The sequence below is a fragment of the Drosophila novamexicana genome, unplaced genomic scaffold (assembly GCF_003285875.2).
Source record: "Drosophila novamexicana strain 15010-1031.04,08,12 unplaced genomic scaffold, DnovRS2.1 tig00000193-arrow-pilon, whole genome shotgun sequence".
NCBI classification, from domain to species: Eukaryota; Metazoa; Arthropoda; class Insecta; order Diptera; family Drosophilidae; genus Drosophila; species Drosophila novamexicana.
This window is the reverse complement of record NW_020824787.1, coordinates 1296082-1358913: the sequence shown is the minus strand read 5'-3', so window position 1 is coordinate 1358913 and position 62832 is coordinate 1296082. Positions and strand designations below refer to the sequence as shown.

The 62832-nt window shown below is 40.2% G+C and overlaps 10 protein-coding genes across 16 annotated transcripts; 6 read left to right on the top strand and 4 right to left on the bottom strand.

Annotated features, from left to right (window-relative positions):
• Positions 1-14478: 14478 nt before the first annotated feature.
• On the bottom strand, positions 14479-28698 carry LOC115759009. 5 transcript variants are annotated; one of them, XM_030699821.1, is made up of 8 exons: positions 28680-28698; positions 25080-25579; positions 19181-19524; positions 17803-18676; positions 16908-17006; positions 16033-16125; positions 14922-15121; positions 14479-14845 (listed from the first exon to the last, which is right to left on the bottom strand). In XM_030699821.1, exons 2-8 carry the CDS (start codon positions 25539-25541, stop codon positions 14770-14772), a joined length of 2148 nt encoding a protein of 715 aa, XP_030555681.1. In that variant the 5' UTR covers positions 25542-25579; positions 28680-28698; the 3' UTR covers positions 14479-14769. The 5 variants fall into 5 exon arrangements, with proteins under 5 accessions (XP_030555681.1, XP_030555680.1, XP_030555677.1 ...); XM_030699820.1 differs by lacking the exon at positions 28680-28698 and adding an exon at positions 26266-26285; XM_030699817.1 differs by lacking the exon at positions 28680-28698 and adding an exon at positions 26071-26211.
• A 915-nt stretch (positions 28699-29613) lies between these two features.
• On the top strand, positions 29614-30540 carry LOC115759012 (probable proteasome subunit beta type-2). The gene is made up of 3 exons (XM_030699823.1): positions 29614-29796; positions 29863-30088; positions 30148-30540. Exons 1-3 carry the CDS (start codon positions 29706-29708, stop codon positions 30449-30451), a joined length of 621 nt encoding a protein of 206 aa, XP_030555683.1. The 5' UTR covers positions 29614-29705; the 3' UTR covers positions 30452-30540.
• Positions 30541-30802: 262 nt separating this feature from the next.
• LOC115759011 (cytosolic Fe-S cluster assembly factor NUBP1 homolog) lies at positions 30803-31880 on the top strand. Its single transcript, XM_030699822.1, has one exon. The coding sequence runs from the start codon at positions 30885-30887 to the stop codon at positions 31815-31817; it is 933 nt and encodes a 310-aa protein (XP_030555682.1). The 5' UTR covers positions 30803-30884; the 3' UTR covers positions 31818-31880.
• Positions 31837-36575, bottom strand: LOC115759008 (structural maintenance of chromosomes protein 4). Its single transcript, XM_030699816.1, has 6 exons — positions 36482-36575; positions 35212-36341; positions 34525-35149; positions 34153-34463; positions 32409-34089; positions 31837-32349 (listed from the first exon to the last, which is right to left on the bottom strand). The coding sequence occupies exons 2-6, from the start codon at positions 36324-36326 to the stop codon at positions 31909-31911; spliced, it is 4173 nt and encodes a 1390-aa protein (XP_030555676.1). The 5' UTR covers positions 36327-36341; positions 36482-36575; the 3' UTR covers positions 31837-31908.
• Positions 36576-37265: 690 nt separating this feature from the next.
• On the top strand, positions 37266-40681 carry LOC115758553. 2 transcript variants are annotated; one of them, XM_030699250.1, is made up of 4 exons: positions 37266-37334; positions 38991-39741; positions 39801-40329; positions 40390-40681. In XM_030699250.1, the coding sequence occupies exons 1-4, from the start codon at positions 37268-37270 to the stop codon at positions 40666-40668; spliced, it is 1626 nt and encodes a 541-aa protein (XP_030555110.1). In that variant the 5' UTR covers positions 37266-37267; the 3' UTR covers positions 40669-40681. The 2 variants fall into 2 exon arrangements, with proteins under 2 accessions (XP_030555110.1, XP_030555111.1); XM_030699251.1 differs by lacking the exon at positions 37266-37334 and adding an exon at positions 38329-38417.
• A 31-nt stretch (positions 40682-40712) lies between these two features.
• LOC115758554 (U6 snRNA-associated Sm-like protein LSm7) lies at positions 40713-41273 on the bottom strand. Its single transcript, XM_030699252.1, has 2 exons — positions 41174-41273; positions 40713-41114 (listed from the first exon to the last, which is right to left on the bottom strand). The coding sequence occupies exons 1-2, from the start codon at positions 41186-41188 to the stop codon at positions 40797-40799; spliced, it is 333 nt and encodes a 110-aa protein (XP_030555112.1). The 5' UTR covers positions 41189-41273; the 3' UTR covers positions 40713-40796.
• A 333-nt stretch (positions 41274-41606) lies between these two features.
• LOC115758413 (BUB3-interacting and GLEBS motif-containing protein ZNF207-like) lies at positions 41607-45238 on the top strand. Its single transcript, XM_030699061.1, has 6 exons — positions 41607-41770; positions 41985-42292; positions 42634-42916; positions 42984-43479; positions 44332-44547; positions 44608-45238. The coding sequence occupies exons 1-6, from the start codon at positions 41730-41732 to the stop codon at positions 44935-44937; spliced, it is 1674 nt and encodes a 557-aa protein (XP_030554921.1). The 5' UTR covers positions 41607-41729; the 3' UTR covers positions 44938-45238.
• A 2821-nt stretch (positions 45239-48059) lies between these two features.
• Positions 48060-53675, top strand: LOC115758412 (SR-related and CTD-associated factor 4-like). Its single transcript, XM_030699060.1, has 2 exons — positions 48060-48626; positions 49088-53675. Exons 1-2 carry the CDS (start codon positions 48377-48379, stop codon positions 49213-49215), a joined length of 378 nt encoding a protein of 125 aa, XP_030554920.1. The 5' UTR covers positions 48060-48376; the 3' UTR covers positions 49216-53675.
• Positions 53676-54606: 931 nt separating this feature from the next.
• Positions 54607-59415, top strand: LOC115758573 (protein yellow). Of its 2 annotated transcripts, XM_030699287.1 has the most exons (3): positions 54607-54649; positions 56476-56759; positions 58223-59415. In XM_030699287.1, the coding sequence occupies exons 2-3, from the start codon at positions 56483-56485 to the stop codon at positions 59344-59346; spliced, it is 1401 nt and encodes a 466-aa protein (XP_030555147.1). In that variant the 5' UTR covers positions 54607-54649; positions 56476-56482; the 3' UTR covers positions 59347-59415. The 2 variants fall into 2 exon arrangements, with proteins under 2 accessions (XP_030555147.1, XP_030555148.1); XM_030699288.1 differs by lacking the exon at positions 54607-54649 and having other exon boundaries at positions 56456-56759.
• A 59-nt stretch (positions 59416-59474) lies between these two features.
• Positions 59475-61722, bottom strand: LOC115759243 (acid-sensing ion channel 4-A). Its single transcript, XM_030700142.1, has 8 exons — positions 61489-61722; positions 60922-61075; positions 60661-60864; positions 60457-60605; positions 60269-60399; positions 60056-60206; positions 59697-59810; positions 59475-59639 (listed from the first exon to the last, which is right to left on the bottom strand). The coding sequence occupies exons 1-8, from the start codon at positions 61720-61722 to the stop codon at positions 59475-59477; spliced, it is 1302 nt and encodes a 433-aa protein (XP_030556002.1).
• Between the last annotated feature and the right edge of the window lie 1110 nt (positions 61723-62832).

Sequence of the window (62832 nt, the reverse complement as noted above, 5' to 3'; positions counted from 1 at the left end):
TCGGCCAACAACAAATATTTCACGCTTTTGATTAATGTTAAACACGAAATCGACACGATAAATGATTTGCGATTTTTTTACATTTTCTGAATACAGTTTCATTGGAAAACATACATATATGTAATTAAGTACACAAATAGTTTCACGATTCAAAAATAAAAGCAATATTTTTTACAGTAAAAAAAGCCTGATAATAAGCTGCTGTTCGCTCAAGTGAAATTTCACTGTGGATGATTCAAAGCGTGATTCATGATGCATTTGTATTCGATAAGTAGCAGCAGCTTTCAATATTCTTATGTCAACAATCTGTCATGAAAATCTGCATTCGCATGCAAATATTCTAATAAATACAATAGGAAGAGAACCAAGCATTCAAATACCTTTGCTTGTCAGATCTAACTACAAAATCCTTCGTTACTCTGACAAAACATTTTTGCGAAAGCAGTTTACGAGAGAGGAAAACAAATGAAAAATGAACAAAAGATTCGAACCCGAATTCCATTGACAAAGGTCATAGTCGCAGCAGCGCACCTAAAATGCCACAGAGGCAACAACAACAACAACAACAACAGCAACAGCAACTACGTTAAGACCAACAAACGGAAACCGGCAACAAACGAGATGTCAGAGGCATCTGAAATCATGTGAACATGTGCAGCGAAAAGTGATGCACGTTGAGCATACCCTATTCGAAACATATTTCAATTGAAAGCCTGTTTACAGCATTTAAAATATGCTAGCTACTGTTACAGAGAGCTCTGTTAACACTGAATAACAGTGCACACTGTTAAGTGTTCACTGTCGAAACTGTTATTTGCAAGGCTGTAACAGCAAGCAATGTTAACAGTGAAGCAAAATGTTAATTGGATGACTCTGATTACACAGAAGGCAACACAACAAAAAGTATCAGAAAAAAATCTGTGCTAACTTAAGCAAAAAGCTCTTAATGTTGATATACCCAGTAAAAGCTTTAATGCGCGAGGGTATATACAAAAGCGCAACAACTGCTAACGGTATTTTTTTTTGTCAGGTTTTTCTTTTTGCGCACATAACATGCATTTGAATCATTCATAAGGCGTGCGACGAGTGCCAAAGCTACGCCTAGATATGTAGAAAGACAGAGGCAGAGCGAGAGAGGGAGAGTGAGTGGAGTGTGCGAGAAAGGGTAGGCGCATTCGAAACCAGTTTCCCATAACACGATGCACGCACACGTCAAGAGCTTGTTGAGTGGGCGCGAGGCGTGGCAGCGAGGATAGGTCGGTGAAAGGGCGAACCTGTTAAAATATGCAGTTGCATGAGTAGAGCGAAACGAAAGAGGGCTAAAAACGAAGTGGCAAATGACAGGCAGCGCTTGCAGCGCCAACAGAGTGTCCTTCAGTGCGCGGCACAGGACAAGTTGTCAATAATGCACTCAATAACAAAGATACAAAACGAGTTTCAAGTATGTGTGCACTGTAAAAAATGCCTTGGCATTTGACAATTTAAACGAATATGTTAAAGAGGTAGAACAATTTCCTCACTTAATTAATTTTATTCAACTTTTTGCTTTTTACGCCAAAAATATGATTTCCCATTAACATTAAAAAAACGTTTATAAATGTAATTTCATTGTAAACTTAAATTGTGTACAGTGTATGTAAGACCATGCATACATATATATGTATTGAATGATAATTTTTCACAAAAGCTTTTGGCGTAATGCATCAGCAAATGTTTTATTCACAGAGTCCTTTAAAGGGCCAATTTTAATTATTGATAAAAATAACAATTAAACTGTTATGCGTACTCAAATTAATCAATTTCAACTGGTATTTCGCAGTTTTTAATTCATGGCATGCATTCATTCAAAAATAAAAAAACACCACAATTGTGATTATGTCAAATATATTATTCATATGATTTGCATAGGAAACGGTAATTAATATGCCCATTTCTCACTAGGAATCAGAGTTTAAATAATAAAGCAGCAGCAAAAACCTTGACACGCAATTAATTTTAGTGTCAAATATGAGCTAGGTGTGAATAATTACCAGAGCCACTGTAGAGCCCAGGGTGTTGCATGAAAGTAAAAGCTTTAAGTGTTAGACAATGACTGTTAATCAGCAACTGCTAAATAAGAAGTATTAACATTTGCTTATGCTAATCACTGCTAACAGTATGTAAGCAAAAGAGAATAGATAGATAAACAATAAGTGTTCTATTGCATGTAATCAGTGTTAATAAGTAATTGGTTTTATGCTATTAACACGATAACAATATTAATAAAGGCACATTTATCACTTAATTATAATTCAATTCAAAGCAATTGAGGCAAACACAACAATCAGCAAATGCTCAAGTAGAAGGAACAGACAGCACAACAGTTTTGCCCCATCAATGTTAGCAGCCCAATGTAAACACCCTGAGAGCAACATGGAGAGAGAGAGCGCGAGAGGGCCAGCGCCAATAGTAGCAATTGATGAATTGTGTGTGCAAGTGTGTGTGTGTGGGCGCCGTCGTAAACTGCTGCTTTGATTTGTGTTTATAGTGTTTTCTTCATTTCACTTTGCCATCGTGTACTTGTGTGTGTGTGTTGGTGTGCGTTGATAAACTTTTGTTGCTGCCTTCATTAAGTCAAAGTTTTGGCTACGCTGCAGAGCGCGCGTAAATTAAATTTTGTATTTTAATTAAAATTCGCACAGCGCGACGCACAGTGTTTCGGAAAGCTGTCAAAGTGTCATAAATTGAAACGACGTTCACTCACTTAACATCTCGCCCCCACATGCTCTCCCACTCACTCTCCCTCTCTCTCTGTCACTCTCTCCCTCTCTCTGGCTGGCTCGTTTGCCGCGCTTTGTAACTGTGCTTCGGGCACAGCCAGCAAAGCGGAAGCAAAGTTTTTATAAGAGCGACTGTTGCTAGCTGTTTATGGCTACTGATAAGCGTGGCAGCGGTAGGCGTGGCACTGTCTGCGTATGCGTATGCGTGTTTGTGCTCGTAGCACTTGTAGCACGCTTGTTGAGTAGGCCGCACTTTAAACGCCTCACAGCAATTAATTTGATGAAAATCTGTGTCAATTTCACATGAAAAGCTCCGACACAAGATGTAAGAGCATACACAATGCATCCGTTCGGTTCGATTAGTTACGCTCTGTGCAGTGCTGCCAAGTTTTGCAAAGCAAAGAAAAGCTACTTCTCAAATGAAATGCTCAAATTCACTTTTACTTTGTTGTTAGACTAGAAAAGAGCTAAAACACTCTTAAAAACAGCCAGAATTTGCACAACACGTCACACAATTACACTTGAGAACTAGATTCGGCGGAAATCAAGCGATATGGGCAGCACTGGCCAAGTGGGATGACGTGGGCATGGCGAGCAGCCCCAACGACAAGTGAGCAAGCAATTTGATAACGGCATAAAAAGCTTTGAAGCTGTTTGAGCAATTTATTAATGAATTGGCGCGTTCGCAAAGGTCGCATCAAGTGGCTGGCGCCTTGTTCGTAAGACAACAACAAAAACAGTAACGGGGACAGCAACAACAACAACAACAACAGCAATTTACAAATGAAATTGTAACAGAAATTGCAATTAAGAAACGGCAAAACAAAAGCACAGTGAAACACAATTCGAAAACGTCAGCAATTAAACGCAATTAATGAAATTGTCAAATTGTGCAATTACAAACGGCGGCTGTGTTTGGCCCCTGGACTGTGATTAGGCTGATGATGGTCAATTGGTCGCAACTGGTTCCCATGCCACAAATTAAGAACTAAACTGCGATTACCATGAAAAAAAAAAGACATATCTTACTCAAATAAAATAATGTTTGAATTGCAATTGTAAATGTGCCACATGTAAGCCACAGCGATCCTTCAGCAAATGACTGTTACTTAACATACTGTTATCAATGCAAACAGCTTTTGCAGCGAGCTTAACATATGATCTACCTGCCTGCTACATAACATGTGATCCACGTGGAAAATAACTCCTATTTACATAGCGTAGCAACATTTATTATTGCAACAACAAATAAATGCAATTTAATTGCACACACACGCACACGCACACACACACACACATAGAAATGAATTCATCATTCACAAATGCCGCCAGCGAGCTACCAAAATAAATCACTGGCTGTTAAGTCGAGCGCGAAACACATTTTGTATAATTAAGCACGCGCATTTGGCACACACACACACACACACACACACACACACACACACAAACAACAAAGGGGGAGAATGAAGAAGAAAAATCCCACATAAAAATACCGCATTTTGAGCGCAGCAGCAAAACGCAGAGCACACATCAAAGCCGCACCCCCACCATTTGTGTGTACCCTACTTTAAAGCAATAGCAGAGGGATACACGGCCGGGCCCTGCACTTGGCGCTCTCTAATGATCCGTGATGGCCAAACGCGAGAGTAGAACGAACTGGCCCGGTTGTTGAAGAGGCGCGTAATTTATATTGCATGCAAATAAAATTTATTTCAGTTACATGTTAACTCACGCACACACACACAGAGAGAGAGTGAGAGAGAGAGAGATAGAGGGAGAGGCACAGACACGTTCCACAATAAACGACGCATCGTCTTGGCGTACCCCCATCTACAATAAAGGCCCAGCCAGCAGGCAGGGGTTAACGAACTGTGTTTTGATAATAAAAATAATAATAAAATGTTAATTCGCCAACCGGCTCTTATCGAATTCTGATTACTGTACATCTAGACGTTGTGACTTGCCTAGACGATCAGCTGTGATCGGCACGCGCAATGCGATAACTGGTTCAGTGTTGCCTAAGGGAATCCAATTATAGCACAAGTTAGCCAGAGGTAGGGGCTTTTTATAGCAGAGCAAAAATAATCGAGCTAGTAAGCATCAGACGACTTACGTTTCGAACTTTGATTTGGACACCTTCTCGGATTCATAATATTGTGCCTACTATATTTTCCTCATTTTTACAGCTAATAAATAAAGTTTAATATTATTAATTAAATATATAAATGTATTAATTTCTGTGTAAGCACATTTGTTGTTCTTTTTATTTTTTGTTTTATGCATATGTGATTTCCAGAACCTAGATTTTTCGCAGATTATTATTATATATATTATTATACTACACTAAAAATCTGTTGAATTCCTTTATATGTTCTCCAGTGTTGTGTAATTTATTTATTTAAATGCTATTTGTTAAATTATGTTAACGATTCTTAAAGGTCCCTTTTCAAGTATAATTATATTTGAATGTAAACCTCAAAACTGTATTCACTTTTTTTAAACAAACTTTTCATATTTTCTTCAAGTTTCTCGAGCTGCACATGGAGTATATTGCCCGTTATGCGTTTTCTCTTTTTCATCTTTCCTAACGATTCACAAATTCTGGGTCATTTGATTCCCGTCTCAATTAGTTTCGGTTCAAAAGTTGCTCAATATCAACTCAAAAACTGTCATATCATATTCTTTAATATGAAAATATCACCGGAATATGCCACAAAACGAGCATATCTAAGGCGCAAGCGACAAGAATGTTTTCAGTGTCGACAGAAACAGATCTCGGAAAAAAACACAGCCTACTATGTTAATCCCAAGAAAAGCTGTACAAATTTACGCAAGTAAAAGCAGACTTTATAAATATAAAAGAAAAAAACAGCAACAAAAAACAGTCTTAAAAAAAATGCAGCTGTTTATCGCTTCTCATTTTTATCAATACAAAAATAATCAGCTCTCAGTCTGGGCTTAAGTTCTTGAAGGTAAACATTTAAGAAATAGGCAAACATTTATAACAATTTACAAATCTTGCAAACAGGTAAGAGACAACGGGAAATGAGGTGAGACATTTCGAGAGATGAAAAAAAAAACGAACGAGAAAACCGCCGCAAAATGGGCAAATTGACAAAGTGCTTAAAATCTATGTTTGGTTGCCTTTGTTTTTCCGCCGGCAAAGAAAGCTGTCATCATTATCATTATCATCATCCCCAACATCATCATTATCATTATGATTATCTGGCCATCAGTTATTCCATGCGTTGCCTGTCTCCCAGCAGCTCAAAAACCGAATCTTTGGCGCACAACCAAAAAAGAGAAAGAAAAAAATGCATGACACGCATTTTAATTAAAAGCAAATAGGTTCTGCACAGAGCCTGGCAGGGTGCAGAGGGGTGCGGTGTGGGGCGGGCACGGTTGGCGCATACAAAGCCCGCGCTAATTCCAACAATTTGTATGGTAAGTTGCACGAGTTTATCCCCCAATCTCATGCCAAAACTAGAGAGCGAAATAAAAACAGAACAACACGCCGACAATTAAATACCCTTCGCTGAAGCATTTACCATATATTCGATTCATGTTAAACCAAATGACAGTAAAACCCAAAAGGGGACATGGCTGCATTGACTCTTCTTCTTGCTGCTGATCAAAGCTATATATATATATATATAATTCAAATGCAAGTCATTCCCTGCAAGGCGTTACGTATCCCGTGTCAAAATGCATATACCCTCCTCAGTAAGGGTGTGCGTGTACAGTAATAATGGAGAAACTACCCAATGCCCAGTGGAGGGATTTGGTTTTGGATTCTGATTTGGATTCCCTGTGTTTGTTAAATGTACCAGACAAATGGTCGGGGGGGCGTGGTCGTGCGGTTAGAAAGCAGAAATATGCTAAGCGGCAAACGTTTGCATAGCAATGAGCAATTGACAGCGAGCATCGGAGCACTAGATACAAAAAAAAAAGGTTGCGAAGTAGGTTTTTTTTTTGAAGTGGCATTTTAAACAACCGTTTTTTGTTTTGTGGCAACAAGTAAAAGGTGCACCTTCGAATACCCTGTAAAACGTTTTGCGATCAATTTAAAACGATACGAAATGTTATCTAGACTTATCTAAAGTTGAATATTCGGGGTACTTTTCTCTTTAAAAAAAAAACGGTTTTTACTATTTACTTTTTAGGTATTTACGGCATCTTCTTTCAAAAATGCTAAACCAAATGGGACAAAGCAGCACGCAAAATGCAGTAAAACAAAGTTTTTCTTTTTTCTTTTGGGGTTTGACATTTGGTCCATGGCCTTTAATGTAGCCCATCAACGGACAGTGGCTTGACCCGCATCATTAACTTTTTACCATGTGCTCGTTACAGCTGCGCAGCTATGAAAATGTTGTCGTTTATGCGATGAAGCTAACCAAGATCAACATCCAAGTGAAATTCGTTAATAAACGAAAACGTCATTTGACTTTTATCCAATTAACAAGCTTTGCATCAACTACAGGTAAGGCAATAATATTAGTCATTTCCTAAATATAACTTGAGCTAAGTCAAATTTCAATGTAATGCAAAAAATGTTCGTATAAAAACTTATGATATACAGAGAGAATCTATATTTTGTATGTAACCAAACAAAAAGATTAATAATAATAAAACTTGGTGCAAAATTATATTTTCTGCGTATTCTCTTCACTGTTTTAAAGACACCGTCATAAATCACATTAAACTTCTCACAATAACGTGCACGCATGAACATTTACAGTTGTTGACATCATTCGTGTGTTTTGCGGTTTTTCATGCTACCCACAGCCCCTCGCTACTTGGACGACACACACACTCACACACACACACACACACACACACACGCACGCACACACACAATCCAAAATACTTGTCATCTCTCTTTGCTGTCGCTGTCTTTTCTTCTTCTGTCTCTTCTTTCAGGTTTTTTTTATTCTTTTCTGTGGACCCATTAAAATGTTATTTCCTTATTATTATTGCCCCCAGCTTAATCGTCCTGTCCAACAACAGTATCAGCGCCCATTGACGAGAACTCAACATGTGAATGACTGGCTGAATGAACGACTGACTGACTGAAAGACTAACTGCAGTGACAATAAACGAAGCCGAGTCGAGTGCGTGCCAGCGACAATGGAATAACATTTCTATGGCATTAATTTGCGGGAGACGTGGCCACGTAATCTTCAGCCATTCTCCAAGTATGTGTGTGTGTGGCGCCACACACACACACACACAGTATCAGGACTGTTTAATGTCGCTCCCTCCTAGCTGCAAAACTGCAAGCTATATATGCATTGTTGCTTTTGCTGAGGGGGTGTTGACTACTAGAAGGTAACCAATATTGAGTATTCAGTAAAATTGTAAAATGAATGAAAGGTTAAAAGGTGGCTTTGAGCTAGAGAAAATAGGAGAGAGAGAGAATGGAAAGTGACAGGAAGAGTTAGAGAGCGAGTAAGATAGAGAGATAGAGAGAGAGAGTGAATGAGTATGCGAGACAACAAACTTGCCCTTCTATCCGATTTTCATGAATTGCTTACAATTTTGTAGAATGAAAGTCTCGTATGCATATGACAAGAAATATTTGAATCGGAAACACGCACGGGTATTACTTACAGGTACACCTATTAACCCATCTGTAAAGCGTACAGGGTATAATAAACTGTTTGTTGCTACGTCACGCCGATTGTGATTATAATATAGCAAAAGCAACCACAACAGCAACAACAACAAAGACTCATCGTGCACATGCAAATCGGTAGAGTAACTAGTTAAAATCGATAAGAGTGAGGCTTTAATGCGATTACTCGCCAGCTAAAAGCCAGCTCTTCAATATGATTGACAAAAGGGGGGAGGCGTCATTCAATGCCAAAAACATTGAACTAATTAAAAACTTGCGTAACTTGTGAAATACCCTTGATGCTGGACACAGAGGCAGGCGGAGCGGGCAATGGCCACAAAGGAAGCATCTTTTGCCAGTGGCAGACTTAACAATTAGCCAAAGTGCAGTCGGGCGTTACGTCGTCTGCTGGCGGCGCTTATCAAAGCATGCGGCGACGAGAAGACAATCAACTTTAGATATGAGTCTTAGAAAATAATGTCATATTTTCAATTGTTTTCAGAGCATTTAGAAATTATTTAAGATACGATTTTCATGCGCCAAACATCGAATGTTCTTTAAGTAATTAAAAAAAAGAAATGAACAAGTTTCTTACATTTAAAGATATTTACTAAACATTTGTGAAGAATATGTGCAATTGAAACTTTATGGAGTTGAGCATATTTCATAACCTAAACGTGGCATATTTTTTAAAGAAAGAAAGTAATCAGTTATTTACTTAACATTCGAAGATAGTTTATCGACTGGTCCCAAAAGATAGGGTAGTTTCATTTATTAAGCTACCAAAAATATTTTTGAAATTCATCAAGAACTTTAAATTGCTATCTAAACATGTTTCCCCTTTAAGTAATCGATAGAGGGTAAAAATTGACGCAATGTGTCACATGGGCACACATTTATTTTTAGCATATTATGTGGAACTAATTACTTAATGAACGCCCCTCGTGCTGTTGCCTGTCAACAGAGATTTTTCCGCTTGTTAGTTGCGTGGCGTTTCATGCGCTAATAGTTAACAGCCACAGACGCGGCCACATACAAACAACAGTTGATCAACATTTATGGGGTCGCTGTTGTTGTCGCTGTTGCTGTTATTGTTGTTTTTACAGCTGCTGAAACTCCAACGCCGCCAACCTTGGCAAAAATGCTGCGCTGGCTGTTGTTGCTGCGTTGGCGTTGACTACGCGCTGCTACTGCTTCTGCTGTTGTTGTTCTTGTTGTTGTTATTGCTGTAGCTCCAGGGCTTTGTCAAGTACGGCAGCTATGGCCGTGGGCCTGCGTCATGGTGTGGAGATAGAGAGAACGAGAGGTAGGCAGGGGGTAGATGGAGGAGGGTCGCGTAGCCAAGCAGCGCATGGCTCATAAATTTCTGGCTGGTTTGCAATATGAAATATTTGCAGCATAATTGAATTAAGCCTGTGTGTGTGTGTGTGTGTGCAGTGTGCTGTTAATTTGTAATTTATGCCCATAAAGTAGAGGGCAATTTTCATTAGGCCACATTCGAAAGATATCAAAAAAGGTAGAGCAACAAAAATTGCATATCAAAATAAATGTTAAATTCATTCTTAAATGAATTAAGTACGACAAAAGTTAAAAGTCAAAGTCTGTAAACGTAAACTGTTTATAGTTGCCAAATTAACACTTTGGTTGACATGTACACAGATTACATAACTGTTAATGTATTTGTTTAACAAACAGCAACTCCTACTTAACACTGTTGATGTTAATGTTAACTGGATTTCTGTTTCAACATTCTTCAAACATAGCAAAGTTAACATATCTAGCAGACTTAGGGACACAGCTGTTAACAACAGCCTCTGTCTGCACACCACAACAACAATTAACAGAAGGCTACGTGTCGAAACGAAAATATGTGTGTGTGTGTTTTCTTGCTCTTGTGCACTCATATTAACTAGTTTTTTTTTTTCATTTCAATTTTCTTTTATTTTTTTTTTTGCTAGCAAAACGCATAAGTAACAACAACTAAGTGACTTGTTTTATGTTCCGAATGTTAAACTTTTGTATGCTAAAAATAGAAACTACAAGAGCTTTAAAATTTCAAAGAACACGAGCTTTAGTGATCATTAAAAATGGCAAGGTGAATGAGGGGGGGGTCGAGTGGAGTTCTCAAGTAACAAAGTGGCTGCTAGCAAAATGCTGCGTAATCATTTTCGGAAGTTTCAAGCAAATGGACAAGAACAAAGATTCAACGAAGGACAGTGTGCGGGGCTGAGGGGCGAGGGAGGGGAGGGCTAGAGTCTACTAAAAGCTGTGCAAATAAACGAAGGCGGCAACGTCAGCTGTAGATAAAACTGTGCATAAGTGTGCGTCTGTGCGCGAGTGACAGACATTCCAAACAGTGACAAAAACAACAACAACAACAAGAACAACAGAAAGCAGCAGCAATAGCTAAAAAGAAATAAGGCCAATGATGCTTGTAATTGTAGCTGCGTCGAGTTGACAGAGTAACTGTTGTTGTTGTTGTTGTTGTTGTTTGAGTTGCGGGCGTGCTGTTAAGGCCATGCAAAAGACCCAAGGCAATACCACATAATGAGTGCGAGTGAGAGCACCGCACGCAAGAGCACAAACGAAATGCGACAAACAAAAACTGTGTGCAATGTGCGAGCTTTGAAAGTGATTAACATTTTATGTGAGAGCCGCCGCTGGCTGTTGATGATAATGATGATGATGATGATTGCCTACTCACCGAAGTTAATCAAGCAGCAACAGCTAGGCAAAGCAGAAAGAAGTGCAACAAGAGCAAAAAAAAAGTGTTGAATAGGATGAACAACGCGGAGGTGCCGGGTGAGCAGCGCACAGTGCTGCCAGCTTTTGAGAGGCTTAATAAGTTGTATTTAGCAGAATAAAAAGGAGGGAAATAACTACATTTTACTTTGCAAAAAGAAGGGATATATATGCAAAATATATTCCTTTGCCATTGCTTATTGTTCAACTAATAAGCATTGAAAAAAGCTAAAGAATTAAGCAAACACACATTTAAAAATGGCTTAAAATCGTGCTTAAAAAAAAAAAAACAGATTTAACGTCCTTTTCAAATGCATATTGACAAGCTTTTGAATGTTAACAAACATTGTTGTCTTTGCTCTCCTTTCCCCTCATTCAATTTTTCATTTCGAAAAACACGAAAAAGCAATCAATAAATTAATAATCATTTTTACATGCCATCAAAATACCCTCACTCTTGACAAAGACGTACAACAATTAAAAATTAGCCAACTTTGCGAATTTCCCTTTATGCAAAAAGTACCAAATGACATCTTTAGCCCATTTTGAAACTCCTCGCAGAGTTGTTAAAGCTATTCAGCAGCAGCTGCTGCAGCTGCAGGCGAACTATGGGGAAATCTAGAGAGCATCCAGTTCCTCATCTGTTCACTCGTGCTATTTTCACTGTTAGACTTGATGTTGTTGTATTGGTAACTGCTTTTGCAGGTGCCATGTGCATGTGTGTGTGTCTGTGTGTGTGTGTGTGTAGTTTTAGTGCCTGGCTCTGGGGGGAATAGCGCGCTTTTGATGGCTTTCTCTCGTACAACTTTGGACATTGCAACAACGATCTGGGCATATTAAAAGTGGCTAGTTATCTGTTTGTGGTCAGTGCCATGGCCCACTTTTATAGCTTCATTTGGCCAGAAAAAGCAGCAGCAGCAGCAGCATCAGCTTTAGCAACAACAACTAGAGAATCAGGTAGCCAGGCAATTAAGTACTCCGCGCGGCTAGCTGCTAAGTACACTCAGGGAAATTTCCATGCATTACAATAAAAAATACTCTTATACTGCATATGAGGAATTTTCGCTTGAGTTATAAGGCAAATTATGGCATATTTATGGCTTTTGGGAAATTTAGGAACAAATTCTTTATTTTATTACTCAAAAAATAGTTAAATCGTGGAAAATGGGTAGATAGGCATTTAAAAACTGCACCATGTGAAATGTAGATATAATATAATTGGAACCAGAGAACTTCAAAAAATTCCTATTTAAAAGGTAATTTTTCATATTAATCAATTTTAGTAGAAATACCTTCCAAAATACCTTTAGCGGTATTTTAAATTTCCCCATTATCATCAAGGGACATTTTAAGCTTTAAGAAAAAATTGCCTATTTGAAGCCAATAGGAAATTATTTGTTGTAACAAGATCTTCTTCCCAGGGAAATTATTCCACTTTGAAAGAAACAAAGTGCTTTACTGCAGCTTCAATTTTCTCTAAGTGCAGCAGCGATAATACGCAGCGCAATCACAACTTCAGAACTTGCCCCGGCTTCAACCCACCAACGCCCAGGTGGTCAAGCGTTCAGGGTTGAGCACTTAACGTTAATTACAGCGCAAAGGCGGCCTGAATGCAGTTGGTGCCACTGTGCAGGGCAGTTGGCTGATAAAAGGAAGAAGAAAAAACACATTTGCAAACGACGATAGCGGCGGCAGGGGCAGCGGCAGGGGAGTGCAAATAGGTGCACATAGCAGAGCAGATAAAAGAAAAACTTGCGACAAGTCAAGCACACGCACACGCACACACACAAACAAACACACGTAGGCGAAAAGCCAACAAAAAGCGGAATTGCAACTGCTGCAGCAGCGCCTGAATTAGAGATGAGCATATGGCTGGCTGGGGGGGGCGAGGGGTGAGGAGTAGCAGCGAACCGGTTTAATTGAGCGACCTCCAATCAGAATCAAGTTCACGACAATAAAAAAAGCCGCTAAACGCACTCAAAGCGCACAACAACAACAAATAAGAGATTAGCTATAAAATTAAGTACAACAAATTAAAGAGAGGAAGAGAGAGAGAGAGAGAGAGAAGACAACAATTGAGTTTTATATTCACCTTTAACGTTGTGCAGTCGGCGTCGCTGTTGGCGTCTGTGGCAGGCAGCGTTCAAAATTCCTGCGAAACAACAACACGAAAGTTAGAAGTTGGACGTGTGTGGACTACGCGGGCTGCGGGGGCAGGCAGCACAGGACAAAAATGTGCACGAACTTTGCCCGCACCGCAAACCGTGGACCCGGGCCCCGGTTTATTTACGCGTTGTATTTCTAACGGGACCGCGCAACAACTACAACAAATGTGTGTGTGTGTGTAGTTTTTGTTTTTATTTTACTTTGTAGTAGGTATCAAGTGCCTGCGCACTTACACACAACACACACACACGTGCGCACACACACGCACGCACAATATTTTTCGAAAATACTAGCGTAGTTGTGTGCGTGTGTATGTGTGTGCACTCTAGCTGTTTTCAACAATGACGCGAAATTTACCAAATATTCATTCAGTCGCACTGCAACACTTTTAATATTTCTAAATTATTATTATTATTTTGTTATAAACAAACGCGACGCTGTCGTTCCGGCGGCACGACTGCTGCCTTGTGTGTGCCTGTGTGCATGTGTGTATTTTGCATTTGGATATCTCTAATATATTTATTATGCACACGTTAACGCGAAAATTGTAATGAAACACTTAATTTGTTTAAAAATACATACAAAAACAGACCACGCCACGCGTCCGCACAGTTTGTTGAATCGGAAAAGAATGAGTGAAAAGACCGAAATAATTATCGATATATCGATAAGTGCGGCTCTGTGTTGACACAACTGTATGGCAGCATGCTGACAAGCAAACTGCCCTGGTATTTAGCTGTGGGCAACATGTAGCCCGACATGCCTATGCTGGGTGCATGAATGAAAGAGAGCGAGCAACAAGAGATGTTGCCTCACCGTCCGCTAATGTTGCTGGGCGGCATGTAGCCTCACGGCGCACATGTTGCTAAGCACTTAGCGATGACAAGGACTAAGCGATATTTCGAAACCCAATCGTTGTAAGACAACAAAATGCTATGCGATACAATGGGCAATATACACTTCACATTCAACTTTTAGCTGTCTGTATAAATAAATTTGCAATTTTATTGCTGAAAATCAGTCGGACTGATATATATCGAACGCAATTTAAAACGCAGCTGTTAACGCAAAAAAGAGCGCATAAATGTTAAGAAATATCGATAACATATCGAGTTGCGGCGCATCCAATTGCAATTGGCGCGCATTTAAAAACTTGTTTGATTTTCATAAGAAATAGGAAAAGCAAAAACACAGTTGTAACTAGTTTAGCATTTATTTATCATTAAAATTTCACTGCAACACGATCAAAACTATATCTGACTCTGCTTATGCCTGATTTTCAACTGAGAAAACAGGTCTGTTTAAAATCTTAATTTTATTATTTTGTTTTCTAAAGGACGTACTCGTATGCTTGCTTAAAACAAAATTTAGAAATAAATAGCGAATAGGAAATTTACATTTTTTGTTTTTTTCTTTGTTGTTTTTGTTGCTTACAATATTTTTCGTTGTTGCCGCCAAAAGGAACGGTACGTCTCAATTTATCAAAAATTATTTTACATGACAAAATAAAATTGAAAATAAATTCGTTAACGGAACAACACACAAAACAATGAATTTAGCTGCACTAAAAAAATAAAACATTATTTTGCAGAACCTATAAAAAGAATTAATTAAAAATTCATAATAAAAACCCTGTTTACTTTGTCGATCGTGCTTGGGTTATCTTCTGTTTCTCCTCATCGGTAAACTCCAGAATACTCTCGATGGCCTGCAAATGGCCCTGCGAGTTCTCCTTATCTGTGAGAAAGTAGAAAATAGCGCTCTTCAGGAACTGCAGCGTTACCTCCGGATCGACATGGGTGCGATTCTTTTGCGCCTCCAACAAACGCCGATAAATTGTCTGCATTCGCGAATAGCGTTTGGTTAGTGTATGTGTGGAAAAGAGAAGTGCAGAGAAAGGCTTCAGATTAGTTCACATACAGTAGAGTCGAGCATAAGTGTAGTATATAGCAAGTGTGAGGTTAGGTTGCGGCTATACCAAAATATAAGTTGGTTAAATGTTATTTACATATAAATTTGATTCACTGGTGCTATGACATTTGATGAACATTTAGGTTATGTAGTATATGTAACACTGAATATATTTGGTAAGGAAATGTTTATATATATATATGGTATATATTTTATTGTATTGGGCGAACATTTTAGGTCTATAGGGAATTAGTTTATATGAACCACATGCTGGGTATTTTTAGCTTTACGTGTGTCAAAATTAATCAATGATTGTTTTCTGCTTTTTTTTTTTACCACCTGTTGCTGCACAGCAACGAAATAGTCACAACTAGCCAGATTAGTGTCCTTTTTTATTTAAACTAAATTATTGTAAATAGATTGCAAAACATACCTCTAGTTAATGCTATTTTGGTAGAAAAACAATACACCAAAGAGTCGAGTGAGAAAAAGGCAAAGTCATGTTAACGTTGCCAGTGGAAACGCGTTGAAATCAACATATTTATTTCGTGTTTCATTTCACACATTCCCCATGCCCCCTTTACGCCCACCCCTTAACCACATGATGATGTTGCGCTTATGTAAATGAAATGTTTCGGGTTTTTGCAGGTTAGGAATACATGAATATCCAAAATGTTCGTTAGCCAATGATCAGAAATAATAAGAACAGAAATAAGTTTCTTTGTTTTTGAAATTTTTGCGAATAAACTAAAAAAAAACATTTGGGTTAGGTTAATAGGTTGCTTTTTTTGGGGATAGGTTTTTATTTTAGTTTTTTTTTTCTTAACGGATATTACAAACCTTACGCGCGCCAAGTACCCACAAAGAAATCGCCTCCTTTGCAGTAAGGAGAGCATGATTACTGCCGCACTCCCTCATTCTACACTCTGATGCCTACAAAAATAGTTTGGTTTTTTTTTTGGTTTTTTTGTTTTTTTTTTTTTTTAAGGTTATACGACAAAAAATATATTTATATATATGTATATATAGATAGAAGGAAAATTATGTAAAATTTTATAAAAATTTAAAACTCAAGGACAAGAATATATATAGAGAGAGAGTTTATATAAACATGCAGGAGAAAAGGTAAATAAGGAAAAAGAATAACTTAAGAGCTCGCAACGGCAACTGTACTTTTGTTATCATGCACTCTCCACTACGCTGTGACTGTACTTAGCTAATCGAACTCGCAACGGAACGGAATGGAATGAAACAAGCGAAATTAACAAAGAAGTAGAAAAAAACGTGATGGTACTTGGAAACAAATCAAACGTTGCTTTTAATGTATACTTTTGAATGCAAATGTTTGTAAAAGTTAATTAATTAATTAATGTTATGCGGTACTTAAAGTCTATGAAATGAATAATTAATTATTGAATTATTAGCGACGCACATTTCAATTAAATGCAGCTTTTCCAGCCAGGCAAAGCGCCAAATTGAAATGAAACGTACTCAACCAGAAGCACACACACACACACACACACACACACACACAGCAGTTGAATGTCATAATGTTGTTGATGTTTATTTGTATGCGTGTGCTTTGATTTATGTTTGTTGTGTGTTTTTCTTGTTGTTGTTGTTGTTGTTGGATGAGTCGCAGTTCACGATGCAACAAAATGCAACACACAAAACAAAACCGAAAATAATATTAGAAATATATTGAAGAATCTTACGCGTATATTCTCCAGCTCATCCTGTGTGCTTTGCAGCTGATGCAGCAGCTCGTTGATGGACACCTTGCTGTCCGGCTGGCGTTGTGCCAGTTCCATTGCCTGGAAACGACGGAATGAAACATTACAAATGCAACTCTGACAGACCCTACACTGAGCAAAAAAGGCATAATTTCTGTGTAAATTTGTTACCAATTTTAAATGTTAGAAAAATGAATCGATTTCGAAAAAAAATGTATTACCCTTGGTATATCAGCAAAAAGGTCTTATATTCTTTTAGATTAATAAACTAAAATTGATGTCTATAAATTGGACGAACACACAGACTGAAATTTGACGAAGCAAAATGGGGGCTCATGAAAGTGCGAAATCGCGTTCACGAACCCAAATTAATTGCAGGGCATTGGTTCAAACCTTTGTGGAATTGGCAAGCCATGAAATTTTAAATTCAACAGACAATTGCGGTTCAATTTACAAGCCATGAATTGGTTCAAAATGAACTGTGTTTCTTTAAAAGGCAGGTCCAAGGTTCAAATCCAACAAACTTTTGTTGAATTGACGAGACATGAATTGATCTAGACTGAACTGAGTTTCTTTTAAAGGCTTGTTCATGGTTCAAATCCAAAATAAACTTTTGTTGAATTGAAAAGCTACAAACAGATCTAAAATTAACTAACTCTTTTAAAGGCAGGTCATTGGTTCAAATCCAACCAAAATGTTTGGTTCAATTGACAAGCCATAAACCCGACTATAATGAACTGGTTTTTGTCTGAAGACAGTTATTGGTTCAAAAACTGATCCAAAATGAACTTGTTTTTCCTTAAAAGTCAGATCGTTGGTTCAAATCCAAACTGAATGAAGAGGTGTTTTTTTGTTTCGAGTGCAGATGGAAGCGTACCTGATCGGCGCGCGTGATGCGCTCCGCCTCCTGTCCCTGCTGATACATGTGCAAATACATTTTGTTCTGCTTCTCCTCATGCTCGATCAGCTTGCGCTGCAGATCCTCGAGCTGTTTCTCCAGCTCACGAATGCGCTGCTTGGCGTGCTCATAGTCCGGCACAATGTCCGAGTAGCGTGTGTTGCATTCGGCCAGCTTCTGTAGCAGCGCCTCGACCTTGTCGTTGTGTGTGCGCTTCAGGTCGCTGGCGGCGCCGTCCTGGGTGCGTATCAGCTCCTCAATGCGATGCTCGTACATGCGTATTAGCTCCTGGCGCTGCAGCTCATAGTTCTCCAGGCTGCTGGCGGCTGCCGCCGCGTCCGTCGGCGTCTCCTCGGGCGTTTCGCTTTGGGTCTGCGAGTCCTTCGAGTGCACCGACGACATGGTCAGATCCTCAAAATGACCCGAGTCTGCATACGAGCTCTGCATCTCGGCGGACATTTGCAGCTGCTGGTGCTGATGCTGCTGCTGACGGGCCAGATGACGAGGACTGCACTTGGCCTCGTCCACCATGTCGATGATGGGCGAGACATCCTGCGAAGTCTTTAGCTCCGCCTCGCGCACCGTTACCGCATCCGAGGAGGCGGAACGCTCCTCGGGCGAGCTGAGCGATGCCTTGAACAGGCGCAGCTCGACAACCTCGCGTGTCAGACGCAAAATCTCTGTATCCTTGGCCTCCAGATCCTGTCGCGCTATGCTCAATAGCTCCTTGAGTCGTCGTATCTGACGCTGTGCCCGCTGCGTGGGCGTCAGATAGTCGGCTCCAACTTGGCCCGCATAATTGGAACAGTGCACCACATACTTCATCTTGCGTCCACTGAAGGTGGTGCCGTTTCTGCAATGAAAAATTTATATTTAGTGGATGGTTTATCCTTTTTAATATTTAACATAATAATAATAGTTTTTTTATTAATCAGTTTCTAATATTTTTCTTACTAAGCTAACTTGGCAATAGGACTGTGTGCAAAATCCCATTAAAATAGGGGTTCGGAAAAGGTAAACTACAAAATTTCCCCATATTCAAATGGTTTTCTATTATATAAATTAAAATTCCAATTTGTTGCTTTAATATTATACCTTTGTATATGTTCTGGAAATAGAGGACTTAAAAATTCCCTGTATTTTACAAAACGATAAAATTGTTTAAATAAGGGTTTAAATTAAATTAAATTTTTCCTTCTTATATGGTTTGTCTACCAAGTTTGCAAAACCAAAAAAGTAAAAACTAAATATTACAAATTTCCCTATATTTCAATATCAATCTGGCATTTTTATATATTTCCCTATATTCTACTGTTATGGTTACTTCTCGCAATTTGTCGTTTGCTTGCAATCTCACCTGGCCACATAGGGATGCTCGCAGGACATGGTCGAACGACCCGATGTGGTGGTCGCAAACGAATACATCGAATCTAGATCATCATCCAGATAGGTGCTCGGTGAATCTGGCGTGCCTGGCGGCGTCTTGGGCGATATCTTCGTCTCGTGCACCGTGGACAGCTTCGCAGTGGAGTCCTGCTGCTTTCTGTTGAGCGTTTTGGACAAACGGGCGCAATGCTTATCACGCACACAGCTGTGGCCCGGCTCGGGCGGTGTCTTGGGCGTCTTTGGCGTGGACGTGGACGTCGACGTGGCCGTTGCGATGCCCGCTGTCTCTGCACTGCCGCCGTTCAGCTTTAGAGACTGCAAAATAGAAAACAATTATGCTTAGACCGAAAGCCAAGCGATTAGCCCAAGCACTGCCTCATTTTCTTGCTGTCTGCTGGCTGCTTTCTTTCGCTGCCAATCTCTGCGGTTGCTCCAATCGAAGCTCTGCCTTGCTCAGTCGTGCATAGTTCGCGAAACGCGTAAAAAGATCGCGTGTAGTCAATAGAAGAGGGCAAGGAAATGGGGAGAGCGGGCGGCTTGAAGGTATCTTGTTGTTACCGTAACGCCCCAAAACCAATTTGTTGTTTTACATTTACAAAACATTTTAAACACCCGTCAGTTACTTTCATTGTGGCATTCCTTCCATTCCGTATCAGAGACACGAACCCCCATTCCCCTCTGCGCCATCCACGATTAAGCGGCAGTAGCATTTTTGTGGTCAATTTAATGCCTATGCACCAGCAGGGGTATTAAATAGGGGGAACAGCATTTGGTGGGACTTTGTTTAGTCCTAACCGGAAATACTTTTCCACTGTTCCCAGCTCTGATCTGGTTTGATTTGCAGAAACATTGCCAAAGTTAAGTTTGGCTCTTTGAAAGATATTTTATATAAATTCATTGAACTTTAATTTATGTAAAAATTTATGTTCTAAAGAAAAAACCCACTTTTTATAAAAGAATTTATTAGAATTAGAAGAGAACAAAATTTCGCCCCTAGTTATTATTATGGATGCAACAAATAGTTTAGACCAAAACAATCAGATAGTTCCACACTTTTGTTATTTATACGAAAAATATATTTCTCATTTTTCTTAAAGTTTCTTATTGAACCACAACATTTGTTTAATCCAGTTTCTGCTTCTATTTGTACCCAATTGATACAAATATGCCTAAATACTGGTAAATTATTCATGCCTTGGCACATAATCTAATATTCCGTATATTTTTTCAAGTCGAAATCAGCTAAAAGTATTCTTAATATTCTCGTTTACAAAAATAATTGTTTTGTTCAATTTCGACTTGAATTTGTGCCCAATTAGTATTATTCATGCCTTTTTATAAAATATATTCTTCGTAGTCTGAATCAGCTTAATTTGAGCAGCTAAAAGCATTAGCTTAAGTAATTCTCGCTATTCTTAAAGATGTCTAATAAAGTACAAATATTTGTGTAATCCAGTTTCGGCTTCTATTTGTACCCAATTGTTACGAATGTACCCAAAAGCTGGTATATATATATTTTTGATTGGCTTTTTTCAAGCTTTCATTTTTCATCAGCTTAAGTCAAAAATGTCTAAATCCATTTGCGACTTCTATTTGTAACCAATTTGATATAAATTTACCCAACAAGTGTTACTTTATTCAAGCCTTGTTACATAACATATTTGTAGTAGTTCTTTTAAGCCTGAATCAGCTTAATTTAAGCAGCTAAACGCATTACTCTAAGCACATTACGTGTTTGCGGACCAAAACCTACCCCACTATGATATAATGCCAGAAAACAAAAGGCTAGAGTTTGCCTCGATTTTCCCGCTGCTTAAAAAAGCGCACCGTCTGTCATTTTGCGAGTGCCCCAAATGGGTATTGAAATGTGATTCAGAATGAGATCTGCCGCTCGAACGACAGTCATTTGCAGCTACTGTCAGCTATTTTACAGTCACTGCAAATGCAACTGCCACGGCAAAAGGTTTGGCTTGCAAATCCGGTAAGACTCAGGTGAGTGTCGGTTAGAGCGAGAGCCACACACGTACCTCATGCATATTTCATAATCATCATTAACGAGTTTCTTGCCCTATTTTAATTGTTCAGCTACTGGGAAATACATACTTGATGGCACTTCTACAAAAAGAAAACAATGTATTCTCGCAATAGGTTTTACGCACGAGCACAGCTGGTTAAAAATAAAAGATACCAGAGTTAGCTGTAGCTACACTCAGAGAAATCATTAAAAATTCTGTTTAAAATGATAAAAATTGTGGCGAGCAGGTGGCCCCAGCTCGAATTGTTAATATGGCTCATACAAGGAGATATGGGCTAAATATACGAATACACTTGGAGAAAAACCTAGCTCTAACTTCGACTATAAATTGACTTGAATTTATTCAAGTTTATTTCGTACTCAAACATTTTAATTAAGTATAAGTTCCTTTAAATTTCATTGGTGTTACGAAAATAAGCAAAAATTCAGAAGAAAATGCTTACTTTAAGAATTTACGTACTTGAACTTAGCGTAAAGCGTACTCAAAGGAAGTACAGCATTTTTTTAAGTAAGCAAAATCTTGTTTTAAGATATCTATGGTAAAGTCTCATATTATTGTTAGTTTGTTAGTTTAATGCCAAAAAGACTTGTAATAAGAATTTAAGTTCTTTATATCTTGAATAAGTGCTTAAAATAAGAATTAATTTCTTAGCTTAAGAAAAAAATATAAATGAAATAAGTCTTTCATACAGAGAAGAAGTTGTCGAAATCTTGAACATAAGTGCTTAAAATAAGTTTAAATAAGTTTTTAGCTAAAGACTGAAAAGACTTGAAATAAGACTTCAAATAAGTATTTTACTTGAAAAAGACATTCTGAAAATCTTAAAAGTCGCACTCAGCTTAAGAAATATCAAATGCTAAAGCATAATGAACAAGTCTCTTACATCAAGCTTTCACGATATTTCTCTCAGTGTTAGCCAGTACATTAACTGGGCTAATGCTCTGGTCGTTATTTTATGACCGTCCAAACGTTACGCTTACGCACTTTACAACTAAGCCCAAGTCTGTACAAAAGTCTGCTTAGTATCAATTTAATACCCACTAAAGTCACGTCCCAACTATCCACCTCATGCTTATATGGACCATATATCATTCTGAGTGGGCCCAAGAAAAATCGATGGCTTTGATTTGAGTGCGACTCGCGACTCGCTGCAGGTGTGCAAAATGTACATTTTGTCGCTGCCAATTGCGACAATGGTCAAAATAACCCAGTTGGCCCATTGCCAAGACGACTTCCCTCTATCTAGACTATCATCTATATATGGGCAACATTTCAATTGCGACTGAATATAAATTTCTTTTTTTTTGCAAACCTTTTATGTGCTTGCCCAGTTTTCAGGGTCGTCGTAGAAAGTGTGCAATTATTTTAGAAATATTATTATATAGGCAGGTGCTAAGGTCCTTAAGGGTCCTGACAAAGTAAGATGAAGAAATTTGATGGTAGATAAAATAAAATGGGGAAAATTACATTTAAATATGAAATATCTGTATAAAATATCGGATACATAGAGAGAGGAATATTATTATTTTATCGAACTTTTCATTTGAAGGAATAATTATTAATTATAAAGAACTTTTCGATATTTTAATATTGAATATATTTAGAAATATTTATAAAATATAGATTATCCTATTTAAAGGATTCCAATAGAAGAAAAAGTCATCAAGAAAACAGTTTCGGGACAAAATGATAATTTTTGTTCAATAATTTTTAATTCCAATTAAAGTTAAAAGTATTCCATTTAAAGTTTTTTTTTTCTTTTTTTTTTAATTCTTTTTAAAGTAATTTTATTTCTTTATTTTTTAGTATTATCAAATAAATTGTTTTATATCATTTTATATTCATTTTTATGTAATATGCTTTAATTTATTATTTTCAAATTCCTATTGGAGAAATCTTTTTATAATTAATTTTTGCGATTAATCTATTTATTCTTTACTCAAACAATCTTTCATAAACAATTCTTTGTTGTGATGTGTTTTTTTTTTTTTTAATATTTTCATATTTCTATTTTAGTAATTGTTTATTTTTCTTCTCGTATTTCTATGAAAGCATAGTAAAAATAATTTGAATTAATATATTAATAATTTATTAAATTTTCCGACTTTAATTTCTTTGATTTAACACACACGCAAAATATATCAATAACTATTATTTATTTAAAAGGGCCAACGAACTGCAATTATGTCTATACAAAGCGCTCGTTTGTGTAATTATTATTTATAAGGCACAGAAAACCCTGCCACAAGGCCCACAATAAGAATACACACAAACTTACACACACACACACACACACAGACACAGCTTAAAACATACTTAAAGGCATTCACACGCCAGTCGAAACTTTGTTTAAACAATAACAAAGCGAAAAGCGCGAATCGCAATTGGAAAGGGAAGAGCGGAGAGCTTTTGCTTTTGCATGCGTTCGCGTTGAGCATAAAAAATCAACTGAAACGCAAATCGCATGGGTCAGAGAAAATGAAGAAGATGCCAAAAAAAAAAAAAAAAACACCAAGTGGAAAGCAAGAACAACAAACGAAAACAAAATGAACCCTCAAAAGCGAAGAGCATGGGTTGGGGCTAGAGAGGCGAGGGCAGAGAGTGCGGCAGCGAGGGTGGTTGAAAAGGAACGGTACTTGTGCATGTGCCGCTGTGCCTGCCTGTACGTGTATGTGCCTGACTCTGCGTGCGTGTGTGTGAGTGCTCGCTCCTGTCAATATTTGCAAAAGCTGCGCCGCGCACTTGCATTTCCTTGTTGGCCGCCCGCTCAGCTGTTTGCGTTCCCTTTGCTACAGTTTGAGCATGGAACAGAGCGACAATGGAATTGAAACAGCTGCTCAACGGCCGCTGCCCTGGACTTTTTCGTTCACAATTGTTTTGGCTGACCCATTATGCAAAACTGAAGCCCAGCCGGAGAGTCAAACGAAACAATAACAACGACAAAATGGCAAATCTTTTAAAGTAACTGGCAGTGGCGCTCAAACTGTAAGCCAAGCTACACAGTTTTAGAGCGTTTGGTTATGCATATGCTGAATATGTTCGTAATTGATTGTTAATTTTAAACATGATAAACATACGAAGAGTAGTTGCTACAAATTGTTGCAATTATATAAAATATGTAATATCATGTAATTAAATTGAAAATAACTTCATCATAAATTATATATATATGCGATATAAACTCAAATTAAACTTTACGCTGGGTGCTTAAAGCGCTGCAGGTACTTTGAGTAGAGGAACAGACAGCGTGGTCGACTTGCAGATGCCCTACACCTTAGTTAAATAACCAAAAGCATTTGCTTTTATGAGCACAAAAAAAAAACCTAATTGAGTAGAAATTAGCCTTCGAATATGGAATTTTTTTAAAAAAGGATCTTCACAAAAAAATTAAGAAAAAAAAAAAACAATTTGTTCGTTGCACATATTTTAATATGATAAAAAATGAAAAAGAATATCCTTTTATTCTTTGAAACTATACTGCAATATGGCTTTATATATGGGCTCTTTATAATTGTCAAAATCGAATACTCTCTGGGTCTAGCAAGCCCATGGCACAAATTGTAGAGAACTGCCCCCATTTGGTGGCAAAATGTATGCAAATGCAGGGTTGTTAAATACCGCACAGGGTGGTGTCGTTTCGTAATGAAAGCGGACAATTGTATTGACAGGCGTGTTACGTGCGCAGGCGGGGGCGTGTTTTTTTTTCTCTTCATTCTTTTCTATTTTCAACTTACATAGGTCAGCGATGACATGGGTGTGGGTTAGAAATAATATAAAATCGATACGACAAAATGTATGCCAAGACACACTAGACGACCAGCAGCCACAACTTACCATATTACGCGACTTGGAGGCGTCCATGTCCGGACACGGGCTCAACTGGAGCTCAGTTAGCTGGTCTGTTAGGGCCAAGCATTCGTTGTCGCCGCTGCATAATGCATGTAAATGCGTTGAGTCCGTCTTGTTGGCCGTCTGCCTGTGGCCCAAATTGTTCCAGCTGTGATTACGCGTGAAAGGCACAACTGGCTGGACGCACAATGGGCGCGCGTTCGTTGTGCTGCCGGAGAGCTGGACGCGCGTACTGAATTCACCGGCGCTGCCAATGAGCTGTGGATGCGCTTTTGTGCCGCGCAAGCGCATGGAGGCGGAACGCCGCAATGGAACAAACGGAACAGCCGTTGCGTTCGGATGTGGTATGCGTGTGGGCGCTGCTGCTGCTGCTGACGCTGACGCTGCAGCAGATGGCTGCTCCTTTGGCTCCATTGGTGACGTATCCCGTGGCAGCAACGACGTCATCGCTGGCGCTGCTGCTGTGGCCTTTGTTGTTGTTGTTGCTAAAAAACAAAAACAAAAGTGAAAATATAAAATGCAAATTAATGCAATTGTCTGTTGTTGTTGTTGTTGTTGCTGCTGCTGCACTTTCAAAATTGAGCAATTTTGCTGAAATGAATGCGCGTCTTAAATGCTTCATTATCTTAAACGTTCGCCAATCTCGCCAGTAATTAAAACTTTCTTCGGCTCAACAATTAATGAGCAACCCTCTAAACAGCGCAAACCCCCCCTCCCCCCCCTTACTAGTTGGCCAATAAAAAGTGAAATTGTTGTCGATCGCATGACGCGATCTGCTTGCGGCAAATTATGAAATTCCCATTATTTGTGGTTGCTGTCTCGGCTATCGATATGAGTATATATATATATGGGTATATATGTAGCTATTATCTGCGTGTATTCTAGTTGCGTAAATGCTGAAGGCCAACTCTTGTGGTTGATTGAACACTAATCAAAACAGCTGTGCACACACACACACACACACACACACACACACACATTCGCAGGCTCAAACCACACCAACTACTGTAGCCACGCCCCCCGAGCGCCCCCTGTAATTTGTCTAGCAGCATATTGCCACAGCTTGTTGGCCCAGTTAAGTGCAATCAATTAGTCTGCGCTTTCCACAAGAATTTGCTGAACAACTTCAAATTAGTTTAAATTGATAGAAAAAAAAAGTTGTAATTTATACTTTATGTTTTAGATGCAAAGGTTTTAAACTGAGGCTAAAGTGTTTACCTAAGTTTTGTCAAATTGCAACTAAAATCTGATGGCAAAATCAAAGCTAGTGTGAAAATATAATATATCATATTAGTATGAAGCCGAAGCGTGAATGCCCTAACACTGCTTGTGCAACAGCTGTAAGCCGCATGACATTGTAATGCGATCTGCCTGGGAAATCGTTGACGAGCTCTAAAATCTGTTAAGAATTCCTTTATTTTTTGCTTACTTCGAAATAAAATAAAATAAAATTATGCAAAAATTGCGAATTTCTGAAGATCCGAAGATCGCTTAAATAAAACATAATAAATGGGAAATTGAAAAGTTCAACAAAAGTTGTTGAATTGTTAAAATAAATTGAAACATTTAATCAAATAAATATCAACAAATATACAATTGTATTTTAAATTAAAAAATAAAACGCATTTTAAAGAAAGGTTCAACAATTTGAGCTTATTAAAAATACCCAAAAATAAATAAATAATTTTTAAATAAAATTTAAGCAAAATAAAAAAATAAACAAATATTTAAAAAATTAATTTAATTTGAATTAATAAATAAAATGCCTTTTATAGAAAATTCGAACAGTTTAAGCTAAAAAAAAAAATAAAATATTGTAATAAATTAAAAAATTATTTAATAAATTTATAACAATTAAATTTATAACTGATAAATAAATATTGTACTTAAATTGTAAAATAATAAATAAAATTCATTTGAATGTATTTCAAAGAAAAGTTCAACAATTTATTTATTATAAAAATGAAAAAAACAAAAATGTATTAAGTTAAATTTTAGTTAAATTTTTAAAAAATAATTCTGCATTCATTAACAATTATTTCCCAAGCTGTTCTACACTAGCTACAAGAACTGATAGACTACACAGAAGAGTTGGGAGATATAAGAAAATGGAAAACATAAATGCTGCAAAATTAACTTTATCAACTTTTACAGATATATTAACGTTGATAAAGAATGGCTAGTTCTTAAAGAATTTAAGCAGATAAAATGACTTGGTAGATTGGCAACATGATTCGCTTATCTCGAGCCGAGAAATGCGAGACCAGGTAGAAAAGAAAATGATGATAAGGCACTTAACAAATTGAAAAGAACACATGTTCCAAGGCTTTTCACTCGAAAAGTCATTTAAATGAAAAGAAAAAAGCGCTTTTACTCAAATTAAAGCAAATTAGTTACATTTAACTCTGCATTAAGTGGGCTCTACGATGGGCCCTATTATCGTCTGCTCCAGTTTGGCAACATTTCTCCAGCGTATTTCCGCTTATATCTTTTGGACTGACAACAACAACAACAACAACAAAACTAAGTTGCATTTGTTTTGGGCCATAAAAGGTCAATTTCACAGCTGAACAAACGTGTTTTTCTCTTTTTTTTGTTAAGTTTTTAACGTTAACGTTTGCCACATTTTTTAACCAGATTTAATGACAACAGCTCGAATGCCTACAAAACGCATTGCTTTCAACTCGACGACAAGGTCGTTGATGGCCAGATAGTCCAGTTATCGAGTGCAATTTGCTGCTCAAAGATATTTTTTAAGATAGCGAATAGTTTTCGTATTTCAACTGTCAGCTTTAATTAGAGTCTCACACGCCCCTCAATACACAATACCGCCCACCAAAAGCAATAAGAGTATCCCGCAGGTCGAAGACTTGATACCCTTGCACATGATAGGGAAGAATTTAAAAGTCGCCTTTCGACCAATTCTTCCAATAGTTATATTCAGTATAGTTTGAAAAGTAGTCGGATATTGGAGATAGGAGTTAAGTGAAATATAATATCTTTAAAATTTAAAAAAATGTTTTTCAAATAAATATCCAAGTTTCGACCCATTCCTGCTATGCCAGCTATATGATATAGGGGTCCAATGCGGCTAGTTCCCGCACGTGGAAAACTGAGAGACTATTTTACATAGAAAGAGACAAACAGACAAGGCTTATATACTGTTATTCTGCCTTCTCTCTCTTTCTCACACAGAAACAGACAAGGCTTATATACTGTTATTCTCCCTTCTCTGTCTCTCTCTCTCTCACACAGAAACAGACAAGACTTATATACTGTTATTCTCCCCTCTCTCTCTCTCTCTCACAGAAACAGACAAGGCTTATATACTGTTATTCTCCCCTTTCTCTCTCTTTCTATATATAAACAAATTTCTCCCTTTATGGGTTACACACTGCATGATATAATTACACTACCCTCTTTAGTATAGGGTATAGCAAGCCGCTCAGAGCGCTGTGCTCGTCTAGCTTTATCAACAATAACAAATTTGGTTGTTTCTGATAAGAGCCGCAAAATCGAAAGCAATTGCCACAGCGAAAAAATATTGTTAACTTTTCACAATGTGTAAAATTAATAACAATTTACCTCTTTTCACGTTGATTTCGCAAAAACACAATTCTCTATGCCATATTACAAAAGCATGTTTAAACAACAACAAGCGTGCTTAATAAAACTAACACTAATAGTAGAAGAAGAGAAAGAAAAAAAAACTCTGCTAACTGTAAAATAGAGCGCGTGTCGTGAACGACAAACTGCAACTGAAAAGTGCGACGTTGCGCTGCGGCGTTGTTGACGGCAAATGGAAAATGTTTGTTGAAAATGGAAAAACTTTTGTTTGTAAGCTGTTGCCACCGCCGCCTCCGCCGTCGCTGCTGCGCAAGCGAGACGGAAAATGGAGTAGCAGACGCAAAATGTTGCAATCATGCCCAACGGACCCACCTTTGACTTGGCGACGACCCCAGCGATGGCATTTTAAATGATTTTTCGGTGCTGGGAATCTGTTTGGCATTTGTTTGGGGCGCCAGGTGAAAGGCAATGCAATTAATTGCCGCTGCAAACCTAAAGTACAATTGTGTTTTTCTGCTTCTGCTTCTTCTTTACTTAACGCTCGGCCTCATTACGTACTGGCGTTTCACATGGCATTTACATTTTATAGGCAGGCCAAGAAGTTGGCGCCATAACTGATGCTCGGTCTAGCGGAACGCATTGCCAATGGCCCGAGCCGCACTTTTTGAAAACTATTTAAAACATTTATTCAAGAGTAGAAATGATACTAATTACAACTATCACTTTCGTTTTTAATTTGAGTTTCACCAATTAAATTCAAGTCTAATTATTTGTTTTAAATAGCTTAAAGTATTTATCTGATTTACAGTTATTCAAAATATCTTGTTCTCGCTATCGATAGTTTTATGTCTTCTCTAGCGTTGGCTGGTCACACTTACTCTTATTTGCCAATATCGAAACGATGCAGAATTATCGATAAGTAACTCGGCTGCCATCGAAACTAAATCGCCCGACCGCCACTTTGTCGTGAAACAGCTACAGGAGAAAATTTACTCAAGTCATCCTAACAACGAGCCAGAGTAAAATTAATATCACAATTCTAAAATGGAAACACTTCTGGGCATCAAAGGACCTGATTTTGTTATGCTAGCAGCAGACACAACTCACGCCCATTCTGTAGTCGTTATGAAAGAAGGTAAATGATTTAGCGGCGTGCATCAACGGGTTCGACTTTAACTAACATTCTCGCATCATTTTCTAGATGAGAACAAAATCCATAAGGTGGCGGATAATTTGTTAATTTCAACGGTTGGCGAGTCTGGCGACACCGAGCAGTTCACCGAGTTTATCGCGAAGAACATTGCATTGTACAAAATGCGCAACGGCTACGATTTAAGCCCCCATTCGGCTGCACATTTCACTCGCAAAAACCTGGCCGAAAGTCTGCGTAGTCGCACACGCTACCAGGTGTTCATGTTTATTGCCGGGTGAGTTCCATTGAACTTAATTTAAATAACGCTTGATTAATAACAGTTTCTTCTATCAGCTACGATCCCGCTGAGGGCCCCGAACTGACATTCATTGATTATCTGGCGTCGGCACAGTCTGTGAATTATGCCGGTCATGGCTACGGTAGCATGTTCTGCTCCAGCATATTCGATCGCTACTGGCATCCAAATATCAGCCAGGAGGAGGCCTACGATGTGCTAAAGAAGTGTGTGATGGAAATTCAGAAACGTCTTATTGTTAACTTGAAAAACTTTAATGTGGCGGTTGTGGATAAGAACGGGGTTCGCCATTTGGATCAAATCAGTTCCAAGAGCTTAATCGATTACAATGCTGCCGCTTAATCAATTTGCCGATAATCTTATTTTAAGCATTTTAAATGCATATTAAAGCAAAATAAAAGATTTGGATTTTGGTATGACAACAGCTGGACTATTGAATTCCAGTTATTTAATGATACATTCAAGTAAATAAGTGTTTATCTTGCTCCATTGGCCAGGTGCTTGCTTAAAGCTAAAGTTCATAATTTGAAGTTAAATTAAATAATTTGTTGTATTTAGCCTACATATATTGAATACTGCCATTTTCACAGTTTGCTGTTCAATTAATCGTCCGGTGTTTTTTTATCGACTATCGATATCGAATCGTGATCGAATTGCTTGAAAGCGCCAGTCATTTGGCATTCACCCGGAACGTCGACGGTCGTGTTATCAACTGCACTTGGTTTACGTTTCATTGCCATTTCACAACGCATAAATAGATATTGAAAAATATAAAATGCAAGCACCGCCGCCCGAGCACTGCCCTGGCGTGGAGAGCGAACAGGCCGGCCTGGTCAGCGCCTGTGCCGGCTGCCCCAATCAAAGCATTTGCAGTGATCCCAGCAAGAAGCTTGAGGATCCCGGCAAGGCGCTGGTTGCCGCCGCCATGAAAGATGTCAAGCATAAGCTGCTGATTCTCTCGGGCAAGGGAGGTGTGGGCAAGAGCACGGTTACCACGCTGCTGACACGCTACTTGGCACGCAGTTACCCCGATAACAATTTTGGCGTCTTGGACATTGATATTTGTGGGCCATCGCAGCCTCGTCTGTTGGGCGCCCTGGGCGAGAATGTGCATCAATCCGGCTCAGGCTGGTCGCCGGTAGGCATTGACGACAATGTGTGCCTAATGTCCATCGGCTTCCTGCTGGGCTCTGTGGATGATGCCGTCATTTGGCGCGGGCCCAAAAAGAACGGCATGATACGACAGTTTCTCAGCGAGGTGGACTGGGGAAATCTGGATTTGCTCTTGCTGGACACGCCGCCGGGTACATCGGATGAGCATTTGTCCGTGGTCACGTATTTGCGCGACGACAACGCGCCCGAATCCTTGCATGCCATTATTGTGACCACGCCGCAGGAGGTGGCGCTGCTGGACGTGCGCAAGGAGATTAATTTCTGTAAAAAGCAACGCATACCCATCCTGGGCGTCATTGAGAACATGAGCAGCTTCCGCTGTGGACACTGCGGCAACAGCTCAGAGATCTTTCCCGCCAAAACGGGCGGCGCGGCGGCCATGTGCACCGAAATGGATGTGCCGCTGCTCGGCTCATTGCCGCTCGATCCGCTCGTGACACGCTCCTGCGATGCCGGCGAGGATATAACAGCCATGCGCAACGAGACCACCGAAGCGCTGGCCACCATCTGCAGCAAGATCATGAGCAGCCTTTAGTCTAGTTTATTGTTAATTATGATTTGTACTGTTTATTAAAGTTATGCGTATAGATATTATTAACATTAATTTTGTTATATTTAGATGGCTCCTAGGCATTTATGGGCGCTGCGGCGGCTAGCGGACTTTGAATGGACAGCTCACTGGCGCCAGCGGCAACTTCATTGACACTAATCTCCTCCTGCACCACATGCGCAATCGCTGTGCTCTCGAGCCGCGGCGCAAAAGTTGTATCCCGGCCGCACATTCTAGATTCTATTTCCGCCTGTAGCTGTTGCTGCGTTGCCTCCAGCTGTTGCTGCGTTGCCTCCAGCTCGCCGTTTGGTGCGGCGGGACGCAGCGTTACATCCTCCATCTGCGTGACAGGTATACGTGGCTGGGTTGGCGGCGGCAAAGGATCGGGCGGATGATTCACCAGGGTAACCGAATCTGTGCAGTCATCCACCTTGTAAATGCCCACCAGATAGTTGGACAGCTCGAACATATTCACGCGCAGCGAGACAATTATAAACTGGGCATTCTTGGTGCGCTCCTAAAAGAGAAGGCAAGTTGAAGACTGGAGCAATTTGTGCCAGGAGCAGCAGTTCTTACCTTGATATAATGGCCTACAATGGAGACGTTTTTGAAGTCCAAGGCGGCATCGATCTCGTCCATAAAATACAAAGGCGATGGCTTATAATAATGCAAGGCAAAGACCAAGGCGAGCGAGGAGAGCGTCTTCTCCCCGCCAGACAAATTCGAGATGTATTTCCAGCTTTTCTTGGGCGGACGCACAGTGAACTGTACGCCCTCGGTGAATGGATCCATGGAGTCAACCAGCTCCAGATCGGCATCGCCACCCAGCGTAATCATGCGATACATTTCCTTAAGCTTGCGCGTGATTATGTTGAAGCCCTCCATGAATTCCGTATAGCGACGCTTGCGCACCTCCTCATACTTGTCGCGCATCTCGTTACGTTTTGAGGTGATGTCCTCGAGGACGCGCACGCGATCCAAATAAACCAGACGCTTGTCCGTAAATTCCTTGATGAAACCCAAATTAGGCTTTGTTTTCAGCTGTTCCTCAAGCAGCGTCTGCTTGTACTGCATGTCCTCCAGATTATTCGCCTGCAGCTCCTCCTCGTTGAGCGTCTTGAGCGGTGCCGGCGGCTCTGTTTCGCCGGGTATTTCATTCAGCTTGAGCGGCTTCAGCTGCGCCTGCCAGCGTGGTATATCCGATTTCACCTCGTTCATCTTGGCTGCAGCCGCCTGCAGCTTGGTCTCAATCTCAATGCGTGCCAGATTACGTTGATTCTCCTGCTTGTTCAGCTCATCGATTGCCTTCTTAATGTCCGACGATTGCGACTTGGCGCTACCGATGGCCTCCTCGGCCTTAGACGCTTCCTCCTCCAGCTCATTCTTGCGCTCCTGACACTGCTGACGCTCCTCGTTGAGGGTGCGCAGCTTGTCTTCCGCCGTTTTTATATTCTCCCGCAGATTATTGTTGTTATTCTTGAGACGCTCAATGCTGCGTTCTGCGGTGGTCAGCGCCACATTCAGGCTGCGTACATTGCTGGCCAGCTTCTCAATCTGGCTGGTTGTCTTCTTCAGCTTGGCCTCCACGGGCTTCACTGTATCCGAGCGCAGCGTATCGTATTCGGCCTGCACTTCGCTGATTTGACTGGACATGGCCTGCTCCTTTTCCACTCGCTGCTGCAGCTGCTCTGCGGCACGCTTTATGTGCACCTCGAGCTCCTTGACGGCACCCTCGTCTGTGGTATGGGCCTGCATGCGTTTGCGCTGCGCCTCACACTGTTTCAGGCTGCTGGCCATTTGCTGCTCCTGCGATTTAATGCTCACCGTGAGACGCTTCTGTTCCGTTTCACTGCGCTGGAGATTCGTTTGCAACGTTTGTATCTCATACTCCAGGCGCCCCTGCTGCTCCTGGCAGTAGTTGATGCGTGTCTGCAGCTCCTCGGCCCGCACCTGCATATCCTCCAGTGCCTGTTGCGATATCAGCGAGCTGTCTGCCGATTCGGCGGTCTTGGTGCGCACCTGGGTGCCCATTTTGCCGCGCACAGGTCTATTGCCGCCGCCGGACATGGTGCCCGCCTGCTCGATAATCTCGCCACGCAGCGTGACCACACGAAATCGTTCCCGGCCATAGGCAATGCGTGAACCCTGCTCCAGATCCGTGGCCACCAAAGTATTGTGCAGTGCCATATAGAAAGCGGTCTTGACGCGCTCATCCTCCACCTGCACCAGATCGTAAAGACGCGGCACGTTCTCGGGACTGTGTAAAATTAAATTATTATATTTAATAATGTGACAATTCTAGTAAACTTTTGGAACTCACGTGTTGATGCGATGTGACTTGCTGCGCCAATGCTCCATGCGATTGAGGGGGATAAAATTGGCGCGACCCACATTATGCTGCTTGAGAGCCTTGATGGCAGCCGTGGCGGTGTCGTAGGTATCTGTCACAATATTATCGAGGCGTCCGCAGGCCGTCGATATGGCTATGTCATACTTGGCATCAATGCCGCCCAAATCCCCCAAGCGTCCAAGTATGCCCGGTATTTTGCCTTCAGCCTTCATGCGCATCAGAAAGTCCAGGACTTTGTCGTTGGAGCGTTGCGCTTGCATATTGGAGGAGCGTTCATTGATCTGACAAGGAAAAGGAGCAATTGTAAGACAAATAATTAGAGCTGTTATCAGATAGCAATACCTCCTCGCGCAGCTTGCCGCACTGCATGGCCAGGTTGCGCTCCTCCTTGGCCAGCTTTTCCACCTCGGCAGACTTGGTGCGTATCTCCTCCTGCAGCTGCGGCATATTTGTGCTAAGCTCCTCCAATTTGGTGGTCATGTTTTGCAGGCTCTGCTGTGCCGATTCGTAGGAGCTTTTGAGTGATTCATATTTGCGCGCTTCGGTGGTCTCCACTTGCTTTAGTATCTTCAGCTTGGACTCGTGCACCTGCAGCTCCTCGCGTGCCGTGTTGACGGCCTCCTTGAGTCCAATTAGCTCATCGCTGCACTTGAGACGCTTTTCGGTCAGCGGCTCGGATTGCTCCTTGAGCAGTTTCAGCTGCTTCTCCAGCTCCTCGTTCAGTGTGAGCTTCTCCTTTTCCAGGCGCTCCAATTTATGCTGGCATTCTTCGATTTCCTTGGCATTTTTCTCCGGCAACTTATGCAGTTCTTCGAGCTCCTTATCATTTTTATCTATTTGCGCCTTGTCCTTTTTGCGCTGTTTGTTTGTATTCTCCATGGCGCTCTGGACCTCTGTGTAGCTGCGCTCCGCGCCCACCAGCTTCTTCTTGATGTCCTCGCGCTGCTTGACCAGCGCCTCGTAGGCTCTGCAAATAGAAATGGCAAATATGAGTCAAAGAATTTGGTTTGTGCCGCGCTAGAAACCCACTCAATTTCCTTGCGCACAATTAGCTCCTTTTCGGCACGCTCCTTTTTCAGGGCATCGGTGCCCTCGTCATGGGTTTTCAGCTCCACGCTGCACTGCTCATGCTCCTGGGTATACTCCTCCAGCTTCTGTTTCTTAATGCTTATGTACTTCTGTGTCACCCAGTTCTTGGTGCGCATGAATTCATTCTCCTTGCGCAAATACTCAACGGCCTCATTGAATGGCTGCTCCAGATCCTTCATTTCACGCTCAGCCAGCTTGCAGCGATTATGCTTCTCCGTGCGGTCATCTGTCAACTGATCCACACGCTGATTGATCTGCTGCAGCGGCCGTATATAGCGCTGTGTCCCAATTATGTCCTCCAGGTACTCCAGCATGCCCGTTTCGTTCTCATTCTGGCCCTTGGTCTTCATCATGGCTATGGACTCCACCTCGCCCTGCAGTATAAGGAAACGATTGTGCTCCAGGTCCACATGATGCTTCTTCAGCAGCTTGGCCACATCCTTGAGCTGGGCACGTTGATTGTCTATCTGATAATAGGACGAGTTATCCGACATGGCTGTGCGGCGCACATAGAACTGTGAGCCCGCCACCGGCTCACTCTGGCCATCGCCCTTGTCCACCACCTGCTCAAAGTGTACGGCCACCGAGCAGCTGTTCAGATTGGGATGGGCCTTGGAATTGTGTATCAGTGTTGAGAGTTTCTTGCAACGGATGCGATTGGCGCGACAGCCAAAGACAAACATCATGGAGTCAATGACATTGCTTTTGCCGCTGCCGTTGGGGCCAATAATCGCAGTAAAGGAATGATGAAACGGACCCAGCTCCACCTCGCCGGCATAGCTCTTGAAATTGTAATTGACAATGCGCTTTATGATCAGACGCGGCCCGACGCTCTCCATGGAGCAATGCGGCGGCACCGGCGGCGGTATATATATATCACCGATGCGAGTGCCGCCCTCCTCATCGTCAAAGATTAGCGCCTCGTCGAGAGCGTCCAGTGCGGCGGCATCGGCGGCCTCCTGCTGGGCCTTCATCTGCTGCTGTTGTGTTAGGCGTGCGGCGCCGCTGGTGCGACAGCCGCCGCGAGCCTGTGGCGTACCCAGGCTGGGTCGCATTTCGCTAACAAAATTCTGTCACAATAACGAGAGAAACTATTTAAAATCCTTAAAACAGTTCGCGTCTCCTGGCGCTAAAATAAAATATGACGCTACGGCACGGTTGCATGCGCTGAGTTATGCCTCTAGCGGCATTTACGCTAACTAAAACTCACCGAGTTTAAAGCGAGTTGGCAGCGCTGCGTGCAAATAAACGTTTTTATTCGTTGCAATTCAAATGCAGAATTCAAATTGAATTACAAATTCGCTAATTGATGTAGAAATATTTTTGCTTGTTACTCTAGACAAAACAGATTGCAACTAAGCAATTACTATTAAATGTAATCTCGTAATTAGAGTATTGACGCAAGGCTACTATTATTTGAGTATTTAACTAAAAATTCAGAAAGTCATGCATTGACGATAAGCGATAAGAAATTATGCTATTTAGAATGTAAACAACATCGTGGAGTAGCGTCGGTCGATAATTATGTTTACATTGATTTTTAAAACAAACATGCAAATCTGGTATATTATTTATTTATTTATTTAAAGCACCATAAATCATTGCATGTACAATTAGAAGGAAAAGTATTCATACAAAAAACTAACTCAATGCCCGCCACTCAACGAAAGAGAGCTTTCTCCCGCGCCGGGCATTACAACTGTGATACATATAAGCTCTGATATATATGGCCTGGTCTGCAGCGCCCATGGCTTCAGTTTGTTTCGGTCTTCAGCTGCTGCGGTCGCTGCGCACGCGCAACTCGAATTAGTGTATACGCCGGTCGCAATTTCGTATTTGAAAATAAAAAATAAAAAAACGAAAAAGAACTGGAAATCAGCATAAAATGCTGCGCCCGCAGGGAAATTCAAATAACCGAACGGGTTTCACAGTCAAGGTCGACGCTCACAAACGAAACCGTTATGGGCGCTGCACATTAACAGATATGCAAAAATCGATGGCACTTATTGTTGTTGCTTTTGTGGTCATCTTCGTGATTATGTCGTCGCATGCTACAAGCATTGGTAAATTTACCGCTCTCGCTCTCTCTGCCTCTCTCGCTCTTTTGTTTGACACCAAATTTACTACCTGACTTTGATTGGGTGCGTCTTGTTGTTGTAGCTGCTTTTTTGTTGTTGTTGTTGTCTTTGGCATGCGCATGCGCAGGCGCGCGCTTTGGGTGTGAAAGTTGTTGATCTGTTTGTTACATAATCAACTGGGGGCCGCCGCCTGTGTGTGCATTGAACCCCAAATGACAGTTGCTGAAAATTTTCCTGACCTGCCGCTTAACCAAGCTTTGGCAACTAACAAAAAAATGCTTTAACTGTTACTTTCTAAATGCTGCAGCTGCCACTTCACACAGACACACTGATTTCTATACACGCAATCCGCACACACACACAATTGTAACAAATCTTGAGATCGCATCTTGCATTTTACACACACGCGTCGCTTGCCCAATCGCTTGAGTTACGATCTGCTCCAGCTATGCCGCCAAATCAACTAACTGTGCGTGTGTATATGTATATAAATGTGTGTGTGTGTGTGTGTGTGTGTGTTGCAAACGCAATTGACTTGCTGCCACCAAAATTGGCTTGGACACAGGGGCGTAGCCAAGCCCCCCCTCCCACTTGGCACTTCGAAGGTTTGCATATGAGAAAATTCGACCCTAGCTAAAATATAAAAACAAACTATTTCCAAGGAAAATAATATTGCTGTAAGAGCTTTCGCTTATAGATTACATCGATAAGCTAGCCTGGAACTGGTTCCTGGAAATAAAGATAGCTGAATTTTTATCAAATTTATAATTTGTAAACTTAAAAAAATGCGAATTGTAATTCGACTTATTGCATTGCCTTTTAATGTAGTGTTTGTTTTTACAGTGAAAACTCTCTTGAGTGGACATTCACATTTCCAGTCATTCCAGTCTTTCTACTAAAGTGATTTCTTCCAGAAAAATCTGAATTTATTCAGTCGAATGTCTTGAAGCTTTTAGAACAATTTCAAAATTGTCGTTTAATTGAGGATATAGAAATAGTTTCAAAGAAAAACCTAACCTAAAAACCGAACCCTTGAACCTAACCTAACTTTACTAAATAAAGCCAAAGGTGTGCGTCTGTTTTGAGTTCTTACGTTCCTAAAGGTTTTACTGTACATAAATAAACGAAATGCATAGAGAGCATTAGATTGGTTACCTTTCGTATGGATATTTTTGTAAATCTAAAATTATACAACCAAATCGCGTGTACATTTCTGGAAGTCCAAATTTGTCACGTAACGTGTGTCACGTCACGTATGCCTTGTTTCGAAAACTAAAGAGAATATAATTACAATTTAATTATAAATTTAAGGCGGCATTATATCAGTTATTATTATTATTGCTTCTCTCTCTCAATTAATATGTGCTTAGTCCTGCCTTTACATATTACATATATCATCTATCAGTTGCTTAAAACTTAGGATCTACAGAGACCTAGCACTCCATTGTAGCCCCTGCTCGCCGGGCTGATATGGCTGCGTGATCTAGGCGCTAGCCAAGATTATTGCGGCAATGGCCAAACCCCCTGCCAAATGTGGACGTGAGCAGCTCGTTTTTTCTTTGCTTTTTTTTGGGTCAACGTATTAATTAGTTTTGGCGGTAATTAGATATGAAGCTATCTCACACACGACCTGCTTTGCAGACAATGCCAACGAACCGGAGCGGGCAACAGGTGCTGGTGGCAATCACAGTCGACATAGACGCTCCAGCTCAAGCGCTGTCTGCATGCACGATGCACGCTTCTATCGCAATCCCAATCGGCCGGTGCACAAGATTTGGACGAACAGCGAGTGCGCCAAGTATTTCTTGTGCCTGGACGGCGAGGTGTTTGAGTTCAAGTGTTCCGAGGGTCTGCTGTTCGATGTGGTGCGACAGATTTGTGACTTTAAGGCGAATGTGGATAATTGTGATATTAGCGCTGAGACGCCGGCGCCCAAGCCGCTGCTCGAGATGGCCGACTGTGCGGATGAGACACAGCTGGGCTGTGCGGATGGCACCTGCCTGCCGCAGGAGTACTTTTGCGATGGCTCCGTCGACTGTCCGGATGGCTCCGATGAGGGCTGGTGCGATGTCGAGCATGATCCGAATGCGGCTGGTGCATGTGATCCGCGCAAGTGTCAGCTGCCGCATTGCTTCTGCTCCAAGGATGGCACCCAGATACCCGGTAATCTGCAGGCGCAGACTGTGCCACAAATGATATTGCTGACCTTCGATGATGCCATCAACCATGACAACTGGGAGCTGTTCTCCAAAGTTCTGTTTACGGCAAATCGACGCAATCCGAATGGTTGTCCCATCCGGAGCACTTTCTATGTCTCGCATCCGTATACGAACTACCAATATGTGCAGAAACTCTGGAACGATGGACACGAGATTGCCGTTCATTCGGTGACGTAAGTCTTGTAGTTAATTGCGAAAGCTCAACTACAATTGAATTTCTTTCTCTTTGCAGTCATCGCGGTCCAGAGCTCTGGTGGTCCAAGAATGCCACCATTGAGGATTGGTTTGATGAGATGGTCGGCCAGGCGAATATTATTAACAAGTTTGCCAGTGTGCGCATGGAGGAGTTGCGGGGCATGCGGGTACCCTTCCTGCGCGTCGGCTGGAACCGTCAGTTTCTCATGATGAAGGAATTTGGTTTTGTCTATGATGCGTCCATGGTGGCGCCGCACTCGAATCCACCACTGTGGCCGTACACGCTGGACTTTAAGATGCCGCACAGCTGCCTTGGCGCCAATCAAAATTGTCCGACGCGCAGTTATCCAGGCATTTGGGAGATCGTTATGAATCAGCTGGAGGCGGGCGCTGGCGAATACACATGCGGCATGGTCGACAGCTGTCCGCCGCATCTAACTGGCGAGGATGTGTATCGCATGCTCACGTACAATTTTAAGCGTCATTATCTTAGCAATCGTGCCCCATTTGGATTATACTTTCACTCCACGTGGTTCAAGAAGATTGACTACTTGAATGCCTGTTTGGTGAGTATCAAACTGAACTCCTGTCTTGCAAATGTGTGTGCTTAAGTCCGTCTCTTGCAGAAATTTTTGGATGACATGCAAAAGTTGCCGGATGTGTACTTTGTGACCAATCAGCAGGCCATTCAATGGATGCGCAAGCCCACGCCCAGCAATCAGCTGCATCAATTCGAGCCCTGGCACTGCCAGCCCAAGCAGCTGGAGCCGCACGAGCAGGTCTGCCAGATGCCCAACGTTTGCAAGGTGCGCAGTCGCGTGCTTCAGGAGGATCGCTATTTTTATACGTGCATGGAGTGCCCGGCACAGTATCCCTGGATACGCAACGAATTTGGTCTAGAATAGCCAATTGTTTAGTTTTAAATTGTATTTATGTTACATATTTTTCATTAATTTAAATGTTTGCAAAACGTATTTTTATAAACCTTTGTACGCGATCTTTTCCTTAGCCTAAGCCCAGGCAGCATATCCTTTTACTGCGTGATAAAGGGATTGGCTATGCTTTCGACGCCGTCCTGCGGACAGATGAGCACTAGCGCTGTGCCGCGGCATACAACCAGCCCGAGACTGCGTGTTGAGTCCTCGGTCAGTTTGTAGGGTTCGTCCGAATCACGCAAATACTCCACGGTGTTGTCTAGCACCAGATTTAGGAGGGCATCGTAACCTTTTAGAATGCCGGACGCCTCGCGACCGCCAGCGAATTTGACGCGTATTTGCTTCTCCAGATATTTGGATAGATCCAGAATAGACTCCTTGCGGCGCTTCTCCTTTCCATCGTTGTTGCCACCTGTCTAGGAAGCGAGGAGCAACTAAATACATAATCTTTATAACTGTTTAATTGCTTTTTTACCTTTTTATCAGCCATTTTGATCTTAATCGTTTGCCGGTTTCACAAACCTGCACAATGTTTATTTATCGATATCGATAGCCGGCGTTACAGCGTAGCCACAATGAGTGACGTCAATCGATACTTTGCAATAATGGTGCATCAGTATTTTTTATGATTGTTATATCGGAACTTTAAAAAATACTAGCTTCAGAGGGCCGTCTAGCGATATATCGATAAATTGTATATAAAAATTGATTATATTAAGATTAATTTGGTGGAGTACTATCTAATTTTAGAAATAGATGTATAGAGTAAAAAGGCCAAATTCATATGCCGATGCACTCAGTACAGCTAGTTATAAAACTAAATTAATCGACTGTGACACCAAACTATCGATGACGCATTTATTTATGACATCGTAAGCATTTCACCTCTAGTGCACACTCCATTTTGTTTTCTCACGATACCGATACCGACACGACGCTTGAGAATAGTTTTTTGTACAAAAAAGTCGTAATTTATTAGTATTAAACCGAGCGCCTTGTCTTATTCAAGTGTTTAAAGCAAAGTTCATATAATGGGTCGTAAAAAGAAGAAGGCCTCCAAACCCTGGTGCTGGTATCCTTTTCAAATAAATCAAATGAAAATTTTACAGTTCTCGTTTCGCCTTTACGTGTGCGCTGCGAGCCTCGCTAAAAAAATTTGTATCTACTCACGCACACACACATACTTGTGCATTTATATAATGACGAGTGTTGTTGTCGGCAACGCCGAAAAACCTCAAAAAAATCTTGTTCTTTCCTTAACCCATATAACTAACTAACTAACTTAGGTACTGCAATCGCGAGTTTGACGATGAGAAAATTCTCGTGCAGCATCAGAAGGCGAAACACTTCAAGTGTCATATATGCCACAAGAAGCTGTACACGGGTCCGGGCCTCTCCATACATTGCATGCAGGTGCATAAGGAAACTGTGGATAAAGTGCCAAACTCGCTGCCCAATCGCTCAAACATTGAAATTGAGATATTTGGCATGGACGGCATTCCAGCGGAGGATTTGCGTGATCATGAGCGTCAGAAGAATGGCGGCAAATCCGACTCGGATGATGATGAGCCGGCGGCCAAGAAGAAAGTTGAATGTGAGCACCAACATTACGCAGAAAGTTATTCAAATCAATGGCTGCAAAACATAAATTCAAAAGAATTTACAGAGTGAGGCTTGGTTTATGAATCTAATTTTTAACATCTTCCCTTACCACGGGTTGGGTTGGAATCCGATTTTCCAAGAAAATAAGATACTCCTATCTAAACTTAAACATCTCGTTAAAAACGGAATTGCAGTTCGTGCTTTGTTTTGCAGCCATTGTTTAAATACATCCATTTGTAATTGTAGCTTCCGAACATATGTTAAAGGTTCCTGCCTTTTGTTTTAATTGCCTCCTCATATAAATATAATATATCTCGTATCACTTCCTTGCAGATCCCATGTCTGTGCCGCCGCCCATGATGATGCCACCCAATATGATGCCGCCACATATGTTGGGTCAGTATGGCATGGGCATGATGCAGCATATGCCGCCATTGCCTCCATACCCGATGCCAATGATGCCGCACATGATGCCGCCGCGACCCATATTCCCAGCAGCAATGGCAACCACCTCAGCGGCAGCTGCCGCAGCAGCCGTGCATCATCATCAGCAACAACAGCAGCAGCAACATGCCGCTGCCATGGCCCAGCAGAAACCCACGTTTCCGGCATACAGGTTAGGCTTAAATAAATATGATGTTTGTGCGGTCATAATGTATTATGTATTATTTTTTGTTTTGCAGCAACGCCACCATAAGTGCTCCACCAACCACCAATAGTGCTGGTGTAGGCGGCGGGGCGGCGTCAAACGCTGCACCCGCGCTTGCACCCGATCCACACAATCAGGGACGCCCGCCAAATGTGCCCAATGCGAGCAGCAGTGGCGGCGGCGGTGGCAGCGTTGTAGCCGCAGTTAGCACAAAGATAATGCATCCGGCGGAGGATGCCAGCCTGGAGGAGTTGCGCGCACGACAGCCAAAGTATCAGGCGCGTGTAGCTGCCGGATTGGTTGCAGCCGCTGCAGCGCCCAAAAACAGCAGTCCAACCACGAATAACAATGGTAGTGGTGTTACTGGTATTGTTGGCATTGGTGGCATCGGTGGTGGAAGCGGAGGCAGCGCTGCCTCATCAATGCCTTCAACGCCGCCACCGCCCTCACTGTCCGGCATATCGCCAACGGGCAGCTCTGCCGCCGCGAACGCAATCGCTGTCAGCACGGCCATCTCCAAGGCACAGGAAGTGAGTTCTTATCATAGTTATAGAAACCATAGTCAATATAAATGAGCAGACGCAGACGCACAGACACCGACATGGACTTGTACAAAAGACAAAAACACACAGACACAACATAACTCACAACAGACATTGCGAAACACTTGCAACACTTAATACACACACATGTATATATATATATATATATATATATATATATATATATATATTTATATACATATATATATTTATATATATGTATGCATAACAATTCGTATGCAGATCTACAAAATTTACTGAGACTTTGTCGTGTTTAACGCGTTGCGCATTTTAACAATTCCAATTATACATCCACGCAACTATACGCTGGACATTATATAGTTTTATTTTTCTTATTATCGCATATGAAGCGACTTTTGGTTCAATTATTTTTGCAATTTCGAAGAATGCGTGCACGACCACAGAAAACGGCCGACAATGGAACACGGAAAGAGTTTTACAAAAAAAATAAAAAAAAAAAAAAATAAAAGAAAAGAAAAGAAAACAACATAAAAACCAGATTAACAATTTAGCATATAGTATGATATATGTCTGTACAATTTTTTAATTAAACATACAAATTAATGGCAACAAAACTGAACGGCGGCTTTCAATTTTAACACCAAGTTAAGTCAATTTAAGATTTTAATAAGAGCACGAAAAAAAAAATAAAAAGAAAATCTAAAAAAAAAACAATAAATATTGCAGCGGCGAGCGCGCATTTCGAATTTGCAAAGATATATACATATAGCTGAACTGTGATCACAGTTCAGAATGCCTAGCGAGAATCTTAAGTTTCTGCTTGGTTTAAAACAAAATACTTCCCAAATTTATTTACAGACCGCCGCCCTGGTGGCCGTGGCGCAGGCGCACGCGCACGCACAGGCTGCTCAGGTGGCACAGGTACAGGCCGCGCACGCGCACCACATGCAGGCCCAGGTGCAGGCGGCTCAGGTGGCTCAAGCCGTCGCTGTGCACCAGCATCAGCAGGCTCAGGCGCAGCAACAACAACAGCAGCAACAACAACAGCAGCAACAACAACAACAGCAGCAGCAGGCACAGCAACAGCACCATCAGCAGCAACAACAGCAACACCAGCAACACCAGCAACAACAGCAACACCAGCAGCAGCAGCAGCAACAACAACAGGCGGCCCAACAACAGCAGCAGCAACAGGTCAAGCAACTGGAAGATCTCAATCGTGCTGTGATGCTGCAACAACTGCAGGTGGTGCGTCAATCGGGCAATCCTGGCGCAGCTGCAGCAGCGGCTGCTGCCGCTGCCGCGGGGCTGGGCATGGTAAGTGTTAAACTGCGGCCAGAGCTCTGTACAGCGCTCGCTGCCAACAACGACATCTTTTCCAATTTGACTAAAATCCTTGAATGCTGTATCTCTCAATTTTCTCAAAGAAACAAAAAAGAACTACTTTTAACTTGTTCTCTATAAGGGTGACAACTATTATGCCCAACCATACAGAATGTTCGGGTCTAGCCACTTTTGCTGTAGCGGCTCGTGTCGATATATACCATTTTTTTGACCGCCCCAGTGTAGAGCTCACCATCATCATCATCCCAGTTCATTTGCAATTCATTTAGATATAGACGAGTCATTAAAATCTGAGCTTTATACAAGGGTTGTATACGAATGAGAACTGATCGACAATTGTTATCGTTATAAAACCGTTTGCCTTTAAAGATAACTCCAATTACATTTGACATAAATCGCTTTATTATTTAACAACTTTTAACCTCTGAACAATTTTTTCTCTAATGTAATAATTTGTGGTAATTATCTTTCTTTTATATTGTTGAAAATTGTCGATAATGGGGATTATATTTTCCTCATATTTTGTCTTAAAATTTAAATAATGTTTACAATTCTAATTCTTCTTTTGTTGGGTTTAAGTATTGTACAAGTAACATTTCTATTTTCTTTCTTAATGCAATAATTATTATTATTATCATGCAAACTTATCTATTATCTCGAATTATCTATTAATTCGAATTCTACATCTGTTTGTATTTTCATTTACTCTTCCATTTCTTTCTTTTGGAGATCTCTTTAATCTTTTAAGATTTGATTGCATTGACAAAATTTCTGTTCCTGAAGAATATCAGCTTCTGCTCGTATACAATTCGCTTAGGATAGTCGGGGCTGCAGAAACTGTTCCTAACATCTACCTCTTAAGTATTCTACCTAAGCCTCTATTTCCTTCACACATTTAAAAACTTAGTCGAGCTCTAGCACAGTGACCATCTATGAATAATCTAAGTTAACAAAAAAGAAACAAAAAAAAAAATCTATACATATATCAATTTGAAAAGAATCTAATGTTGCAGTAACAAAATTAAAGTTAACATTACAATTGCAGTGCAGTACAGTTGAGTGTTGATAAACAAAATGCCAGTTGCAGGGCCGACAAACAGTTCTATACTACAGTATGTATTTTTGTACACTTCACTTTTCATAAAAAAAAAAAAAAATAATAAAACAAACAAACAAAAAAGTAGCCCCAAATGCGAATTACGAAAGATAAGTAAATGCCAAAATTTCATTATAATATGATATGTATACAATACTCGTAATCGTACTCGTACATTACTGTACTTACTATGCAAGTATTACTCGTAGTAGTCTAAGCAAGTTCCTCCCACAAGAAAATAATATTTAAAAAAAAAAAAAAAAAACACCCATCCATCCAGCCCCCAACAACATAAGCATACTTACATACCCCACATTACATACATTTACCCACCTAACCATTCCAACCAAAATGTTCCCCATCGACTATGATATATCTATAGTGATAATGGTAATGCAAATGAAAGTTCCATAGTACGTACTGCCTTGCAAGCACATTAACGTTAAACGTTTAACGTCAACGTAAGCGTTAACGTCACGTAACGTAATGTTGAGAGTTATTAACTATGCAAGCCATGTAAGTACATTTTGTATAATTAATTCTATTAAAATTACTTTGAACTTGTCGTAATGGTTGCTGCGTTGGTTGGTTAATTGATTGATTGATTGATTGATTGGTTGGTTGATTGATTAATTCATATCCACACAAAAAAAAATACTACACACAGCATTAAATATATAATATATTTAAATGTATTGATATCTATTTAAAAAAACACACACACACACAACATACACACACTCACTCACACAACAAATCAATTTTATCTAAATGTTTTTTATCTGTAAATTGTACAACGTATTTCCATACCTTCGTATCCTACACAAATTTTAAACACACATTTTTTTCATCATCTATGTTATACCTCTAAGCGCAACAGACTCCTCTGTGCTCGTGCATCCTTCTGTCTCTCTATCTCGCTATACATACCATATATATATATATATATATAATGAATATATATATATCTCATCTAAACTAACACTTTTGGTTGTTCTATCCAAAAATTGTACACTTTACAATATACACTTCGAGCTGGTACCATCTGCGCTTTTTACACAATGTTCCACTTGGTTTAATGGTGCGATTTAGATATCTTTCCGAAATATTAGACTCATTTTTAGCCTAAAACTAAAAAAAAAAAAAATGCCCTTGTTTGCTCGCATCTTTCTAACCGTCTTGGAATAGAGCTAAAACCCAGAGAAACTTTCAATATCCGATTATTTTCAACATTTTTAAAAATAATTTTGATTATTTTTTACATTTATTTTTAGAGGTGCTTCTTATAGTTAATTTACAAATAAGGGGTATCCTATTCTTAAAGCTGCTTCTTAAAGTTCATTAAAAAATCTTTTAAAGTTTCTAAATTTTGTGTACTCACAATTAATATATTTTAGTTAGGGGTACCCACTGTTTGAATAATATATATTTATAACATGTGATCAATAATTTTATTATACATTTGGATTATTACTTTTTAAACCATTTTTGGCGGTGCTCATAGTTTTTATTTCAAATCCAAGTTTCGTAAAATAATTCGCATTTAAATATTTTTTTATATATACAATTTTTTAAAATTATGTTAGTTCTTCAGCTCTATTCCATAACTACATTACTAACAGTATTACACAGTTAAACATATATTACGCCTCATACCGACCACGTCCACCATATCATAGCTAAGTATAAAACAAAGACTATACCTAACTATAAAGAAAGATTTAAAGCATTGGAACTTGAACTCGACAAACGTTGCCTGCCTGGTTAGTAACAGACTTTTTTTTTTTGTTGAAATCTTTTCTTAACGCAAGATCCAACAATCATTATTATAATTTGTCTTTTAAGTTGCTTTCTATCTGTAATATATAACAAAATATTGTTCGAAAATCATATGCGAAATGAAAGCGCGTGCGCGAGAGAAACTCTCTTATGAATTGTTTTGCCAAAGTGTTTTTTAAGGTCGAGATCGTAACGTAACGATCTGCCCTACCCCATACCTACTCATCGTCGTCAGTTCAGTTTCCGAATTGTAAGTACGTTTCTTTTTTAACCAACAATTTAATTTTCTTTCATAATATCTGTATTTATTTTCAAATATGTATTTATTTATTTGCTATTTTTTTAATTCAAATGCAAAAAAAAAAAAAAAAAGCAAATTGTTTGCTACAAACATAATAAGAGAAAAGTTACTCTCTTTATCTGTCTCTCTCTCTCTCTATATATATATATATATATAAATCTATATATATCTCATTGTAACATTGTAATGCGATGCAAAAGTTTCGACAACAACAACAACATCAACAACACACACACAACAGAACACACATCTATTTTATTCATTTAAAGAATAAGTACGCAAAAACCAACTTATTATTAATATATTCTAAATACCAACAAGAAAACCAAAAACAAAACAAAAAAAAAACATAATTAATAACAACTTAGCTAATTTTGTGTACAATGGCTTCGATATACACACCCAACACGTCCATCAGAATGCAACTAAAACCCTTTAATTCTACCTCTCTTCCATGCTCTTCTGTATCTTTACGCAACGCCCATCTGGTCCACAACCTGCAGATGCCATTGCCCGGTCATGTGCAGCTAATGCAGCCCATGCTGCGACCCGGAACTGTAGCCATCGGACCTCACGGCGCCCTGATAGGTGGCAACATGCTGCGTCCTGGTCCGCTGCCCGGCATGCCAGCAGGTGAGTACACTCCATGAATTTGTTTGTAACTGTCAGACTGACTGATTGATTGACTGACTGACCGACACAGCCGAAACCGTAGGAAGTTACTTAATTAACTCTCATAAAATTCCACATGTAACTGCGGAAACTTGGTGGAAACGTATGTATACGTATCAGATTCATTTTATAAGATCTTGAAGATCTATCCAAATGAAAATGGTTGCCAAAGTCTGAGAAGATGAATCTTCAGGTTTCGTCAAGCTCGATGCGGCTTAAGACAACCTATCAAACATTTCCTCGTTCATCTCCTGGGGTTGAAAAATCTTTTTATTTTTGTTTCCCTTTTATGAGAAATGGGTGGAAAGGAGGTAGGAAAAAGTTGCCCCTTGCAAAGCCGGGTACACCCGCTAAACTAGCACATTTATATATCTATGTATATGTCTGAAAAGAATCTCGAATTAAAATCTCGAAACTTGCAGGTTTGCTGCCCATGCAGGCAATTGGATATCCTGGCTTGCCTGCTGGCGCGATGCCTATGCCGGGCATGGGCGTCATGCTGCCCGGACATCCGAATATGTTGCAGATGATGCAGCCGCGTTTCAGATGATGCCTGCCCGCTGCTGCGCCCGGACTCTTGCAGGCGCCAACGCAGACGCATCCACAGCATGTGCGTTTTCAGCGGGCCGGATTGCCGGCGCTGCATCCGCAGGCTCAGGCGCAGGCATCGCTGGTGGGTTTGCCGCTGCCGTTGCTGTTCCATGATTGAGAGGCGTGGCCGCTGCAGATTAACAAAAACTACAACAACTAGTGCAAAGAAAAAGCAATCACAACAACTGCAAGCAAGTTTTCATACTCAAGCTACGCAATTCCAAAAGCTCTTTTTTAAATGTATAACAGTTTTGAGATACGTACACACACACGTCACACAGTCACAGGTTGCACCCACACACCCACACACACACACATACATACACACAGATACACTAACAGCAATATGCGTAGTAATACTTTATATATGTACGAGTATCTCCTAGTTGATGCACTCAAACTTTGCTTTTCGTAATTGACCAAATTCTTAACTTTTCTACTATATATATTTTTTTAACATCAATTGGTTAACTGGTATGTGCACTCTCTGCCTTCTTGCATAACAACATACTACATATTTGTCAAAACACTAATCAACACTGTAACAATTAAACAACACTACGCTGTGTACGTGTGCGAAGGTATACCGAAGTGAATCGCATTGCATCGCATCGCTTCTCATCTGGCGCTCTCTTTGCTAGCACGCGGTTCTCTTTGCTGTACTGTTGCTGTAGTTCTTACTCTCTTTCGCTCATATAACTCTCTATCTCTCTCTCTCTCTCTCTCTATATATATATATCTATCTCTCTAGTTATATTTGTAACTGTATTTGTACAATACCAGCAAATTACATAATACTTTATTTACTAATATAATACCATAAATAATGTATTTTTGTTTACATTCTTTTCATTATTTTTTCTATATAAATATTTTTTTAGTTACATTTAGAGCTCTGGGGCTCAAGCATTCGTACGCCCCGTCTAATTTATAGCCTAAAACAAAAGAAAACACGTATGTACACGTTGTTATACTCGCTCACTCACTCTCTCTCTCTCCTTTTTGCCATGTCTTTATTCTCAGATAGAAACGAAACCGTACGCTCCCCCCGGGTAAGAATCGGGCAATTATTTAAATACATTATAGAAATACATATATTGTAATATTGTGTGCGAATTTGTATTGTCTGTGCGTAGCTATTTTTTTTAGTTAAATGTCCAATGTGCGATGCTCCACAACTGTTATACATACTGTTATACAATATGAATATATGTAACCCATAACTGCATTTATGTGCCCCCTTTCCCCCCGCTCTGTGACATAAAAACCAAAAGTTAAAAAAAAAACCGTCGTCTCTCATCCACTCGTTACTCGTTACCCGTTATCCGTTACTCGTTACTCGTACTCGTTAGCCGCTGACAAAACTACTCGTAAGTTATGTACAAATTTTTATTCAACAACAAAAAAAAAAGTATTTGTTTTTCGTTTTGAACACACTTTGTTTCGTTTTGGTCAGCATCAATGCGATGCGCGCAGCCCACAATCAGGTATCTACATCATTTTCTTTTATTATTCATTTATACATAATATCCTAAATAATTTGTCTTGGTTATGGTATCGTACTAATCAAAATCAAAATCAAAATCCATTCAAAAATCAATAGTTATTAAAATAGTTCTTTCAACGTTTCCAGTTAAATACCGCACATTGTTAGTAAGTACATTCATTATAGTTTACTATTTGTTTCGATCTATATAACTAGCAATCCATAGTTAGTTCCTTCGTTAATGTAGTGCTCTTCCATTGGTTCACAGACTCCATAACTTTAGCTTCCTAGGCAACAAAAGTTTAACACAATCAGGCTGAGGCTTTATTAGTGGCTATTACTCAAGTCCACATCTATAACTACGTATAATTAGATATTTAGCTGCTAAGTTGTTCACTCAATTCATTGTTTTTCTATTGTAGCTTGAAAACCGAAGGGTGTAGTACACTATATATATATATGTATGAATTGAGTTCTGGCATGATTTCAGAATCGGTCTGAACAGAATACTCTTTCCCAGTGTTAGCCTAGGCTAGTCAAATTTTAGCACACACCGCCCCCAACCGCCCCTAACTATCAAATACCATACCACACTAACTTGTATTTATAACTCATATATCCTATATCGTATACCTATATATCTCCATATATATATGTAACTGTAACTATATAGCATAAGCGTAAGCAAAGACAAGTGAAAAAACTGCCAATTTTGACGGTTTTGTACCGTTAGTTTGGCCAGTTTAGCGCAAAATTGATGTTGGACTCTCGGGTCTGGCATTTTCGCCGCATCGCTTTCCGATGCCCCGCCCCTTCCCCTGATCCAGTGGGCTGGTGGTGTTATGCGATGTTAGAACGGCGTGCTTCAGACGAGTGTACCTCAATGCGGGACAGACAGAAGTCGGTAATTAATTGGTGGCTACTTACACACCCACACACACACGCACATACTCATAACTACTAGTTAAGTACTTGACAAGAACTATCGTATCTCTAATTGTGAACGCATCTGTAAATATATTTTTGATGGCCGCGTTTTGTAATTGTTTTTTCGTAAACCTATACTTAATGGATTTTTCATAATATCCAAATCTATTTATTCTTATTTTGATTTATTGGTGACGGTCATAGTTTGATTATTTAGCTGAACTAGTTTATTATTATACTCTTGCAGATATTGATCATAAAATATTTCAGCGTTTTCCATGTTAATAGCTATGTCCGTCTATTTCTGAGAGTTATTTATAAAACCTTGCATAGTTCCAATTGTTTGGGAAGAAACGATCAAAATTTAACGCTTGTTAGTTTTCTCTTTTTTTTTCAAAATTTCGATGAGGACCATTTTATTTAAATCGAACTATTGATATTTTTCCTTATTGGTTAACAAAGCTTTCATAAGATGAATTTTTGTTGGCCTTTTTTTGTTGAATATTCCTTTTATTTAGATGTATTGATCAATTTTAGATTTGCGCGCTGTTATTTGACTGCAAGGGTATTTCAATTTCGGCCATCCGAAGATAACTTTTCTTACTCGTTTTCATTTTTTGATCTATATTTTGTACCATATATTGTACAATAACTAATCGTAAGCTGCACGCGTTTATTTAAAGTACAAAAACCGAACTAAGTAGTTTCTTATAGGTGTGTGTTTTATCTTATACGTCGAGCCACCAATGTCTGTCCTTAGCGCTGGGCGACACGCGAGTAGCTGGACAAAGCGCAGATCTCAATACACACTCAACACTCTATACCCTACTAAAAAACAATCTGTAATTGATCTGCGCGTCCAGTCGAAAGCGTGTCACATTAATTTTGCTGAGCGAAAAGTTCCCTGCGTCCAACTCTCTCTCTTTCTCCCAAATTGAGTGCGTTTTAAGTGCGACTCAACTTGTCCCTTATCCACACACACACACACACACACACACAACTCTTTTAACGACGCAGGCGATGTGCTGCCCCCTATTTTTTTTACCACCTCTTCCCCCGCGCCATAATGCACATCACAGTTGCCTAACACAACTGTTGGACTTTTCGGTCCTTGTCTTGCAAGAGCTCTAATACTTATATATCTCTATACACACACACTCACTCACTCACTCACTCACACACACACAAATGCATACCGCAGGAGGCGTTCACGATGACCACGCCCACATCATTTGTAAAGCATCGCAAGCGCAGGCATCAAACAGTTTGTGTTTTTAATGTTAATTGTGATTAAAAATTTTTTCTTATGGATTATGGATTTTGCTATTTTTGATGTCCCCTACTTGGTTTTTCGCCCGATAACAATTTCGATAACAATTTCGATAAATATGCTTTAAAAGTAAACGCGGCGGCGTTCAACAATCAACAAGTCTAGTTTAAACCTTTGCCAAAGATGATTTTTGTGCGCCGCCCCAGCGCACTTTCGAACTCAAGGTATATCCTATATGTCATATTTATATAATTGATATTGATATATTAATTGATCAAATAATACGTTTACAAGCTTTGATTCGTTTGTTTTTTTTTTTTTTTGTTGCATTTAACTAAAGCCTACAAAATAAGCGTATTTTTGTAATGTTTTTTTGTGAACATGGTTTGTTCTTTCTGCTAATTACAATCTATAAACAATTTACTACACGAATACTTAGCTAATGCAATTAATATTTAGTGCAAATGCATAAAATCAAAATAAACAAAATTGAATACATTGCGTATGTTAAAAGTTTTAAATGTTGTAATGAGTAAAGAACACAAAAAAAATATACATTTTAGCGTTTGTACAAGAAATGTTTCTACCAAAAAAAAGATATATATATATATATATAAACATACACAACATACTTTAAGCATAACAACAAACAGGTTATATAAGCAATAGTTTAAAGTCCTTTTAAACGAAAAAAAAAAAAAAAAACAAATCGCATACTGATAATATTTCTAGTTTAATGTTTTGATTGTTCTCTTCTTTTTAAATTTAAATTAATTTATTGAATTTTAATAAATAAAATTTACTCCATATAAATAAGAGTTTATGTGCCTGACAGTTTTAAGCTGGATTATAGATTATCTATAGATATAGAAAAAGACTATCTGCGAGTGAAATACATTTCCACATGTGCGGAAAAGAGGTGGAAGTAAAGTAGCTGTAACTCATTTCCATCCATTTTCCACCCGTATTCGCAATTGATGAAAAACTTTCTCACCAATATATGTAAATGAATTTGATGCAAATTGGAAGAAACTTAACTTCTAATATATAGCTGCTATAGAAAAGAAACAACCCGTCTTAAACTAGACCCGATCAAGTTATATTATGAAGGTGATTTAATTTTTAGCAGACCGAGCATAATTTTACTGGAATCTTTCACCCGCTCTCATCAAACGCACAGCATGACTGGCTTCAGGTTAAGAGAACCAGTTCGACAAAAACCCAAATACTGCTTTACTCATGGGCTATTCCCCGCGGATGGCTGCGTCAGGCTGGCTGCGATTACAATTATATGATTAAAGCCGATAGATCTGGCATTTGTAGGCCTATCGCGCTATGTGTGGGACTTGCTTCAGGGGCTTGTCTGCCGCAGAGCCAAAAGCAAGAGCTGATAGTCGTGGGAGTATCCATAATAACTGCGAGCCGTTACTTTGTTACTGCTCGACATTTGATGGAACGGATTGTTGTAACGCCTGAACTGAGAGCCGTCCCAAGACTGTACGCTAATACATAAATGCGTTAGACTGACTAATTTCAAGTTCACTGGAATTCCAAAGAAGTCGCGTATACACAGCTTCAAAGACTGCATGCTGGCTCAAGCTCGGCATTAGTCGGCATAACTCTCGGGTTTGTCTCATTGGGCTTTCAGTTTCGTTGCGAGCGTCGTTCATGTCGGTTGTGTTTTTGGATATCTTGTGCGACAATTTGAAGGTGTGTGTTTGTGTGCTTACTGTACTCGCCATAGAGCGTTAGTCGAACAAGTTAAAGATTGGCTCAAATCGAAATAAATCTGGCAAAACAAAAGACTTAAGACACAAACTTGCAGGCGAATGTGCGACAAACCGTTTGCATAACGACTGACACGCCCCTCAGCCCACTAACGCCTCTACTTTCAACTGTCGCTAGTGCATGGGCTGTTGGTTTTTGATTTGGCCAACAAATCGTATTAAGTAATGTTTTAAAAAAAAGCCGCCAGTGACTAATTCACATTAAAAAACTGCTACAAAAATTGATTATTATTCACGAGTTGCTAATAAAAATCGCCAAAATTTTAATGTTGTCCACCAGTAATTAAGAACCCAAGACTCAGAATAACAAAAATATAAAATAACATATTAATGTGTCTCAAAGAGCGTACATAAAATAAAAAGCCTTTGGCTATTACATGGCCAAAAACTTGAATTTTTCAGAGCGTTAAACGAGTATTTGAAGCCGATTCGCCAAACAAAAGGCCCAAAAGCGAATATGCCTGAAAGCAAGACTCGCGAAAAATGCTTGTAATAAATTATAAAAAAATAAAAAAAAAAAAAAACAAAAAACAAGAAACAAACCTGACCAGAACGTGCACATCAGAAGCAAAATAAATATAAGAGGGCAACATAACAACAGGCACTCAAGCCATGACTCGAGTGTTAGACAGACACATCAGTCATTGAGTTTGCTAATGGCCCTGACGAGACGTGCGAGAAGAGTCGAAGATCAGAGTGACCCAAATGAAACAATGAATGCCAGAGCTATCTGAGCTATATATCTTCAAAGTGCTGGCAGAACCTCAAACTTGAGTGTGAACTAAAATGTCCCTTTATTCAAGATATCTAAGGTTATTGTTATCCCTTTCTTATTGGAGGTTTTACTCTCTAATATCTCAGACATATATTTTGTAAGATTCTGCATAAGATAAACATTTTTTTAAAATTATATAATCAATTTAGGTTTCTACAGCTACTATATTTCTTAACAGCTCAAACTTAAGAGCCTAATCATAACATAAATACACTTTTTTTAGCTTTAGTAGTTCTTTATGAATTACAATTCTGAATAGCTTAAACTTACTGAGTGTTGCCATGCTTAAAAGTTATTTTTGCCACCAATTCGTCTCAATCTCAACATTAAATTACTATCTAAATATTCGTACATAGCTTCAACCTTGTCAACATGTTTACAAGTGCTTAATAAATTTCAAATTAAGACCGAATGGTATATGATACTCTTGATAATGGCTTTCTTGAATTATATAGAGATCTAATAAACCAAAGTTCCAGCTTGTTATTAGAGTTAGTATAGGGTATAGTTAAACAGCATTGACTACTAAAGTGTTTCAGTTAAGATATGGCAACCTGGCCGTAGTCTGGGATTCGAACCTATAAATATAAATATTTTTAGTTATAAAGCAATTATTTCTAGCTATTTATTACCTTTACCCAGATGCATGCTTTGAAGGGTATTCGGTTGGCAAGCTAACACAAAGCTGACAACCTCTCGAACATGCTACAATAGCCAAGACAGACTCTTGTCTGACAGTTTCCAAATTGCCAGCTCAGAGAGCCAAATGACGGGGACAACTTTCAAATTGACTTTTGCACAACGGAGGCGCGGCTTTAGGTTTCGATTTCGGTTCGCTTTAGTATCCGGAGCTCCAATCAACTCAACGCAACTCGACTCAACTCAAGAGCAATATATATTTGATCTCGATTTTATGGCTATGTGAAGGTCGGCTGTAACTCGATTAATTTGGTCCATAACATTTAATATTGCAGCTTGAATATGGTAACTGCCTGTGCCTGGATTGTGACGGCAGCGATGCTGCTCTGCGTGGGTTTGGCCGGGGCCAAAGATAATCTGCGTGTGGCGTACGAATGGAGGGAAATGGATTTCAAATACGAGAGTCCCGATCAACGCTGGTCGGCCATAGAGAGCGGCGCCTTCAAGCCGGCCAATGTGATACCCTTTGGCCTCGAGGTCTATCGCCAGCGCCTGTTCGTAACTCTGCCCAGATGGCGCAATGGAGTCCCAGCCTCGTTGGCCTACCTTGATCTGAATGGTAAGTGTTGTTAGTACTGTATAATTAATTCAGGGGAAGGCGGCAAAAATTGCAGTTTAGTTTATGCATAATGCTTAAGAATCGCTCCGAGCTGAAATCTCAGCTATTGCATTGTCTTTTCGCGTGGGACTTACAAGCTGTTTGGCTATAGCTTTGTATCGGATAGATTTGCATTGCGTGCTTTTCATGCTAGAGATGGGCGCGTGCCAATGTTATTTTCAACACGGCGCAAACACGAATCGTAAATTGATTGTTAGATTCTGGCATCATCTCTTTGGCCAGGTTGCAGTATTTTTAGTTTCACGCTTTAAAATGCTATTTTTTTCGTGTTAAGTTCGTGACATGAAAATCGGACACGTGCTCAGCTCTATTTCATACACGGTCCAGACAATTTAGTTTTCTTGCATTCGCACTTGTTGCATTTAATTGCCTGAGGGTTGAGAGTTCTGGGCGAATTCTCAGCGCGTCGCTTACGTAATTAATAAGCTGTAAAACAACAACAACAATAAAAACGAGATAAACAAAAGATCTTCGGAATAGAGTAAATAAACAAATAAAACTAATAATAAACACATAGAGGGTGGGTGTATGTATTTGATAGATAGTATATGCACGTATATATGTATCTATATGCAAAACTAAGGTGTATAGTAGAGTGATGTATATGTAAACATCTGGGAGGAAATATTTATTCTCCTGACGCATCGTAAAGATCATGTGTATATTTAAATCAATTATTTCCGATCGATCGAAAGGTATATCCACATGCAAAACTTTAAACGCTTTTCCTGCTAATTAGCATAGCAGAAAATAATTATATGGTATATATAGGAGTCGTTCTGATCGGCTCATATAGTTGTTATATATATAATATATATATGCGGATATAAAATAATTTGCCATACGCAGATGTGTGGGTTAGTATAGGAGATATACTTATGTCGCAAGTTTCAGGGATATGTTTGTAATCGGGTTTAATTTTGTTTCCTGTTATAAAAACTCGGTTCCTTATAGGTTGATTGACTGAGTAACTTTCTCAAATCACCAAGAACCGTGAAGCAAATTTAAATATCTATAGCTCCTAAAAACCCTGGTCATATACCATGCCACTTAGACTGGGTATAGGTAGCAATAAGCTTATCTGCACATATAAATGCTTTCTCAAGGTTGACTGCAACTAATCCACGAATCCACCACATACATTACCTGCCCTCTGAGTATCACTCGTTCGAGGGTATTACAAGTTGTACCATAATCTCGCTCCATATATGTCAAAGCAGCTCAGGTGACAAACATGTCGCATGAATCAGCGTCCAGTCGGAGGCATTGATTCATACGCAATTGAGTCGCAATTAGCATCAATGCAAATGACCAAAATCAACGCGTGTGCCATTTGTAGAGCATTCAACTTAGTTAAATGCCACAAATTAAACGTGTTTATTCGCATACTCTATACCCAACAGACACCTCATCCAAGATGCCGGCGCTGAGACCCTTTCCCAGCTGGGTGGCGCATACCCTGAGCGATGCCGAGCCGGAGCTTGTCTCGCCATTTCGCGTGAAGGCCGATCGTTGTGGTCGCCTTTGGGTGCTGGACTCACGCATCTCGGGTGTGCTGGAGCAGACCAAGCTGTATGGCACGGCACAGCTGCTGATCTACGATCTGCATAATGATGATCTGCTGCGGCGTCACATCTTGCCGGCGGGTCAGAGCAAGCAGAGCTCCTTCTTTGCCAATCTAGCCGTGGAGGATGCTGACTGCGAGAACACGTATGCGTATGCTGCTGATCTGGGCAGTCCGGGTCTGGTGGTGTATTCATGGCGGGATCAGGAATCTTGGCGTGTCCAGCATAATTTCTTTCATCCCGATCCGCTTGCGGGTAACTTTAGCATCAATGGCATTGAGTTCCAGTGGGATGACGGTTTGTATGGACTGGCGCTGTCCAAGCCTCAGTCGGATGGCTATTCCACGCTCTATTTCCATCCACTCAGCTCGACCATGGAGTTCTCTGTGAACAGCTCCGTGCTACGCAACAAAACTCTGGCCACCTCCGGCGCCATTTATCGTGAGTTCAAGATTTTGGGTTCACGTGGCACCAATGCCCAAGCGGGTGCTCAGTGCCTGGACGCAGAGACGGGCGTGCTCTTCTATACGCTGCCCAATCAGAATGCTGTGGCCTGCTGGAGAACTACAAAGAGCTTTAGCTCGCAGGATCACGTCTACGCCAACAACAACAATCTGATCTTTCCCAGCGATGTCAAGGTGGATGACCAGCAGCGTTTGTGGGTGCTGGCCAACCAGCTGCAAAGCTTCATCTACGATGAGCTATATCCGGGCAGCATCAATTTCCGCATATTCACGGCCAGCGTTCAGGAGGCCATTGAGCATACGGCCTGTGAGGCGCCCAAACCGCTGCCGGAGCTGGTCAGCAAGCTGGGCGAGGTGATCAGGACGAATATCAAGTTGAAGACGGCAGAGGATTCGAACTCTGTTGCTGGTTCGAAGTCCGCTGCGTCCGCTCTGACGCTTAGTCTGGGCGCCTTGCTGCTCGGCTGCTGTCTACAGCTGCGCTCATGGCTGCTCTAAAGGTCAGCCCCTTGTATATGCAACAACAACATATTCCAATGCGCTGTTATATAATTAAATGTAGTTTTCTAGCTGGTAGTTTTTGAATAAATATAAGAAATTTATTTAGACACACATTCACAGCACATTCAATATTTGCCCAATTGCGCTTTCTCCACTGTGAAGACGTCATTGATGTCCAGCGTCTCGACGCTGGCCTGCGATTGCCCATCCTCGGGGCTGTCGGAGCGATTGCGCTGCTCGTTCTTCAGTTGGAGGCGCTTTATGCAGTCGCCGCAGAAGAATAATGTTAACTAAAAGGAGAATTTGAAATTGAGAAGCACAATGTACAGATCCCAGTATATATTTACATGCTCCAATATGCCGATGATGCCCAGCACTGAGAGGCCAAGCAGAAAACCAAGAGAGCCACCGACATCTGCTATAAACTGGGTTGTATCATAGCTGGGACGCTCTTCAATCATCTGCTGAAACAGAGCTGGAATATTAGCACTTCTATTTAAAATTATTGAGGCAACAAAGAAGGAGAATCGGATTTGATACTCTGTTTTCCTTAAACGCTGGTTAAACAAGACTATTGTTAATTTGAATTACGGAATATTGTGGAATTAGAAATATAAATAAAGAAAATAGTGGCTTTATATAATATAATACTAAGCGATCGATATATAGATTTATAATACTAAGAAATCGATAACAATGAGCGTACCGATATCAGCTTGGTCGTGTAGTATATATAGAGCAATGTGCGCGGTTCGGGCTGATAGAAGGTTTTCCGGCTCTGTATGTAGGTCGTATAGATGCGCGACTCGCAAGGCTCCAGGCAGTCGCATTCGTAATCATCGCTGCTTTCGTACACCCTTTAAATATGTGGAAATACTATATGATAATGCGCAAATTTAACTATGAGAGTGCGGCTCACGCTCTGTAGTTTTCGATGAGATTGCGCATAGATTTCGTATTGTTGCAGGGCTCGTGATTAATCTCATGCATCCAGGGACCCGAGCAGTCCACCTCATCACCCAGATCTTGCCAGATGCATATCTCGCCACACTAAGTAATGTCTGATGTATCAGAATATTCAGCCTTACGGGAATTTGATTTGAATACCTTTAGATCACTGTAGCCGTCCGCTCTGGAGCAGGTTTCGGTGTGTGTTTCCACATTCGAAAATACCTGGCTCTGTAGCTTAATTTCAATTTCCTCATTGATGTTCACAAAGACATACTCCACGCGGCCCGAGCCTTTCATGTTGATCTCTATAGGCAGAAGGCACTGTAGTTAGCCCCTGCTTCTACCACAAAAGCTACCTACCCGTAAAGTTCTCGCGCTTGTCGTGGATGAACACGTGCCAGCCCGCGCCAGCCGTTAGATCCACATCGCTGGCCAATTTGTTCGCATTATGCTCCAGCATAAGGGAATAGCCCGCCGCCCTGGATACCCGTTTCATGGCCGTGACTGGACGCAGAGTGTAACAGCGACCCATATAAAAGTGTATGCTGCTGTCGATGACAACATCTTGTGGAAGATTCAGATGGTTGAGATTCCATTGGATCTATGCGGAGCTGTACTTACTATTTTTATCGCCATTCAATCCATATAGGTAGAATGTCTCGTCCTGTTCAAAGGTGCCGTTGGCAAAGAACTCTTCAAAGGGAATTTCACCAAAAGGATAATCCATCCAGCAGGTCGCATATTTCGGATGGGGACAATATCCACGGGAAATATTCTGTAAGTATCAGTACACAAAGGCAAGGATTTTATTTAAATTTGATTGAATCTAAAAAAAATCGATATCAAAACGACAGTTTTTAATCGATATATTTATTGATTCAAGTCGTTGTCATATTAAAATGATTGGAATTAACTTTTCATATAACTTTTCAACACTTTAAATTAGCAAACAGTGTTAAAAGAAAATGTTTTTTCCTAAAATTGAATCAAAAGTGAACAGAAAGAAAAAGTCAATGTGTCACTCTCATAGTCCTAGAACTGACTTTGCAGGCACACCCACAATCGCCCTGTCGCCCCAATTTAAGACATTGACATCTCACGTAATCAGAAAGTCTTTCTTCAAGCTGATTTTAACTCTTATTGAACTGTGAACGGAGTAACTGCATGTTTTTTTTTACAGGGACTCACTGTTAAAACATCCTCTCGATAGGGCGGTTCGCGACAAAGCGTAATCGCAGGCATTTCTATGGTGTGATTGACATTATAATACGAGTGCGTGGATATAGGCGGATCGGATAGCTTGGAAAAGCACTCGTAGAGCTGCACTATAACGATTATGCTGCAGACGAAGAGCACGAGGTAGCGTATGAGTTTGGCAGGATCGCGCAGGAGCCAGGCTCTTAGCTCCAGCCAGTAACCCATGGTCGAAGGAGGAGGTTAGCGCGCACGTAAAAGTGAAAACAAAGTGAATGTCAATGTCTCCAATGTCCGTAATATCTGCAGAACCTGACACATTCGCAATATCTTTGGCCGGCCTGCAAAAATTCTCACAGTTGGTCATGATAAGCTAATATTGATTTATGCGGCTTGCTAAAGCGCGGTACACTCAGAGAAAAGCGCAGTAATACATGTAAGTATGTATTGAAATTTACTTATTTTGAGTTACAAATTTTCCAAATTAAAATGCTGGGATTGAGCGGAAAAAAATGTTTAAAAATACTTTAAAATAAGGCTCATTATTATTTAGATTAAGTTCAGGATTTAGAAAAAATTTCTTTATAGAGAGATTTACATTTTAATTAACTTTAGGGCTAGGAAAAATTGTCTTTCTAGAAATTTTTAGAATTCTAGAAGCAAATGAAGGAATTAAGAAAATTTCTTGAAATATGAAGTTTATCCTCAACTCATTCAAAATTTGATAGTAGTTTCATTCTCAGTTATTTTTCTGAGTGTCTCCACCCGCCGATAAGGGCACCAGGTCTATAGCCAGATACTCGTATCTAACTGCAACTGTAACTCCACAAATCGGCGTATCAAAAACATGTGTAGTGCCTGGCTGGATTATGGCCTTGTTTATGTTCGATTTTCATGGAGTTAACCACGTTTCGGGCGTTAAATTACCAAAACATATTCTTTATAATTGTTTACGATGTGTGCGCAAATACGCGTCTAACAGATACTCTTTATGGCTATGGGTAATTTCAATGGCCATGTCTATGGCGATGGGAAATCAGCGTTTTAGTAGACATTTTATGGCTCTATGTGTTTATTGGTTGAATCATGGCAATTCATAAAAAGGACTACACCAGTGAATGGAATGGATGCATTCAGCAGGGGATAAATCAATATTCACTTCTCTTCAAGATACTCAAGAGCTTAACACCTTGGGCTTAATCGGTTTGGAAGAACGTTAAACCAAAGAAATAATGGTCGATATATGATATAATATTATATATATATAAATTATATATAATTATAATAATGTTTTCTGCAAAGATTATTTAATTCGAATATTTTCAGCTAAGCTTTGGA

Excerpts from the sequence above, each read along its gene's own strand:
- LOC115759009 (XM_030699817.1), bottom strand. The coding sequence starts at position 26,146 with ATGCTGCTAGACAAATTACAGGGGGCGCTCGGGGGGCGTGGCTACAGT. Across the intron at positions 17,007-17,802 it reads GCATCACGCGCGCCGATCAG|GCAATGGAACTGGCACAACG; the intron begins GTACGCTTCCAT and ends CGTCGTTTCCAG. Across the intron at positions 14,846-14,921 it reads ACCCAAGCACGATCGACAAA|TGCAGCTAAATTCATTGTTT; the intron begins GTAAACAGGGTT and ends TTATTTTTTTAG.
- LOC115759012 (XM_030699823.1), top strand. The coding sequence starts at position 29,706 with ATGGAAACACTTCTGGGCATCAAAGGACCTGATTTTGTTATGCTAGCA. Across the intron at positions 29,797-29,862 it reads TGTAGTCGTTATGAAAGAAG|ATGAGAACAAAATCCATAAG; the intron begins GTAAATGATTTA and ends ATCATTTTCTAG. Across the intron at positions 30,089-30,147 it reads GTGTTCATGTTTATTGCCGG|CTACGATCCCGCTGAGGGCC; the intron begins GTGAGTTCCATT and ends TTCTTCTATCAG.
- LOC115759011 (XM_030699822.1), top strand. The coding sequence starts at position 30,885 with ATGCAAGCACCGCCGCCCGAGCACTGCCCTGGCGTGGAGAGCGAACAG.
- LOC115759008 (XM_030699816.1), bottom strand. The coding sequence starts at position 36,326 with ATGCGACCCAGCCTGGGTACGCCACAGGCTCGCGGCGGCTGTCGCACC. Across the intron at positions 35,150-35,211 it reads ATTGTGCGCAAGGAAATTGA|AGCCTACGAGGCGCTGGTCA; the intron begins GTGGGTTTCTAG and ends TTCTATTTGCAG. Across the intron at positions 34,090-34,152 it reads AAGTCACATCGCATCAACAC|TCCCGAGAACGTGCCGCGTC; the intron begins GTGAGTTCCAAA and ends AATTTTACACAG.
- LOC115758553 (XM_030699250.1), top strand. The coding sequence starts at position 37,268 with ATGGCACTTATTGTTGTTGCTTTTGTGGTCATCTTCGTGATTATGTCG. Across the intron at positions 37,335-38,990 it reads GTCGCATGCTACAAGCATTG|ACAATGCCAACGAACCGGAG; the intron begins GTAAATTTACCG and ends CCTGCTTTGCAG. Across the intron at positions 40,330-40,389 it reads ACTACTTGAATGCCTGTTTG|AAATTTTTGGATGACATGCA; the intron begins GTGAGTATCAAA and ends CGTCTCTTGCAG.
- LOC115758413 (XM_030699061.1), top strand. The coding sequence starts at position 41,730 with ATGGGTCGTAAAAAGAAGAAGGCCTCCAAACCCTGGTGCTG. Across the intron at positions 41,771-41,984 it reads GCCTCCAAACCCTGGTGCTG|GTACTGCAATCGCGAGTTTG; the intron begins GTATCCTTTTCA and ends TAACTAACTTAG. Across the intron at positions 42,917-42,983 it reads CCCACGTTTCCGGCATACAG|CAACGCCACCATAAGTGCTC; the intron begins GTTAGGCTTAAA and ends TTTGTTTTGCAG.
- LOC115758412 (XM_030699060.1), top strand. The coding sequence starts at position 48,377 with ATGGCTTCGATATACACACCCAACACGTCCATCAGAATGCAACTAAAA. Across the intron at positions 48,627-49,087 it reads GCTGCCCGGCATGCCAGCAG|GTTTGCTGCCCATGCAGGCA; the intron begins GTGAGTACACTC and ends CGAAACTTGCAG.
- LOC115758573 (XM_030699287.1), top strand. The coding sequence starts at position 56,483 with ATGGTAACTGCCTGTGCCTGGATTGTGACGGCAGCGATGCTGCTCTGC. Across the intron at positions 56,760-58,222 it reads GGCCTACCTTGATCTGAATG|ACACCTCATCCAAGATGCCG; the intron begins GTAAGTGTTGTT and ends TATACCCAACAG.
- LOC115759243 (XM_030700142.1), bottom strand. The coding sequence starts at position 61,722 with ATGGGTTACTGGCTGGAGCTAAGAGCCTGGCTCCTGCGCGATCCTGCC. Across the intron at positions 60,400-60,456 it reads ACGGCTACAGTGATCTAAAG|TGTGGCGAGATATGCATCTG; the intron begins GTATTCAAATCA and ends GACATTACTTAG. Across the intron at positions 60,207-60,268 it reads CTCATCGAAAACTACAGAGC|GGTGTACGAAAGCAGCGATG; the intron begins GTGAGCCGCACT and ends ACATATTTAAAG.